A 72089-nucleotide genomic window follows, 5' to 3' on the forward strand; every position below is an offset into this window, starting at 1 on the left:
CATGTCTTAGCATGACCATAGCTGATTTAGACCTAACAATGATAAAAATCACTGAGGAAGGCACAATGCATTAACATAAACTTAGCTTCAATTGCTCATACTAACAGGGTAAGTTTGCATACCTCTGAGCCTCGTGCACGGGAACATCCTTTTTGACTTTGGAAAAGAAGCCTCGACATAAATTCAATTGCTGTGAGATGTTGCACTCAAAGAGACAAGCACATTAAAGTCTGGAGAAGGTTTCCTTTCAGATGCCATACTTGCCCCATGCAAGTATTTTTAAGTGGTCAGAAATAGGAGTACTAGGCGCAAATACTGCAATTATTTTCACACCCTTCTTTCTCATGGACAGATGTCTTAACATGTTCTCCACGCTCAAATAATGTAGTAGCATCAACGAGAGTAAAGCAGGTTTCAGTTCGAACCAACCTTCAAAACCTTCTCATTTGGAAAAATCATTAGGCACAGATATGTCAATATTAATTTTAACTAACCAGAACCATTAGAAGTTGGAGAATTGTTTTGATCAGAATGGGACTCATGGCATTATTCAATCAGAAAAACATGGACAGTATGCTATTCACCCCAGGGCTGCAGCCAGATTCTATGCACAGATTCAAACAGGCTTTAAGAACAGCTGTACAAGGAACCAAGCAAAGGAAAATGATAAAACACAATCTTCGGGCTAAAAAACTCCAAATGCAGCCTTATAATGGCTAGTTGAAAATGGCAACAGAATTCTCCTACCAGAATTTAATGCATTTCATCAACCCTTGCTTGCCCTAATAGGGGCTTTATGCACAGCAATTTAATGGAGAAATATAAGCTATATGCTACCTATATGAAATATGTAGATATAGACTAATCCCTATAGGAAAAATAGGGGTCAGTTGTAATTTGGCCTTTGGCCTGCTTGCATTATTATGATTATGAGACAGATGTATCAGCGTCTCCATCATCAGATGCTGATGAAGCATGGGTGCCTTTCTCACGCTCCCCATCATTACTCTGCAACTGGCTCTCAGGCTTCTTTCGCCTATCCGCACCAAGCCTTTTCTGATGTTCTGAAAAATAAAAGCAGTTTAACAATTATTACAGCTAATAACCTCAGACAACCATTGTATGATCAGTACAAGTGAACTCTTAGTTTTACTCTTGTTGTTGATGGCGTTGCGCGTCACTGCCAAGAAATCTTCCCACTTGTACTGTCTTAGTTCTTGCTTCTCCTCCTCTAAGAGTTCAAAGTTGGGTTCTCTCCCGCACATAAAAGCAGCTCTGTAAACAAAGATCCAATTTCCAAACTTGAGGAACATGTAGCAACAGAGATATCACCTTATACATAATTTTTGAGAAAAGTTGTACATAGTAGATTTAATTTACAATTTAAGTTGTACATAGTTGTACATGTTAGTCATATTAATTTACAATTTATTCATGGTAGATTTGGCCCTTCTCCGGTATAAATGGATTTATTTTGTCATTATTTTATAGTGTAGTTGTTTCTATATAATCAAAATCATGGCCCATACAAAATGATATTTTTTATAGCACCTGCACAATACATTGATTTCGGTTTTTCTTTTTACTTTTTAACATTCCAAGTGTAATTTAGTGAGACAAGATTTCTAATGTATTATGCTAATATGGTTCTTCTAAGAGACTTTTGGGTCCACGCAAAAAGATATGTACAAGGGGGAGACAGACAGTCTTGATGTGATCGTAAAAATATTAAATGGCATTTTTAGCTACAATCAAATAACAGTAAGAATGGTGAAACAAATTCAGACTCTAGTGAAATATGGACAAAAGCTTAAGATGAATGTGACAAACATGATGAAATTGAGGTGGGTGTTGAAGCTAGGAAAAATAAGATATTTTTGAGTACATAGAATGGGGCTGAGAAGTAGCACGTATAAGGGATTTAAATAAACTCCATAAATGGCCAATAAAGCATGTAGCAACCCAACACGTTTCAGATCTATATATTGTGGAAGCAAAGACCTGGTGAAGTGACCAACGAAGGCTTTGGAAGAAGGGGAGAAGCAATTTGAAGACATTCCAATTCCAAGGACTCCGAGGATATCAGTCACTGATAAAGTAGGATCAAAATTGATCCATGGATTTGTAATGCTGTTTATGTTAATGGCTCTTTTTGACCACTAATTATGGTCTCTTTGTTGCTGCATTCAGGAAATTGAAAGCTTGAAAATACCATACTTACTCCATTGCAGAAGCCTCTGCCACATATAGGAACCCAAATCACCCATTTCTCTTCCTAACTTTAGCTTCCCTTTCTATCGCCACCCTCCATTCATCCATATGTTAAGGGCCTTATTCAACTTGGCACAAGTTATGTAATGACAGTTTCAAAAACAACATGATTCAAATTCCAATGTCAGGTTCCCATCTTTCAGCTAGGTCCAAAGCTAAGGGCTTAAATCCACCAAATGTAACCTAAATTCTCACTAGGTCTGTCAGTTTCAGGACAAGCACTTCAATTGAGGACCTTGAGGCAGCATCATGGGCATTGGTATACATTTCCTCCATATTCTAGTGACAAAAGTCACAAAACTATGAATCTTTTGACAGTATCTTGTAATCCTACTAAATATACCAACTTCAAGGAATAAAGCATAATCCATGATCATCAGCACATACCATGCCGATGTCGTATCAGCATGTGGTATAAGTTACACATACGAGTGTATGTGTTTGTCTGTACGCCAAGCACTAGCACGGAATAGCATGTATTATGCAATGTGAGGCTGGCAACAGCACCAGCAGACAGTAATTTGACCAAATTAATAGCATTACCAGCTGTTTGATCAGGTTCTGTAAATCTGCAACCAACAGAATGGAAACTAATCTTTAGACTGAGGGTATCAAAGGTGGGCAATTTTGTCATCCAATTCTCCTTCTCCTTAAAATTAGTGACATATTTTTGTATTTATAATAGTTGAGTCAGTGTCATCCCTTACAGTTCATTCCTCATATGCTAAATGGGTTTTGATAGGGCTGTAAATGAGTTGGACTTGGGTTGGATCTATCTCGTATCTGCGTCGGAACTCGATATGAAATTTGAGTTCCAATTTGGCATTGGATCCATCAAGATGAGTATGCTCCGAACTCGAATCCAATCTCCATTAATAATTGGATTCAAGTTTTTTAAAGTTCGATTCAGCACATGATTTTAGTGGACCAATTAGACAAGGGTTAACTCGTTTCAAAACTAAAAGAACTCTTATCACAAGAATCCTGTATATATAGTAAATCTGTAACAAATTCTAGTGGAAAAGGAGCATGATACGAGAAATGAATGATTCAATTTGAAAAAGTCCAATCTCTTTTGAAACAGATTTAAATTTCTATTTATCTTTGGTTTGATTAGAACATATTCAAAATCTAAATGTCAGCCAGGATTTTGTCGGCTAGGATTTTGGAACTGAAATAGTAGTAGGCGAGAGTTAAGGAAAGCATGTTTGAGAAAAACCATAAATACAAACATAAAGAAAAGGAATTAACACAAATCGTGTAGCCAATTCTCCTTATATTCTCATATTTATATATACTACATAAATATAGTTTGTGCATATGTATTCAGGTTATCAAGTTTTCATATTTGAATATAGCTACACCCAAGTTCGATCCATTAATAAATCGAATCCTATAATATAAAATCCAACGCTGATCCAATTAGGTCATCGAAAACTTAAATTGGATATATACTTGATTATTATAAAATAACCTGGTTGGGTTATCAAGTTTTCAGGTATCATTTACAACCTTAGGTTCTGGGTACCTTCTTCAAAGTTCCAAAATTCCAAAACTTAGTTTCGGACTTTCAGGTAAGTTGTTGACTGTAATATCTAGTAGTTTCAATATTTGTGATCCAAATATAAACAATTCTATCCAATTAACAAAATGTTAAATGTATGATAAACAAAAAAGAAAAATAAGAAAAGATACAGATTCAATACAAAGGTAAGAAGAAGCAAATACAAATCATTTGAAAGTATACCATGCTGTTTTAACATATAATTCAGCTTTTTTTCCCAAAGTTATAAATAAGTATTTGAAATTATATTAAAATAGACTACTATAACAAGATAAAAAAAGGAAAAAGAGAATTCATGATAAACAGTAAAATTATAAAAATTTAAAAAATATTCAAATAAATTCTCAGCCAAGAATGCAACACTTATTGCTGTGAATAAGTCTTAGTAATACAAATGGTTTGGGTATCTTCAGTGGTATCAAGAAATAGAGAATAAGAGTGATATTGAATGTCAATCAACAAAGATAACAATACAGAATTTAAAGGGCTTTTTGCACCTATATCCTTGCAAATATAGCCTATTGCATATATTTGCCCTTTGTAAATCACTATTTGCATATACCCCTCAAATCATCCTGTTTTGCATAGGTACCCCTCCTTTAGATTTTTTGAATGATGGTGTTATTAAATAACAATCAAAAATATAGAATTACTTTGTTACTCCTTTCTCAACACTTTTCACATAGATGCCCCAGGAAAAAACAATGGCCAAAAATGATCGGCTTGCACTTACGGGTACCGGCAGTTTAAAATCCATGAACTTACAGAGCACTTTGTATATAAAAATACAACTCTTTTTAATACAAACTAGATATTAAATTTTTTAGAGGTATTAGCGTAGAAGTGTATTAGTGTGAAATAAGAAATGCAGAACCGTCCCAAACCGGATGGTTCTGCCTGTTTCGATCCGCACCGGTGGCTTATCGGTATGGTTTTGCCGTAGAAAACGGTTCGCCGAAGACGGAGAAGAAGAAGGGAAAGAGAGAGCGAGCAGGGAAGAGAGGGAGAAGGAACGGCGGTAGACGCCGGCGGAGGGCCACGGGGGCCAAGGTCGTGGCCGCCACCCCCTTGCAGCCTCCGCTGCCCCCCCCGCCCCACCCCTGCAGCCTCTGCTGCCGCTCCTTATCCCTCCCTCCCCCGCTCACTCTCTTTTTCTCTTCTCCTTCTCCGGCAGGTTTTCTCTCTCGGTACGGGCCCGGCACGGCCCATACCAACTCGTGCCATCGGGCAACCGATACAGTGCCCAAAACCAGCACAGTAGACCTTGGTGTCAAATGATATTTAAAACACGTCATTAGCCAAAAATCAAATGAGGGGCATCCATGCCAAAACAAGGTGATTTGAGGGGTACAAATATAGGTAAATAGTGATTTTCGAATGGCAAATATGCAACAACCCATAATTGCAAGAGTATATACAAAAAAATCCAAATTTGAAGGCACAACTAGCAATTATTGATTCTCCAAGGAAAATGCGAAAAATTAAATTTTCAAGTATAAAATGTTAAATATAAAATTTGCTTCATCAGTTGGTAGGTTCAACCAAGTACGCCAAATATAAGTACATGATGAAAAACTAAAAATTCCTCAACATCCAGATGCTCTTTTCAAAAGATTACAACATTGAAAATTTTAATTTCTTTACTTTGTATAAAAGTTATACCACAAAATTGGGAGTTTCATTAAAAGTAACAAGATCTTATTTTTTGGAATTGCTCACTTACAAAAAGAAAAATCCAAGTTTAAAGTCATTCATCACTGGCAAGAAATTTTCCATGAGCTTAAATTACTAATAAAAAAAATAGTTGAAAAAATATTCATTCCAAAAAATACCAAAAATGTTTCCAAATCTTTAAAACTCACAAAATTGAATATGAGTCTCACAGAAGTGCTTTGTAAAGGCCCACTTCTTCACTAACAAGAAAGCCCTACCCATCAAACAAAATAACATAAAAAATAAGAAGAATCCCAAAAAAAGGCTAGAATGCCTTACGTAAGTTGTTTAGACCAAGGCTAGTGAATATCTGATAAAAAAATAAAACAAGCTAAATTTACTAAAAATTTGGATAGGCTCTGGATGAATTTCTAGCAAAACCAATACAATTTGGCGAAATTTTTCAGTTTCAACAAAAACTTTAAATCACGATCCAACCCTCCGCATCATTTATCTCGTGCTAAACAAAGATTTGAACATAGCATGGCCTATATTTTCTGACTATGTTGAGCTAATCACCAATCTCATTTTTATTTCTTCCTTTTTTTCACTTCCAATTGCATTATTATAACTTTACTTAATAAAAACAAATCTAATGATTGTTAATTATTCTTTTCCTCAGTAATCTTCTTTTCCCTTTTCTGTCATATAGAAATAAAACTTTCTAGATGACATGATTCACTACAGCCTTCAACATTTACAGGAAAAACTAATAAGTTCCTAAGCTATCAGCTAAGTTATTATCATATGCTGAGTTTTATTCATGAAAATGACTGACAAAATCTGCAGAAGAAGCATCTGTTGATCTAGTGTCCAACAAATATTCCTGACAATTTCTTCAAGATGTAGTTCCTGATGTTGACGTGTAATAGCTGTAGCTTGAATACAATAACTAAAATCAAGCTTGACAAACAGATGTTTTAATGTCATGATAATCTTGGATGCATGATAAGTTAATCCTATCATGATAAGTGATCATTTTTACTCGAGTCAATAAAAAGGGTTACATATTATATTCTGCGGCTGCCCCGAACCTTCAAATATCTACCAGGAAGCTGCACGACATATTAAATTGAATGAGTTTTAGAACATGAGTTGGCAAAGTTTGTAGAGGTGCACCTAAAGTAGAGAAAATTTTAAGACGTCGGTTGGAATACACTCCATTGATGCAATCCGAATCTACATCAGACAAGCTTTTAGTTGCTGGAGGGCAGACTCAATTGATACCATCATGAGTACGAGAGAGTTTAAGATATAAATTTTTTCATCTGTTTTACACAGCTATATTATGTGTGCAATGCATATCCATGGGATATGTCTACATGCTAAGTTTGAGAGGTTATGAACCGAAGACCTAGTGTAAATGTGTACATTAAAGCTGTCTCTTCTGATGGATCGTTCCACATAAGCAGAATCTTTGACACTTGCTCTATCCACTTAAACATGCAATGGAGTCAAACATATTAAAAATGCAAAGAATGAACAATAACAGGATAAAAATCCATGGTAGTGTACATCCACTTATTAGGAAGTCAAGCATACAATTAGCAAAAGATTTTTCTATGGCAGTCGTAAAGTTAGACAGAGTTCTGATTTAGAGTCCATTGATGAAAAGTATGAAATAAGACCACCTATATGTCTTGTTATTGTTGACAGGATTAACTATAAGAGAAGTCTACAAAGGTTAAAATTGAAGCTTGAAGAGTTAGAAGAGCCTACTATAATTTATGTACAGTCCTATGAGGGCTTCTCTAGGAGATTTATCTATTCATGAAATAAAAATCATATGTCAAAAAACCAACAGCTAAAAAGAAATGTTGGAACATTATTTAGCTCTTTTATCAGTGTATTGGTTAATTAAGTGACGTTATCTGACCAACTTAAGTGAGTCATCTGGCATGTTATTTAGTTAAGTGACTTAATGATGTAATCATTTGACTTGTATGGTGAAAATCTGAATAGCCAGGGCCCAGGTGATCAGGCTGGAAAAGGAGCCCAGCTTCAGAAGTGAGAAATGAGATTTGAGTTTGCATAGTAGAAAGCTTATTTCTTTTATGAAGATAATAAGATCACCCTATCGGAAGTAGTAAAAGGGTTATCGCCATTGTAAGGCTTCTTAAATAGAATTTTTTCCCCATGTTAAGATTAAAATTGAAATCCATAACTTCCTCTACACCAGGTGATGGCTTCTAGGGTTTCCACAGCAAAGACTACTCCCAGCAAAATAGGCCACAAGATAAATTTTGAGGCTTTTTCTGCTGTGATTTATCTTTCTGTGGTAACAAGATCCTTAAAGACATGAACCGCAATCGAAATCTAGAACACAGACTCTTAGTGGAGCTTTTGATACACATCTATTTATACATAAAAATAAATTACTGCTTTTATCCATCAATATTAAGTTTTGCAATTTTCGTGCCTAAAATATTCAGTTGCTACCTTACACCTCATTCCATCTGGGTTAGACCTGCATCAAGTAATCAGTAGACAAAGATCAATGACATGTTATTAGATATGGTAGTTTAGTTAATAGGTAATGAAGTTTAGGGCATCCTCACAAAAGAGTAGCAATAAAATAATAGTCCTTTCAAGACTAAATCAATGATCAATTTTATTCATTGCAGAAATTTTTGTATAAGTGCATGCTTCAGTCTGAGAAGCAAATTTGTTAAAGCAATTTAAAATTGGATACAATCAAGAAAAAACACAAGTACTTCTTTTCAAATTTTAGGACACCAGTAGAAATGAAAATCACATAGCAATCACTTTGAGTACTGTGTGCAAATACCTGTCATACAATCGGGCCGCTTCCTCTTGTGATCCAACAGTGCCCAAGTGTATTTGCTTCTTGTCAACTTTTATTGCTGCCTGCCATTTCATATTTTTGAAATAAACACCCCTCATTACGCATGGTTCTTGGTCTTCAAAGTGCTTTCTCCTGTGTCGCTTCCTGCGTTTGATTTGTTTACCTGCAAATTGAAAGAGCAATAGCAAAATTTATTGAAAAAACACATCTAATATTGATAGAAATGGTGGCAAGGTAACATATCAGCTTTCTTTCCAGATTACTCTCTTTTTTTAAAAGAAAGTATCTCTCTCTCTCTCTCTCTCTTAAATGAAAGTCAATACAATTGAAAGCTACAGATCGACAAATTCATTACTAAATGAACTATAAGAAGGGGTTAAGAATAATTTGTATCTTCAAAACAATTGTGTGCCCTAGTCAATTCAAACCGACAAAATGAACTAATGTTAGTGTTCCCTTCTTGTTCCTTCTCTTCATCAGTCTAGCACAAGCAAATATTGCAGAAAGAGAAGAATGTCAAATATCAAGGATACAGTGAAAATGCAGAAGTCAAAAAACAAATGTAGGACTATCATGTATTTTACCATCCACAAACAAGAAATCCTATTGATGAAATGTTCCTTAAGGAATGTCCTTTTTCCGTTTCTTTTTATTTCAACAGTTACACACCAGCTTATTGAGTTCCTGAAGGCAGTAAATATGTTCGTGTTCTGTTTCTCCAAGATTATGTTTACCTCAAGGAAAAGACTGGGTCAAGATGGAATATAACCTCTTTAATCACCTACTCCAGATATTTTGTTAAATGCCTTACAAGAACCAACTTTATCCTAGGGGCAAAGTAGGCATTTTAAAAGTAGACAGCACCACTCTCCTTTTGAGCCAGAGTAAATTATTCAACCTACAAGGTAGAGTAATATACTTAGGAATAAGGTTCACAATCTCGGTATTGGATCCCATACTAATTACATATCTATACAGTGTCAACATGCCTTGTATAAGAGTCTATATCGACACTCGACACACCCTCGTACGATGTATCAATTCGGTATCAGTATAGTACAGCAGGCCCAGTCCAGGGCTATACACACAAGTATTGCAAAACTTGCTCAAGAGCAAAGTAGGTTAGGAATATAAGAATCTAATTGATCCAAGTTAACCTTATAGGGCCCAATAGAATAAATTGCTATATTGGTATTCCAGCCCTAAGCATGAGCTCATTGAGGTTAAATGTAACTAACATTCCATATTTTCTCCAATGTGGAGCTTTCTTTTCTATTGGTATTTTAACCAAACAGTGCTATCAAGGCCAATGGTGGTCATCCTGAGTAATCTGAAAACCTACATGAAAAACCCATCATGAATATGTTCATTTTTCCTAGTATACAAATTGTTTGGGGGGAAAGTAGATCACCCGGAGCACATAGTCAAGGCACCGAAACCCGGTGGCGAGCGTGACGACGACAAGCATGCTCCCGGCAGTTACGACCTCAGTGCGACCGACCTCAGTGCGACCGACCTCAGCGCGCCCGACCTCAGCATGAACAACCCCAGCGCTTGCTACCTCGGCAGGCCTGTCCTTGGAAGGCACAACCTCGGCAGGCATATTCTCGACTGAGCTAAAGCTCGATTGACCTCAAGATCGAGAAAGACCCAGTCAAAGGGAGAAACCGACTCCCACTCCACCGAAAATCAAGCCGACCCCTACATCGTAACGCCCACATGAAAGAGTCCTCAAGTCCTCCTTATTCGGGATCAAATCCCGCAATCTCCGCCTCAACGGCTGTCAACATTTGAATTCACGCAATCTCAACCGATCGCCAGCTAGCCCGAAATCTCGGGCCATTTACGATAACTCATTTATTCGCACAACCACACCCGATTGCAGGTAACCACTACACCCCCTCCTATAAACAGAGGGGGAAAGCCCTAAGGAGGAGGATCTTCTCCCCTGGCCAAAGAACATCTCTCGATTATCTCCATTAAAATATCTCCAAATTTCTCTCTGACTTAAACATCGGAGGGCTTTCGCCGGAACCCCCGACCAAAGGCTTTTTGCAGGTCTGCCGGAGATAGCCGTCCGCCACTACATCACAGCCGAAGCTCCTCTTTCTCGGCTCGCGGTCACCCCCGGATCCAATTTCCAGCAACAGTTGGCACTAGAGGAAGGGACCGAGTCGTGATCATGAAACTAAGGAGCCGAGGAGCCTCTAATGCCTCCCGGCATCATGCACCAAGTCCTGGCCGCTCAGTCCAGAACCCCCACCGAGGCCTCCAGCAGATCAAGTTCCGCAGATCCAACCTGAGCAATTTAACATGCTAGTGTAGCAAGTCCAAGCACTAGCAACAGCAGTCCAAGGCCTGCAACAAGTGGAAGCCCCTCCTGTGCTGCCTCCACGGGTTCACGTTCGATCGGCACTTCTTCCAGATGGGTCTGTGCAAAGATCAACAATGGAGAACGGCGCCGTCACCAGGTTCTATCCGAATGTCTCCCCGGAGAGAGCCCTTAAGGAGCCACCAGGATAGAAGGCCGCAGCCTTCGAAAGCCGAATCGACCCCAGGTCAGTCGGTACCAAAACGGACCACCATGGCGACTTTCCAAGGCGGAGAACTCGACAAGAAGGTCAAAGAACTCAAGCGGCAAATCGAGGCGCTTCGGGATCAAAGAATCAGGCACAAGGGCAACCCCGATTTCATCAAGATTCAAGATTCAAGATGCTCCAGATAGAATCCTACAACGGAACCACCGATCTCCTGGATCATCTGAAGTGTTACAGAGCCCTTATGCCACTGCAAGGATCCTCGGAGGCTCTGCCGTGCAAGACTTTTTCCGCAACCCTCTGAGGAACGACCCAGGTTTGGTTCTCCAGGCTAAAGCCGAGCACCGTGCTCTCCTTCGAGCAGCTCGGCAGGCAGTTTGCGGCCAGCCAGTCGGCCCTAGCGGCGAACGTCGGATTCTCGTCTCGACATCAAGCAGAAGGAAGAAGAATCCCTGAAAGACTACATCGACCGCTTCACCGCCGCTACTTGGAAAGTCCGCGAGCTTGATCAATCGATTGTCGTGTCAGCTTTAAAAATAGGAGCTCAGTCCTACAGGTTTCTCTTCTCCATCGAGAAGAATTTTTCTGCCGACTGCACGGAGATGCTGGCCCGAGCTCGGAAATATGCAAAGGCTGAAGAGGCCATGGCCTCTCGGCGAGACGCCGCCTAACGACTCTCGAAGGGGCAGAAAAGGCGTCGCGACAGCGCGGCCACCCAGGAAGTCGATCACCTCGCCGCGAGAAGAACTTGCCTCGATTGAGAAGTCCACCTCGCCCGAGACCACGGCCCCGACCGAGATCACCGCCTCGACAGAGAACACATCAGGGAGGTACGAAAATTATACTCCCCTCACTGCTACTCGGTCCGAGATTCTCATGGAGATAGAAGGCCGAGGCTATCTCCGAGCTCCACCACCAATGCGAGAGTCGGAAGCTCGACAACGCTCTAGAAAGTACTGCCGCTTCCACCGAGATCACGGCCACGACACAGAGGAGTGCTTCCGACTCCAAGACGAGATTGAAGCGCTCATCTATCGTGGGATACTCAATCGGTTTGTATAGAACCGGCGTGACGAAGGAGCATCGACCATCACTTCACGTCGGTCGCTCATCCTCAGACTAATGGAGAGACGGAGGTGACAAATCGGACAATTCTTCAAGAGCTAAAAGCCAGGCTCGACAAGTCCAAAGGGCAATGGGTCGAAGATCTCTACAATGTACCATGGGCCTACAGAACTACATTCCGAATCCCTACCGGCGAAACTCCCTTCAACCTGGCTTATGGAACGGAAACAGTCATCCCTTTGGAGATCGGGCTCCCGTCGCCAAGAGTGGAGAACTACGATGCGGCCTCCAATTCGTCACGACTCAGAAGCAATTTAAATTTTCTTGAAGAGACAAGGGAAGCCGCTCAAATCCGCATGGCTAGGTACCAATAGAAAGAGGCACAATATTACAATTCTAAGATGAAAGTCAAGCTCTTCAAAGCAGGAGATCTCGTCCTGAGGAAAGCTGAAGCTTCTCGATCTGAGCAAGGGAAGCTTGCCTCGAACTAGGAAGGACTGTATCGAGTCGCTCGGGTCCAACGGCCTGGAGCATACAAGTTTGAGTCCCTTGATGGAACCCTCATTCTCCGAAGTTGGCACTCCGAGAACCTCTGGATGTATTATCAATGAAGCCCTTCTAAGGGTCTCCAATGTTTGAAAATCCAGCTAATAAGGTATTTTTCAGAGATTTCTCCTAACTATTCAAAGCTTCCTCTAATGATGATCTGCTTGTGAACCTCAGGATGTTCCTGAAATGTCTCGAGTCCTTAGGAGAGACCTAATGATGCCCCGACTATGCTCGGGACGCCCCGCTGTGTCGACCGCGAGCCAAGTCTTCCTCGATCTCGAGTTCTATCTAATGATATCCCGACCAAGCTCGAGACGCCCCGTTGCATTGACCGCGAGCAAAGTCTCCCTCGACCTTGGGTCCTATCTAATGACATCCTGACCAAGCTCGGGACGCCCCGCTGTGTCGACCGCGAGCCAAGTCTCCCTCGACCTCGAGTCCTATCTAATGACGTCCCGACCAAGCTCGAAACGTCCCGCTGTGTCGGCCGCGGGCTAAGGCTCCCTCGACCTCGGATACTATCGAACGAAAATCGAAGCTATAGTCCGAGACATCTAAGGCAGATGCTATGGATCGAAGAGCACCCAAACCTGTAAAAGCTCACGATCCTAACAGCCGAATAACAAGTCGACCTCGGACCGCACTACAGCTAGATCCAAGCCCAAAGACTTAGCAAAATTCTACAAGAGCGCCGGAATTAAGTTCGAAAGTGAATGATGTGCAAAGTCCTACTCAAACAGTCAAAGACAAAGGTGCGTTGAAAGCGCAAACATTAACAAGTTGAAAGACACAACAAAATTGAAGAACACTGAAGTTTTATTGATAAAAAGCTGGAAGGCTGAGTACAAAATATTGGCTCTGAAGCCAACCCACTTAGCCGCACAATGGCTTCAGTGACTGACCTCGTTTACAAAAAGAAAAGAAAGGAAAAGCTAAGCCCTAAGATATCTCCGGGGTGGCGATGATCTCGACACCGGCCTCGGGTTCTTCCGCAAGAACCGCCTCGAGATCCTCTGCTGGAGCAGCCTCGGGAGCGTTCACTGTGGCAGCCTCAGGTAAAATTTCACTGGCTGCCCGGGAACTACCTCGGACTCGGGCTCGACGGGCACAGGGGCAAGGCTGTTCGAAACATCCTCATCTTCAGTGGACCCCAACCGAGGTCGAAGGTTGCTGAAGCGAGCTTAAGGCAAATCCTCCGCACCTAAGCCCGAAAATCCTCAAAGCCGCGGATGAGCCCATCGACCGCCTCCTCCTCCAACTCTTCCCGGTACTGGGCCGACTTGCGGAAGATCTGCACCGCGTTCCGAGCGTGCTCTAGTGCCTTCCTCTCTCAAGCTTCAAGTTGCACAATCTTCAGCCGGAGGACCCCCGCCTCGTACTTTTGGCCTGCGAGCTCAGAACGGGCGTCGGCCAAACATGCCTCAGAGCCACGGAGCTCCGACCTAGTCAGAGCATGTGAGGCCTCCTCATCAAGGTGCTCAGCCTTGGACCTAAGCTCGGCCACGGCAGCGTCCATCCTCGCAGTGGCCTCCATTCGCTTGGCCTCGGCTTCGGCGAGCTTCTCGGCGAGCTCCTGCTCCTTTTGACTCTTCCAAGCCTGATCCTGATAGTTAACCGATGCAGAGGCTAACATATCGATCACGTGGAGGTGCTGCAACGAAGAAAAGCGATAGTTGGCCAAAGTCAAAAACTTAAAAGAACATGAAAATAAAAGCACGAGAAAGACTTACTCGAACGACGGAGCAGTAGGCCTGGTCGATGAAATCGCCGATCTCACCGACTTCGAGCTCGGCTCGGTTGACTGGGAGCAACGCGCAGCGGACGACCTCACGAGCAACTTCGTTGTTGCGGAGAGCCGAGTTGTCCTCGAAAACTAACCACTCAGGGCAGTAGAGCCTCCTCTCAGGGCGATCATCGACCCCTGCAGAGCTCAAAAGATCGAGCCTTGAAGAGCTCAGCGGCGGAGCATGCGAAGGACTTGGGACCCCGAGACCGCTGTCCGGTTCGGGTCCTGAGTGCCGCAGACAGATGACCTACGAGCTTTTGGAGGACCCGAGGTCGGGCAGGCACCGGCCGCTGATCCTTCTGTAGCCTCGGCAGAAGCTGCGCGCTTGGCAGGGGGAGCCTCTTCTGACCTAGGCTCCCCAATCCTCTTCTGACTGCTCTTCCGAACGAGCTGAGGAGTTTCTGCCTCAAGGTCCTCGACCTCGACAGGGGAAGAAGTCGAGGTCGGCCTAGGCCTCTTCCTAGACAAAGAACGAGCTCCGCCAGCCTCGGCCACTCTCTTTCTCTGAAAAATGAAGAAAGAAACTCAAGTGTCAGACCAACCCTAAAAATAAAGAAAGGAAGAAAAATAGAAAAAATAAAATGAAGAACAATAGAATGAAGGGAGGAACAATGCAACCGCCCTTACCCCCAGGGCGCGCCGAACTCAGGCCAACGTTTATCAGGACCACCTCGCTCAAGAGGTCGCTCAAAAGGATATCCCCTTAGGACCGCGAAGAGCCGCAAAGACTTTCTACTCGCTCACGGTTAGTTCAAGGGCCTTATTATTGACCTTAAGTATCGGCAGGCCCTACGTCGGGTTGAACCCCCACTGACACTCGGAGGAGAGAAAGAAAAACTTTTCCTTCCATCCATGGATGGAGGTAGGAGCACCTCGGAACAACGGCCTACCTCCCCGAAGGGCAAAGTACAGCAATCCTCTATCCGCGAGGTTAGATTTCAACATGTAACATCCGTGGAAGACGTTTACCGAGGTCGGTATCCCGTGAGCAAAGTAAAGGGACAGGAAGCCCATGATTATCCTCCACGAGTTCGGAGCGAGCTGCGCTGGGACAAGGCGATACCTCTCCAGGAGCTCATTCATGAACCTGTGCAGGGGGGCATCTCAAGCTGGCCCGAAGTGTTTCCACGTACACTCCGACCCGACCTGAAGGGGGCCTAGTAACACGATCCCACGGCCCCGCGAGCTCAAAGGCGAACTCGCGTGGGAAGAAAAATTGGGTTCGAATCATGCCCAATTCTTCTTTGGTCAGGTTCGGCCCAACCTCATCCAGATCATGGCTCACCTCTGGCCCGAGCTCCATCCCACGAAAAGAAGCCCCAGCAGAGGGAGAAAAGCCGCCTGACATTGTCTTGCTCACAGTATAAAAAAGAAGAAAAGAAGAAGAATGGAGAAGCAAAGAAGAAAGAAAAGTAGGCCTCCGAGCGAAAGTGAGAAGACCTACCGTGGTCCTCGCTGGAAAGGCTGACGGTCAGAAATGAAAAACCAAGAGAAGTCGCCAATAAACACCCCCAAGCACCTCCAAGGAAGACCAAATAACAATCGGGGAAAGGAGAAAATGAAAGAAGAAGAAGACAAAGGCTACGACGGCCAAATAAAGGTTCTTATGGCTGGCTTGGACCTTATATAGACTCCTCCGACGGACCGGATCGACGAGAGCAGGCCGCGCCTTCCGTCTAGATCACGCCACGTGTCGCCCTCAGAAACCGAACCAGCGTATTAACGTAGATCGTCGCTTTAAAAGCAGAATCGAAGCGGCCGTCTCTTTGAATACTGGAGTCTCATCATGAATCCGTAGCTCAAAATCACCTCGACAAGCAAAAATCTGCCGCCTCGTGTTCTCATTAAAAACGCCTCAAAAAGCGCATTTTTCCTCCTTTCGAAACAACAAAATAATTTAAAGTCAACATGACGGAAATGGCTACTTCCTTCGCCCGAGCTCGGAGACGGCTCGAACTCGAAAGTCGGAGGGTAGTGTTGGGGGAAAAAGTCGATGAGCATATGGTCAAAGCACCAAAACCTCGTGGCAAGCATGACGACGACAAGCATGCTCCCGGCAGTTACGACCTCAGTGCGGCCGACCTCAGCGCTCACGACCTCGGCATGAACAAACATAGCACTCGCTACCTCGGCAGGCATATTCTCGGCTGAGCTAAAGCTCGATTGACCTTAAGGTCGAAAAAAATCCAATTAAAGGGAGAAACCGACTCCCACTCCACCGAAAATCAAGCCAACCCCTACATCGTAACGCCCACATGAAGGAATCCTCAAGTCCTCCTTATCCGGAATCAAATCCCGCAATCTCCACCTCAACAGCTGTTAACATTTGAATTCACACAATCTCAACCGATCGCCAGCTAGTCCAAAATCTCGGGCCATTTACGGTAACTCATTTATTCGCACAATCACACCCGATTGCAGGTAACCACTACACCCCCTCCTATAAAAAGAGGGGGGGAAGCCCTAAGAGGGAGGATCTTCTCCCCTGGCCAAAGAACATCTCTCAATTATCTCCATTAAATATCTCCAAATCCCTCTCTGACTTAAACATCGAAGCGCCTTCGCCAGAACCCCGGCCAAAGGTTTCTTGCAGGTCCACCAGAGACAGCCGCCTGCCACTGCATCACAGCCGAAGCTCCTCCTCCTCGGCTCACGGTCACCCCTGGGTCCAATTTTCAGCAACACAAATAATTTATTGCCAATAAATTATCACTGAATGGAAGAAAATTGCAACTTATTTATTATATGCTTGTCTTGACAATATCAAAACTTAAATTTCAAATTTCCAAGAACATGCAGAAAGTAGTGAGTACCCAGTATAACACAAGGAATAAATACATCAACTGTTTCCAAAAAATATCTAAAGAACCCTTTCGGGCCTTAAAATATCAGGTTTGAGTTGAAAGAACTAACCTGGATAATAATGATTTACCTCTTCCTTGGATGAGCTTGAACCAGATGCATTTGAAGATCCAGGTAATGCTTCAGAAACATTAACCTGTCAATAACATCAACTGATGGATCAGGTTTCAGTATAGGAGAATCATCAATAAAGTAGAAGGTTAGACAAAAGTATCGTCCAATAAGCAGTTGACATTGCACTAAAATTACAGACAGTATTAGAAACAGTAGCTTAAACAGTTGGCATGATTGCAGAAAAAACATAGCACCAGTAACCAGTATGGCATAGAGAACATAGACATAAGTACATGTCATCCTACAGACAATTGCTTGATGCAGTTTCCATGCTGTGGTATATCAATCAATAATTCCTATTGCTTTATCACCACAGGCCATGAGATGGGAAGAAGATATCATGATATACTTAACAAAGAGCACTAATATGCCAACTTAATGTTTATCTTAAGGCCTGTTTGGCACCGTTGCTGTTTTTGTGTTTTTATTTCTTTACAAAATAGCCAAATCCCACATGGTGAGGATTAATGTGAAAGCAGTTGCACAACTTCTGTTATTCCTTGTTTTTATTGTCTCTCACTATGAAAGCAAATTTTCTTCCATATACTATGAAGATTTCCAAAAAAAAACAATTTGGAAATCCAAAAGATTTCATCATACAGAGGTGTGATCCAGTATATTTTCTTCTTCGGTTTTTGAAAGTAAGAACAGAAAATGAAAGCAATACCAAGTTTTTGAAACCAATAACAGAAAATGAAAGCAATACCAAGCAGGCCCTTACCAAATAACTTTATGTTTAGTGTTTGAAGTCATCAAAAACAGCAGTTATTGCAAAATATAGTTACAACTGTAGGTCAAAATTATTCAAAAATCTTCCCGAACAAGTTTTAAGTTAGCTTGGTTCTATTCCATAAAAAAGAGACTGACAAGGATGTATCAACAGATTAATAAATCAGTTTGATGAAGCAAACCAGAACATGCCTCTAGACTACAGAGTGCACCAATGCCACTAAATGACACTGAGATTTCTTTGGTTAGAAAGGGCAGTGCTAGGACAAGCTTAATTCATGAACATATTGTTGGAAGTGAGGACAGATCAGAACATGAGAGGCCTGAACAAAAATGAGGACATGTTCGCAAAACGAGTTAAGAGAGCAAAACGAGTTAGGAAGAAGATATTTAAGATACCTGCAAGTGAATTAGATGACAAACAGTCTAACTAACAAGCTTGTTAAGAAAGGTCTCAAGATTCCTCCAATTTCTTACACCCAGAATTATGAAATCATACCAAGGAAGATGAGTGAACATCTTTTAGTACTCCAAATACAAACATGAAATGATTACAATGAATTTAGATTTTCTACAACTTAATCAGCAAGATATTTAAACACGATTCACATTAGGGGCCCATTCCTTGGTGGGTAAATATCTTGGAAAGTTGGTCAACTTTTCCATTGACCAACTTATCCATGTCTCATACTTCTCTAGGTGGGTAAGTTATTTTCTCATCAGCCGAAAAATAACCTTTTTATTTCATTCCTAAAATACTCCTAACCTTATAAGAATAATATAATAATAATGGTATAATACATATTATTATAATATAATATAGTACTATATAATATAATATAATATAATCATAAATAATATATTATGATATATAATATCATATACTATAATATTGTAATAATATATTATATTCTCATTTAACAAATTACATTATTATAATATTAGAATATATTATACGATTACAATATAATATTACATAATATCATATACTATATTATTATTCTAATAAAATATGTTATTATATCATTACAATATAATTTATAATTATAATATAATATATCATTGTTATTATAATAAATATTTATATTATATTTTATTATAATGTAGCATATTACTATTATGATATATGATAATATATTATTGTAATATAATGTATTATTATAATAGAATATAATATACAGTAATATTATATACTATATTATATTATATATTATAATATATATATATAATAATATAATATAATATATAATTATATTTATATAATAAAGGGTATTATGGAAAATATAAATAGATCTTAGCAACTTACCTAGAAAAGTACTAATACAAAAGAATATGGGTAACAACTTCTGAAGCCATTTTCTAATGCATAAAAAAATATGAGTAAATTATTTTTCTGTTGCCCAAAAAATACTTACCCAGAAAAATACGTATTCCTGAGTAAGTTATTTATCCTCTTAAAGGTAAGCTATTTAGAAAAAAACACAAAAATCAAAAAAACAGGTACGAAAACCAACATAATTTGGAAAAAATGAGCTTAGGATGATAAAAAGCCATCTTTACCGGCATTTGAAGGCTTAAATTATCTGAAGGCATAGGATGCACACTGAATGGCTTCACATTCTGATTAGAATTTTCCACAGTGTTCCCAATGGCAGCAGGCTTGGGAAGCTCAACAGGAATGGAGCTTTTCCCTGAAATGATATATTGAAATTTTGATTATATTGACATGTCCAATGGAAATAAGTTCATTGAAGTACGGGAATGAGAACATGATTTCTAGAAAAAAAAGCAAAAAAAAAAGTTAAATATAAATCCATGTAATCAAAAGTAAGAATGGCCTAGGAATGTCTTCACAGACCACCCCCCTAAAGCATTCCAGAAAGAAATAAGGATTAGACATGACATTAGGCTATAAAATTCATATCAAGGGTAAAAAGAAGGTCCTTATTTAACTGTTGGACTTTTTTCTGGCCACTTATTATGAAAAGTTAATTAATTACCAAGCTCAAAAATGTGGAATTTTCAGATTTCAAAGAAATCCAAAATGAAAGGTAATTGAACTTTTATAACAATTTATTTATTTTCCATTTCACAGCAATCTTTAGAATACCAACAGTATTCACTAAGCACTCTAAAAATGAACATTCATGAAATGAAAAATATAAGTCATCACACCTGGACAAGGGAAAATAAATTAATACAATGTCATTTTCATTATCCATAGTTTAAAACTTGCTTAAAATGTTAAAGCATAATTAGCATACCTGTGCAGAGGCCCAGATATCTCCGTCTCCTTATGCTAACCATGGCTGCAATCTCCTAATGCAAAATTAAAAACGATTCAACATGAGAGAATTATTCAAAAATTAGCAGAAATTTATGATATAACATAAGGAATACTGATGATAGCAGCATTAACAACTATACAAGTTATGATATAGACAGGCAAACTTGAACTATGTAATGAATCTGAATAGTAATCAGCCAGTGTACAGCAACAATCATAGAATCAAGTTTTTAAATACCAGCAGGACACCGTCCTCGAGTGTTGGGAATGGATGAGTGGGAAAATGGACCAAGATGGGGTGGGAAATTCATTATCTCGAGTATTAGGACCTGGAGCTTCCTATTCCATGGGAAGACTGCGACGGCCGTGCCTTAGGATATTTAAAAACTTGCATAGAATTTCTATTGGAGCGAAGTGTGATCCCTTAATAATTCACAGAAATCCTTAGTTTTTCCCAATGAATTATTATTCTAGAAATGCATGACAGTAACTTCATGTACTTGGTTGTTTAGATTATTCAATGATCTCACACATAGCATGGATGTCCTGTGAATTGGCGAGAAGTATAGCGCAACCATGGAAAAAAAATGTGACATACAAAAATTCCTTAGTATTCTGAATTTACAAGCCTTCCTATCAAATTATAAGGGAAGGTAATGAAGTGTAAATTACAATATTTAAGTTGATTAACTCAATTTAATTGAGTATGCAATTATAGGAGAAGGATGATGGAAAACAAACCTTTGCTTTGGCAATTAATTTAAGTGAGAGATAGACAGAAAGACTGCATGTATACATGTGCATGCACACACAGAGACAATAGACAGAAAGAGACAGACAGAGAGAGAGTGTGTGAAGAACAGAGGTAGAAATATGTACTGAAAATTCACTGAGAGTATTCAGGATGTCAAATAACCGATTTCAAGAGCAAGTAGTAGTTGTGGCAATACTAGTGAGGCTGCAGCTTTCATTCAACTTGCAATGGATGAATAAAGTCAAATTCAAAATAAAACCCCAAAAAAATGTTGTACACATGTTGATATGAACTGTATAAATTATAATAAAACTAGGGATGACAAGGGTCTAGAAACTTGTAGACATTTTATATCAACTAAACAAAATACAATTTTCAAATGAAAATGAGAAAAAATAGAAACCTTGTAACTAAGAGATACACAAAGGATTATATCATCTTCAGTCCATCATCAACTGCAACTCAACTTTATTAATATGATATGGGAGCAAGAGGATCTTTCTTAACAATAAAGGAAGAATCTCTATTACCATAGTCAAAGAATGAATAAAAATTGCAAGACTTGACAGATTTATCATTTTAAAAGAAGGATGGACTGAGACTGATGCTTATCCACATATTAGAATTTTAAAAAAATGTAAATCACAAAGATCCATGATGGTGAATTTAAAATCCAAGATCATGAGGCCAAAGCTGGTGGTGCCCCAGGGCTTGCAGACAAAGACCATAGGAAAGTAAGTTTCTTTCATTGAACATTAAGGTTAATAGTCATAATAAGAAGGCACAAGTGAGATGAAACTCGATTAGTTAATCTTCTAAGAAAAGATGGAGGATAATTTCATTGATGAACACGATCATGAGCTAATTGTCAGTCCATCAATTAACCTTGAAGTCCTAAAGATGCCTATAGGTAAGGTATTATCTCACCAGTGAGATTTGCAAATGTATAAAATAATGCAGTACACAATCAAGAGACCATATCCATCAATCCCAGTGCTAGCTGCAGAACAATTGTGACTGATAAACAGAGAAAGTTGTTCACAACGTATCACATAAAAGGTCAAATTTGAAGCATCCGAACATCCAATTGTTAACCAATTGATAAATGAATTATTTGATTACTAACACACAATGTCAAAGTTCAAAAAAAGCAAGCAGGATTACTTTAGAAGTTTATTTAACTTCCAAAAAAACTTGAATAATGCATCCAAGGACCCTGTTACACTTAAACAAAAAAGTCCCATTGTTATACACTTGGGCAAGAAAGATTATTGTTCATATGGTCTGAGTATAATATAACTGGATTAGGAGTTCTAGTTTAAGTTGTTTGAACAAGTTATATTTCTATTACTAGTCATTAAAGAGTACAATATGTGCTATGATAAGGGGAAGAAGGTGAAATTTAAAAACATAAAAGAAAGGATGCCCCAGTGCATGAGGCCCTCACTACTATAAGCTCTAGGGAGAGTTAGATGTACGCAACCTTACCCCCGCATGCAGAAAAACTATTTCCGTGTTTAGATCCCATGACACCAAGGCTACAGTAAAGCAACCTTACCATTATACCAAGGCCTGCCCCGAATTTTAAAAAATAAAAGAAAAAACAAAAAAAAAGATACAAAACAAGCAAAAACACAAACAACATAAGATACTGAAACAAACAAAGAGATAAATACGGAATGAACCTGTGAGGTCAGTTGAAACCGCGAATGGAAAGGAAGGATCTTACGGACTACAAAATGTTAATCAGATATGAAATGCGAAAATACTCAAAAGAAGCATGCTGTGGTAAGAAGGCTGTCATGGCCAATAAATTACATATGCCTAGAAAATCTATCGCCAACAGAGTCCTAATCGGCATGACATGTCACTTTCTTCATACCACCAAAACATATGGATTAATGGATCAGGATTTCACAGTATTGCATAAGTGCACTGGGGATTAAATTTAAGCACCACATTACAATTAGATGACATGGAGACAAGCCACATTAGCATGAAGGCACCATGGGCACACCCTAACCCCATGGGGAATTGCCTATCAAATTAAACAAAGAAATAAACAAAACAGACAATTAGACAGAAAAGAAAAAGAATTCAATCAAAGGAGCACTATGGAAGCTGCTAACAGAATGGAAATTGCTGTACAGATTTTGATATCACAAATTTCTAACTGACATAAGAAGCACATCTGGAAACAGAGAAAAAAAACACACGGAAAACCTTGTCAAAACCATTTATTATTTAAATTTGTATCAGTGTATCCAGATTCCCAGTTATTTTCTCAAAATACAAATAATATATCTTACACAAGCTCTGAGGAAATGAAACTGAATCAGCTTTCCAACACAATTTTTCAGCAACAATGACGACCACATCTGGCTCCCTAAGCATCTCGATATTCATGCCAACAGCCAAATCCAACTCATTCACGACCCCAACTTTAATCATGCATAACCAGACTTCAGCCAACCAAAACCACACTCACAGGATGCACTTGAAAGAAACAACTCCACACTCACACAATCAACAAAAGAACGAACCCCTTCAGACAAAACAAAACAGGATGGCGAGCCCCTGAGCTCCACCAATCAAACGCAAAACCCCAGAAAACCATGTCCACAACGCAAAATTTGCACGACAAAACTCAAACCACAAAGGAAAACACCTCAACAAATCGAATCCCCGAACCTTTTTCTCATCACGAACCACCCCACCAACAAACCCCCCACCACCAATCCACGACCCCGCAAAACTTGGCGATGCTGAACTCTCCAGCCATCATCCTCCTCCTGCCAAGGCCCAGAACCCCACCAAAAATCCAACACCCAGGACTGCTGAAAAACCAAGCTCCCAATGGCGGCAAGCCCATCAAAACCCAACATCCAAAACCCCACTCCTTACCGAAACACAACATAAAACACAAATATGGTAAGCGGCGAACACATCAAAACGACAGAAGGAAAACCACCCCAGGACCAGCAAACAAACACCAAAAAAAAAAGGCAAGTTCGTACCACGACGGCGCTGAGGGAGGGAAGGATCAGGGGGATTCGGGGAAGGCGGGCGGAGGTTGGTGGGCTCACAGGGGAATAACCGGAAGGCGGAGATGAAGTTGGCGAAGGTGACGAGAGCGAGGCTCTCTCATCTACCACCTTTCTCTCCCTACTTTTTTCCTCTCTTTTTTTTTTATTTTTTGGTTTCTCTTCTCGGTTCTGCGCTCTTGTGCTTGTGGCTGGTGGGGTTGAAGTGAAGGGGGAACGTATGTTTTTGTGTTTTTCTCTACTCTCGGGTTGGATTCCGAGAATGCCCCCGGAAGTTAGGGAGAATTGCGGAAAAGTCTACGTAAATTTCGGGCTTCCTTTAAAGGAACCAAATTTGGAATTCCCAGAATGCCCCAGGCGACCTTTCGGGAGATCCGGGACGGGAGCGAGGAGATCCCCGATTCCAAGGAAACGGTTTTCTCGTCTTTCCAGGGTCTCTGATTCCTCCCAAAACTAGAATTCCGATCTAAATTTCCCCCGTTTTTATTAAAACAATCCTTTCTTAATGCAATTACCAGGAAAAATTACTTAAATTTATCGGAGGATAAACACTAAAAATCGAATAAAAGCTGGAGTTTTTAATTTTCTTCTAGCAAAAATCCCCCTTGTGATGTAAATATTCGAAAGTTCCCTGGAAAAACGCCATTTTTCTAGGGAAAACAACGAATTTTCATCGCGTAAACCTTATAAATCAATTAAAAGCTGCAGTTCCATCGCGAGTTTGTTTTCCGTTTAGAGAACAATCCCTTTTTTGATGTAAATATCCAAAATTTCCCCCGGAAAACCCCCATTTTCTAGAAGAAAAACGAATTGTTCATCGGATAAACCCTACAAGCCATGAACAGATGAAATTTTCATGGAAACCAGCTCCGGACCCCCCAGAAAAATCGATTTTAACCTAAAAAATGAGGGGAAAAAACGTCCTCTGATTCGAATAACTGAATTGCTTCGCTTCGCCTTCTACTAATTTCAGCATCTACAGCGGCGGAAGGTTCGGAGGACGGGCAGAACGGAATTCCGAGGAAGGAACGGAGGGATCGAAGGAGGGACAGATCCGGAAAATAAAACTTTCTCGGGGGGGGGCATTTCGGGAATTCAGGGGTGGGGTTGGATTTTATTGGCTCATAGGTCGGGTGACGAGAAACAGAGGAGAGAAGGCTTGGGCGGCAGCCACCGACGAGATGGTGGTTGGATGGAAAGGTGGCCATAAGGCGTGCGGATAACGTCCGCCCCCAACTACGTTGCCCCTCATGAACCCTCTACTTAACCTATTCCTAAATGATCCACGCCCACCTCACTTTTTTTTTTTTTTTTTAATAACCTTATTTATATTTTTCAGAAGACAAATAGGGCTGCAGACTCGATTACCTCCTTCGTTGTTTGGTACTCTAGAACAGTAGATTTGTCTGGCTGCACTCATACACGAGCTGGTACCAAAAAAAAAACATTGGTTATAATTGGGTAATTATTAGGTTAAGAGGCATTAGGCTAAGTAAGGAGGAGGTGTGGAGCAATGGAAAGAAGGATTATTGAGTAATGCTTTAAAAGTGTGTGTCCCATGGGGGTGATGGTTTTGATGGGTGGTGTGGGAGAGAATCAAAGGGAGGGAAGGGAGAGGACAAAGGGGTGAGGGTTGACCTCAACCTACCCGCCAAACTTCTTCCTTAAGAATTTGTTTATTATCTTGTTCTTTGGCGAAAGTTTTAAATTAAAAATTGTGCATTAGCATAAGGGAAGTGGGTCTTCATGGATGTGCCACTTGCATCACCATGTGGATTCATCACCTTAGCTGGTATCAATGCGATTGGTTGTTTGTTGTCATGGTAGGAAAGCAATACTTTCTGTTTGATCGATCCTTTGTATATTCTCAAGCAAATTTAGATTTGGTCAGCTTATGTTCAACTTTGCTAAATCGAGGATCAAATCCGTGCTCCGTGTTCGAACATGTCAGAGATAAAAAAAAAAGTTGGGTTGACTCCGAATAGTTTGTATCCTAATCATATATTTAGAATTGTCTTAATTTGCATGAATATGTGACAATTGCATGGTTTTGTACAAAATATCTAATGATACTCGGGCTTTTTAGCCATCTTCCTTGGAAAAATAATTTATGTTTTCATTTTTTGTAATCTATGAATTTTATGTATGTTTTTTCTATAATATTCTATTTAAACTTTCTGCAAGAGAATCAAGTCATGAAGTAGAAAATGGATCTAGGAGGAAAAAAATACATGAGCGGACTGGGAGCAAGAAATAATGGATACAGAGAAATTATGTTAACCAAATCATATGGAAAATAATCGAGAAGTTGCTTAAATGTTAGTTTACAGCGATTGCCTACCATTTCTCTAACAATTTATAAGTGCAATATTCTTCACTTTTATTTTTGTTCGATATTTGCACATATATTTTTATTTTGGAAAATTGGATACAATTATTTATTAAATATGCAATGAAACACGAAGATCAGTGCAAAAAATATTTATCTCTTGCAATTATATGGTGAGGCTATTAGAAATTGAGATGAATACAAAAACTAAAAGAAAAAGAATTACGAGGCCGCATTATGTAATTCTATTTAAATTAATCCAGTTCTTGACCAATTTAAAGGAAAAGCTCACCTTTCATGATTTTAGGCCTCAATCAAATACCTAACCGGAGCTTATAAGCAAGACACGGGCCATTCAATATTATAATTTTAGATTTTTCTCTCTATTTATGTTCAAGTTATTTAAAATTATTCTAAACATTATCATGCTGCAAAATTTATTGTGGGATTCTCATCATATATATATATATATATATGAATATCAACATCATAAAGTCCTAGAGGTCCCATATATATATGAATATCAACATCATAAAGTCCTAGAGGTCCCATATCTAGATCTAGCACTATGTTTCTACATTGAAGGTCTCTTATTGCTCTCTAATTTCAGTGAACTTTATTTCAGTACTACGGTCACATGGTTTCATGGAATATGTGAAAGTACTTACTGACATTCTCTTCTCAACTGATCTAATTCCTTGCTTATTACTTCTATCTCCTTGTTCCCCCTCCTCTATCTTCTTTGCTTAGATATAGCGAACCCCTCACCTGCCCAGAATCCAATCTTTTCCTGTGCAAAGTTACCAGTCTTCGACCCCATATCAGTGTTTTTCTCACCGAATTATGGTATTAACATTACTGCATGTCTGCAATCATTATTTTTTCTAATAAGAAAATTAGTGTGCATATTGTCACCCTCCGAACTCAATGCGTAACAAATGTTATATATCTGTAGAGTGAACCATACAAACATGCAAGACTACATATCAAATCATAATAATCTCAAAGTAATAATAATAATTCTTCAATTCTCAAAAATTAATTTAATCAAGATCTGAATAAATCATTCTCAGAATCAATTGTCCCAAAGTAACATAATTCAAATTATGCTAACTAATTATTATTATTATTCAAATTGAATAAAATATTCAGACTAAACTAAACTAGTCTAACTAAGGTAAACTAGAAATCCAAATAATTACAATTATCTCCAGCAGATAGCACACACCTCTAAGTCCTAAGCAATCATGATTCAGAATTTAAAAAATAGAAAAATAAAAAATAATGTCCTACACCAGCCCAGTAAGGAACATAATACATCAAAGTGGGGTCTGAGCATGCCAAGCAAATAAATAATCAAATAGCATGCTTTAGATTGGGAATAAATAAAATTTCGAATAATATATACATTTCTTTCAAATTTTATTTTTTTATAAACTGATACTAAACCTAATAGTAGACTTGGTCATGTCGCCCAATGGCATGGGTCAAATAGCAAACACAAAGTGCACCAAGTACCAGATAATAGATATCATTATTCTAATCATCGTTAGCTAAGTGTCGAAACTAGTTTCACAAATTACAAATTAACAAGACCGACGAATAATCTCTATTGGCGGGGCCAGATCATAGCTATGTTGAGAATACATATATAAAACAAATTTCATAATTTACGTGGTCATATTATCTAAATTTCATCTTACAAGAATATAATAAAAATAATATATTTTAAAATAATTACAACTGTAATAATAAGATACCTGACTCGTTTAATTAAATATAAAATAAAGATCACGATTAAATTTAATAAACTAATTATAATTTTACTAAAGATTAGAAACTACACTTTGAAGTATTATGTTACTTACCTCTTCTTGTTTTTAAATTTCACTTCAGTTAGGCAAGTCAGCTTCACCTATTCAAGCTATTAAATCTAAGATCAACAACTTCGAAACTCAAGATAACTGAGAATAGGTTAAAATTGGGCAAACTAATCCAATTAGGGGCACTGCAAAGTGTATGGGTTCAAATCTGAACCAAGGTAAAGAAAAGATAGGGTCGGCCAAGCGGCGATACCAATCTAGGTCGGTCCAAACAAGATGAACTCAACTAGTCAAGATCAAACATAGTTTAGATGACTCCATGAAAGTCAATGATGACCGAATTTCAAAGAAACCTGACAAAGACCTTGGTAGGGGGCCGGCCTCTTGCCTAGGTACTGGGACAGTTTAGGGCCCCAGCCTTAGGGTCAACTTAGACCCCGAATAGAAGGAAGATATGGCTTACACTAGGATCCCTAAGTCTTGCTTAGAGAGAGAAAGAGGGAGAAAAGAGAAAAGAGAGAGAGTCTCAATCCGGGTTCAATCAGGGGTTTAGGTTTTATTGTTAGTGGTATAAATCATCATTGCATCTGCTCCTTGGCTAGAAAAGAGAAATTAACAACTAGCGAAGAAACTCAGAATTTCTCTTTTTTAATAGAAATTAATAAATAAGAGAATTAAAGATTGGAAGAAGAACCTAAAGGAATAAGAAGAAAACAAGGAGAAAGAGAGGAAAGAGAAGGAAGAGAAGAAAGGGAAGTGTTATATGGCAGTTAAGCTTGATATGGAAAGGGCTTACGATCGGATGCGGTGGGGTTTCCTTAGGCAGGCTCTGGCGAGGCTAGGATTTCATGAGACTTGGATAGCATGGATTATGGGATGCACGCAGGGGCCATCCTTTTCCATCCTGGTTAATGGCTCATCTTCGCCTTTCTTCCAGTCCACAGTAGGGCTTCGACAGAGATGCCCTCTGTCCCCCTATTTGTTTATTATTTGTGCAGATGTGCTGTCCCGGGCCCTCTAGGCTGCATGTCGAGAGTAGGCCTTGGAGGCCTACATCCTAGCCCCTGGTGCCCAACTGATTTTTCATCTTCTCTTTGCACATGACTGCCTCCTCTTAGTTAGGGTGAGGATGAGGGATGCGCGGGCCTTTAGAAGGATTCTGGAAGACTTTTGCGTGGCTCACGGGCAAAGGGTGAACCTACTTAAGTCCACCATTTGCTTTAGCCCAAAGACGAAGCGGCAGGTGAGGCAGAAAATTAGGGGGTTCTTTGGCATGAGGGAGCAAGTGGAGTTGTGGAGCTACCTGGGCGTCCCTGTCACTGGTAGGAGATTGCAGGTAGGGGAGTGTGGCAGTATGGTGCAGCGTGTCCAAGAGCATCTAAAGGGTTGGAGAGCGACCTCTCTATCCATGATGGGCAGGCTGACGCTAGTCAGGTTAGTCCTTTGTTCAATACCAATACACCTTATGTCCAATACAGTGGTTCCAAAAATCGTGTTGGGTAGGATAGAGAGGCTACTCCGGGTTAGCACAGGGTGCATTTGTTAGCTTGGGAGGCGGTCTGTATGCCAATCTGTGAAGGAAACTAGGGGTGCAGTCCCTCCGCATCAGGAGAGAGGCTTTGATTGCTCGGCGCACGACTAGGTGGATCCTAGAGAGGCAATGCTTCTGGAGTCAGATGATGATGGCCCGGTAAGGTCCGGTAGGAAGGGGCACGCTTGTTCGGAGCAGCCAGAGATGCTCCTTCATCTGGCGTGAGATCAGCAAGTATGTGCCCCTGATTCTGGCACACTCCAGATAGTTGATTGGTGATGGGCGTAGCGTGGATGTGATGGAGGACTCATGGTTGGATTCAATCCCGGTGGGACTCTGACTGACGACGGTTAATGTCAAGGCCGCGGAGGGTCTTCTGGTGAGTGACCTTCTTCGGCCAGAGGGGGCGGGGTGGGATCCCCACCGCGTCAGCCTGCTGTTTAGGGAGCACCTTGCGGAGAGGGTACGGTCTATTCCCATGTCGGGGAGGACCAGCCCTGATATGAGGGTTTGGGGCGTGACTTCCAGTTATAGAGCCAGAGTGGAAGACCTTTACCATGCTATTCACGAGGAACAGCACCACGAGGTGGACTGTACCTGGGTCTGGCGGTTCGGCCTCCATCCGAGGGTGGCCATGTTCCTCTAGAAGGTGGCGTGGGGTCGGTTGCCAATGAGATCGGTGCCGGGCGGTCAGGGCTGGGCATCCAGACCTAGTGTCCTGACTGCCAAGTTGAGGAGATAGTAGATCATGCTTTTTTCTAGTGTGAGCGTGCCAGGAGGGTTTGGGGGCTCATCGCACTCTCGCCGGATGTGCGAAGTGGGGCTGATTCCTTCTTGTTAGCTCTCAGGCTATGAGCTTCTGCCCCTCCTTTTCAACAGGTGGCCATCGAGGCAACCTATAATAAATGCCTATCAAATTTGGTTGGCTAGAAATGCCTAAACCTTTGGTAAGAGGTGTCCTCCCTCTCGTTTCGTTATGGAGCAGACACGGGTTCAAGCTTTCGAGATTGTCCAGGTCTTTCGGTCAGATGGATCCTTGATAGCTTGAGGCACCTAGGGCTCTTCCTCTGCAGTTGCAGTACCTCAGACGATGGTTATCACCTGGGAGCCCCCACTTCCGAGTTTTCTCATGGTTAATTTTGGCAGATGTGTTTTGGAGGGTGGTAGGAGGGGAGGTGGGACTTTTGTCATCAGAGGCTCGGGCTCGAGAGTAGTTGCTATTGGTGGGCGCTAGATTTTTGAGGTCTCGGTCCCATAGGCTGAGTTCAGGGCAGCTTGGCTGGGGCTGGGCCATGCCCGATGTGTCCTAGGTTCTAGAGCAGTTCTCCTTGAGGGGGACTCAGCTACAATGATCAGCTGGATTACGGAGAGCATCGGTAGTGTGCACGGGTGCCACCCCCTGTTGCGTGATATTAGGGACATGGCCGAGGGCGTGGAGTTATAGGCCAGGCATGTCTTCAGAGAGGCGAATGGGGTTGCGGACTGGGTGGTTTCGTATATAGCCGACCACTCCGAGAGTACCCTATGGAGTAGGGAGAGGGAGTTGCTTATGGCACTTCACGGTTTGCTATTTTCTGATTTTGTTAGATGCATTCGTACTAAGTTTATATGAATTATCCGGTTAACCAAAAAAAAAGAAAGGAAAAGAGGGGGTGGTCGTCCGGGGGTGGCTTGGTGAGCTCATCGGGGGTCGACGACAAGCAGCCACAATGGCGACACCGATTGGGGATGATGGGGACAGTTGGGTGAACAGAAGAAGCAAATAAAAAGAGGAACGGGGCAGCGTCCCCTAGCTACCATAGTGGCAGTTTTCTTGGCCAAGAAAGAAACAAGAGGAGATGGGGCTCACCGACGAACAACAATGGCGACGAATTTTGGCTGACAACAGCGAGTTTTGGAGAGTTTTGTGGCGGCAATGCTCAGAATAGAGGAAAGAAAATACAACAATCAGGTTTAGAGATAAATAGGATAGGTTTTGAGGGTGGTGGAACTCAGCTACGGTGACGCGATGGTCACGAAAGGTGAGGAAGAAAGCGACAAGATGGCTTGACGGTGATCAAACATGATGAAGGGGACTTAAAGGAGTTTTGGTTGGGGTTAGTTCGGCAGTCGCTGCTCCTATCCATAGATCCTGATGCCGATTGTATGTGACCAAATGACCGATGTTGGTTCAACAATCTTTGTGGAGTCGTCATAGCAGAGCCATCACCGATTGCAACTCCGCGGCCTTATCCACCCAACTGCCAACGGATCGGGTAAGGGAACACAGTTCCTCTATTTCAATCCCCCTCCTCATTTTTTTTGATTTTTTTAGATTGAAGTCAGTGGGCATTACCGACTTCAATCTTGGTCGGGCCTAATAGGGCCAATTCTCATACATATAGACTTTCACTAATTGCCGGAGCTTGGAGAATATTTGGGGTGATTTTGTTGTAGCATTATATATTACCATTTATTAGCATGGTTGGAATAACGTTGAGTATGCCCTTCGTTATATGGTTTACCTTCGATTAATGCTACTTATGTCATTTACATGGCCTTATCATATATGAAAAGCTTGAAACAAGTACTGTTTTGAGCATAAGCCTAAGAATCTATTTGGCAAGCCATTATAACAGTAGAACACTTGCAACTTTAAAATTCCTTTTCACCTACATCAATTGTTCACCAAAGATACTTGGGAAGCATGGGTTTCCTTCTTCTTCTACATCTTCTCTCCTGGGTCTTGGTGTCCCCCACAATATGGATGGCTAATGGAGTCTTCAAACATGATAAGGCAAGCTCGACTTTTGTCATTGTTGTTACCAAATCTGGATCCATGACATGAGCTGCTTCCAGTGATCTGCAAGATAACAAATAAGGTTAGAGAGCTCACCGGATTGGTTTTAGCCAGACCCTCCATACTAAAGTCAAAAAGAATTGTTTTGATGGAAGATGGGGAAGAAGAAGAAAGTAAAAAAGAATAGAGAGCTTAGTGAAGGTGGTCCTAGGGATGCTTCAATTTTTGAAGGATTGAACCGCTCCTTTTCACAAAGGGTCATTGGGTTTATTTATAACTATAGGGGCCCAAATCTCCTGCGAATTATATTTTAATAGTCTATTGGTATAACTGTCTAGGATCTGGCATAACCACCAACAGATTCGATGTAACCGCTGAGGCTATTATGATAATCTTTATCCTCGGCTTGATGGAGGGAACATACTTCTATGCATGGAAAAATCGGCTACCAAGCTAGGGAGGTTCAGGTTGGCTTGGAGTAGATGCCAACTTGAGGAAATCTGAGCTATGGTGTTTCTTGTCGGATAACACAATCTTGGAGGTCTTCTAATATGCTTGTCCTACTTTTTTGGTTCAGTCGAGGTCGACTTGGTCCGGCTACATGGGACACTATATTAGTTTGGAAATGGATTAATCCAATTGTATTACATCATTAAGTTTATTTTCCACCACAACAGTCATTATCAAAGATTGTACAGACCATGCTCGCTTTGCTATATTAGCATGTTCTAAGCAAAACTTAAAGGTACATGGAAGGGTCTTAGCATGTTTGTCGAAGATTTCAATGGAACTTAGATCTTGTTAGAAGGTGACTCCAATGTCATGGACTAACTCCAATACCAATGACATGAGCTCCATTCCCTCCCATGATATTTTATGTGGTCGGAATGCAAATATTTTAAAGCCTCACACATTTTTTTGGAAGGAAATCAATGTTTACCTAACTGGGTCGAACTGCCCAGTTTAGCCCATATCGGGCCAACCCGACGGGGCACCGAGTTGGTTCATCCATATTTTTCGAAACCAGCTTCAAACTATCCAGAACCAGTCACGAACTACATAGACTCGGTCCGAACCAGCCGATTCCGTGTAGAATTAGTGCAAACCATCTAGTTCGCACCGAGTCGGACCGATTCCGAACTTGTCCCCCTTCCCTGTCTCTTCTTTTGCTTTTAAAGAAAGTTTGGGAAGGCCGGAGAATTCTCGAGCATTCCCAACGTATCCAAAGAACACCCGCTTCCCTCTTGTGGACAAAAATACACCAATTCAATACAATTAAATGAGGATCCAACCCAAAATAAGGTATGTTTCCTCTCTCCCCATCTCATTTTCTTTTTTTTAGGCCAAAAAATACTTCAAAATTCGCAAAATGAGGAAAACTCATGCCAAAACTTTTGATTTTAGCATAATTTCATGATATGCTGTAGATCTATAGATGGTCTACAAAATCGCATAAAATTTTTTAATTTTTGGATTATATATAATTTTTAAAATTAAAAAAATATTTTTTTAATTAAAAAATAAATAAATAAAATAAAATTTTTAAAAAATGTAAAATAAAAAGTGTATTTAGAGACATACAAGCAACTTTCTATCTCAATTTGGTGTGTATGTATTCAAGTTTTGATACAATCAAGGCCTAAATTTTGAAAATTGCGAAATCAGTAGCCTTTGATATATGCACATGACCCTAAAAAAATATATATAGCATTCATGGTAGGGTTCTACATAGATCCAAACTCAAATTAAATTTTTTAAATATTTATATTTAAAAATTATTTTTAAATTTAAAAATAATTAAAAATAGATAATTAATACCAAAAATTATGAAACAATAGTAGTAATTATTCTAGTAGTATCTTTTGAAGTAAAAATTATATTTTTCTGAATTTATGGTATTTAAGTATATTTTTAAATTTAAAAATTAATATAAATATACAAAAAATTAAAAATATAAAAAATTAGTACTATATATTAGATAAATCAGATATATTTTCTAAAGTAATTTATTTTAACTATAATGAAATTTTAGTATTTTTAAATAATTGATAAACTGACGTACTTGATAAACCTACAAGAATAAAACTAACAAAAAAGAAGACAGAGCATGACATTAGTTGGGATCATATGCAAATGCGCTTGGTCAACACTACTAGAAGTGTAATTGGTGCAATACAGAGTTCAAGAAATAAGGAGTAACTAAGTTGAAGTAGCACCTAGCTGATGGTTACCTCGATGTATCTATGTGCCAAAACTATCCACAAGAGGTTCGACAGCTAATGAAGAAGCACCTCACTAATTTTAGAGCACCTAAGAAGAGGAATGCCAAGAAGGAGGTGGAGGTGGACAGTCGAGTAGCAGAGCCACCTTTCTTCACTTTAGGGAGTCAGAGAAGGTGTCCACTCCAGACGACGAGGAGGCATAGGGCTCTACACAGGTGAGCTTAGATGATCAGTGGCAGGAGAATGAGGTGTCCAAGTATAGGGCTCCATTTGGGCCCTCACACTATGAGTCAGGCTTCTGTTCTGCGACCAGCAGGGTAGATCTAGAGTTTAGGAGAACCTCTTCAATTAGGGAGGCCGTCATCAGAGATGGTGATCATATTGCATCTATGCTGGGGGCATTTGGTAGCAGAAAGAAGTCCTCCAGAAAGATTGTACCAGGAGCCGCCATCCATAATTTAGATCTGCATGCCTTTTCTAGTAAAGATTCAAAGCATTAGAGGATTGACACAATGCTAAAGAAGGATATGTGGTGAGCTATTGGATTCTGGTTCCACTTCAGCCACATTCCAGCGAATGCAACAGACAATATATACTATAGATATGTCATTTCCCACATACATGCTGTCGGACCTGGTGTAAATCCTTCAGGACCGAAGGACATCTATGGTGTGCTTCTTGACAACAATAAGGAAGAGCTAGATAAGTAGATTGCCTCATAAAATAGCAAGTGGGCCACATATGGACTAACGATAATGTGTGATAGTTGGACCAATCCTACCAGGCAAAGCATCATCAACTTCTTAACATATATTGATACGAAGACTTTTTTACACAAGTCAATTGATGCTACCTATCAGGTGCACGATACCATGTACTTCCTCAAATTAATAGAGGAGGTGATTGATAGGTAGGAGAGGAGAATATCGTGTAGGTCATCACTAATAATGGGCTATAATATAAGGCCTCTAGGGAGATCTTGATAGAGTGGCAGCCGCATATTTTTTAGACCTCATATACTGCACATTGTATTAACCTCATGTTAATAGACATTGCTAAGATTTGTAGGGTGTAGTAAACAGTAAAGATAACCTAAACTAACACCAGATATATTTATAACCATATATGGGTCCTATCACTCATGAGAATATATGTAGGGGGAGAGATCTTGAGACTACGTGTGACAATGTTTGCTACCAAGTATGTTACACTTGATAGGCTTTTGGAGAGGAAAGAAGCCTTACGTCAATGTTTGTCAATCTTGAATAGCAGTTTGTCAGTCTTGAGTAGCAGAAAAGTAGATTTGCAAGGGCCAACACTGAGGGGAGCACTATTAAGGACTTGGTAACAAGCCAGACATTCTAGCAGTGGGTCGAGAAAATAGTGAAGGCAATCAAGTCATTGTATAAAGTATTTCGGGCCATGGACAGTGAGAGGTACCCCAGATGGGCTTCTCATATCATATGATGGAGAAAGCAATGAATCAGATTAGGGAACCAAATCTGAGACATGCCCAAAAGTACATTGACATCATTAAGCAATGACCGGACTACCAGATGGGTAGAAACTTACATCTACTAGATAAGCAAGAACATTATAAATTATACAACATGTACTTATATAATTTTACTAAAATAATTATGAACTCTATCTGCAGCTTACTACCTGAATGCAAAGTTTTAGTACACCTACCTAGAATCGATATAAATAACGAATATATGTCTGCTCTAAGTAATGTGATTTACAAGATGGAGCTTGATCTAGAAGTCACGGCTCTATGTTTAGAAGATGTAGGTTAACTTAAGTAACATATGTAAGTTAGTTGGTATCTTCAATTATTAACATATTACAATATGATTTTTTTACAGACCAAAATATTTATAAAGAGCACTGACAGCTTTGGAGTCTCAACAGTTGTTATAAGTAAAAAAAAGTATAAATCCAGGTGTATTACATATCAACAATAACTATTATATAATGTTAGATGGTTACTAATATGATACTATCTTATATGTATTTTTTTTAAAATATTTTTACAGCTGAATGGTGGACTCATTTTGATTTGTCTATGAAGAATCTTAAGCGATTAGCTATTTGGATCCTCTTCCAGATCGACTCCTTAAGTCTCTATGAGTATAACTGGTCTACTTTTGTCCTCATCCATAGTAAGTAAAGGAACTGTCTGACATAGAAGCACCTCAATGATCTTGTATATGTTCACTACAATCTGAGGTTGAGGCTAGAGTGCATTCAGGAGGAAGTGGAGTTAAAGTACACAAATCAGATCTATAATGCTTTCATTGACGATGACGATGATTATATAATCAAATGGCTTGTGGGCCAATATTAGGACCTGGAGCTTGATGAGCAAGGATCGTCTCCACAATCGGCCAGTTTCGTAGCCAACGAGGCTAGGATCGATGTAGGGTAATGGGCAGATCGCAACATTCCACCTATGCTTCTAGCTAACCAGCCACAGCCATAGGGGTCACTAGAGAGCCGATCATCATATGACTCTTTGTCCGAGATATCTTCTTAGAGATATAATTGAGAGTCGCTTAAACAAGGCCACCATACTACTCAATTGACTCAGTTAGGAGGGTGACATTCATCTTTCCAACATAGATAGGTAGAGAGGGACACAAAGGGTAAACAGGCAGCTGCTCAATGCAGCAAAAAAAATGGCAGTTGCAGCCCCGATGGAGAGTGTGGAGGAGGAATCAATTCACTGAGATTTAGAGACTAGGAACAACGGCGATGATAGTTCTAATGGTCATAGATCTACTGGCCAGAAAGAGAGTGGAGGTAATAAGACCACCGTTTATGAGACACAGCTATAAGGTGGTATTCGATTCACCGATGAGTTCCAATTTATACATGCTATATAGGATAAGGACCACAGTGTACGATCTAGTAGAGCCCACGAGTCTACAATTACATATAGAAGATGACTTTCTCAAGGTCATTCAGAAGGATACGATGACCTTGCACATGAAGTAGGATCCATAAACATATCAGATTTTGACTTATATACTGGATTCTATTACCTACAGTCACAAGTAGCCTATGATCCATATGGATACGAATATGGATATGATGCATTTGAGATATTATCTTCTAGTGGCTATTATCCTATGCAACCCAAAGCATCTTATAGGTCGGATTTTGCTGCCGACATATTCGTATAGTCCCCTCCACAACTGTATTATCAGCCAAAGAATGCCTTTCAGAGATAGAGCTTCAGCAAAAGATCCGAAAGTGCTTATAACCTAGAGCATATTTCTTATGGGATGAACATATAGGATTACAATGTCGTTTGGTTAGAGGAATGGGCTGATGTGCCTTCTAACTATGCTAATGATCAGAATATCTACAAGAGGTATTGCTACTTGACGAAGTTTTAGATATCAATATATATGTGATTCTTTAAATATATGTAATTGATAGTATTATTTTATATTTTCTATTTTACTAGTTGATTTTAGGATATTTCATGTTACTTCTTATAGCATGCAATATCTCACTTATTATTTTATGTTTTGTATTACTTTAAAACAACAAAATGCATCATTTAGATTATACCGGAATCATAGAAATACAAAAAATATCAAAAAATATCAAATTATACTTAAAATTAGTGAAAAAATCCAAAAAAATATTACTAATTAAACCAATCTAAAAAGCTTAAAAAAATGGTATGTCGGTTGGGAACCAGCACACCCATGTATACCATATGTCGGTACAATACCAAACTGGTACGTACTAATTTGTCCACCTATCGATATAGGTTTTGGTATCTATTCGGGGAACCTTGAAGGAAATAAACCTGTGGATATTGGTTGGCTGGCAAATGATTGCTTTTGCATGGAGTATCTCTTGGCCCAATACTTATTGTTCAGAAATCATACATCTTTGAGCTATATAAAGTAGACAGAATCTTCCATACCAAACCATAAATGCACAAACATGCTTGACAACTATATTGTGAACTGGATTTGCACTTAATTCCTTTTATGAATTGAATTATGATGTGATTTATTGGTTGCTATCTTTACTTTAGAATCAAAATCTTGTAATTAGTTATACGAAACAAGTCTTTTGCAACCTTGTTTTAGACATTAATGTTGGTTAGGTTAAAAAAAAGGGCGTAATCAAACATCCAGTTTTCCTCTACTTAACACTTCATCCTCTTTTTGGCAATATGAAATAATAAAACGAAAGAAGGGTTGAAGATAGGCAAACAATGTGTGAACACGTCCCCATCTGGAATGTAATATTTTTCCCCTTTGAGGTGCCCTTGAGGCGTCTTGTACCCTACTTTTCTTGTTTTTTCATTTTTCAAGATATGCTTTATGCTCAATTGAAAGAAGAAATAGAATGAAGTGGACAGGTATAAAATTCAAATGTTCTATGATTTCTTGGCTATAATTGATTTGTGCTAATAATAGTAACAACCGTAGATGTTAAATATTTAATCTCTTCATTTACCTGTGGTATATGTTAAATTTCTTGCTTTGTTAAGAGGTTAATAGTATTACATAAGATATGTCCTATTAAAAGATTTGAAACCTATATTTTGCAATGTGGTAGTAAATGGGCATGTGTGACACACATTTGAGAAAAAATGAATAATTTTTTTTTTACTTATCATAAGTTGAAATCTTGTAATGGCACCGGAATTTGCAAGGTACCTAGTGTACTTTATGTAATTTATTCTTGCATGATATTGAAACTAAAATCACATAGTATACTAGTATAAATCCTCTATTAGAGATATTGAGGTTTGTAAAAAAAAATAATTTTTATTTATAATCAATTAAAATTGCAATATAGAAGTAAAATGATTTTTCTTTATTGTTTTCATAAAATTTCTATTATTTTGATTATGACTTTTTACATGCATTGGACAACATATTTTAATTTAACTTGAATTATTCTACTTAATTTAACTCTAAACTGTAATTTTTTTTTATTAAAATGGTGATGTTTGACATCACCATTTTATTTAAATGTAATATAGGTTTTAAGTATAATTGGCCAATATGGTAATATCTTTCAAACATGGGCACCCAGGTCGCAGGCCTTCGTTACCTTCTCTGCCTTGCCTCTCCTTCACCTTCTTCTTTCTCAAGACCTATATCACTGCCCACTCCTCCCCATAAGTGCCTAAGTCCATGTCCAGGCCCTTGGAGTTTTTGATGCTGACCTTTTCCTTCATAACACCCTCCTATTTATGTATGCCAAGTAATCTAACCTAGGATTTGCTTGTAAGATGTCCGATAGAATATTTGTCAGAATTACATCCCTTTTTCTCAAACTCTCATCCCAAGAAGTAATCTCTCATATAAGTTAATTGCTACAACTTAAGTTGCAATACAACTTGAGTTGCAGACTTGCAGTACAACTTCAATTGCCACCACAAGAAATCATAAAATCCATGACATCATTTTAGTTGCATTTTTAAGAAATGTTGGGAAATGATACTTCATCTTGCATTTATAATAAAAAACTGTTGAGTATTAGTTTGTAGCTCATTTTATCATAAAATCTATGGCATTGTGTTAGTGGCATTTAAAAAAAAATGCCAAGAAATAATACCTTGCTCCACATTTATGATAAATTATAGGGCATTAATTTGTAGCTCATCTTTATCATTAAATTTACGATATTATTGTAGTGAAATTTTATAAAAATTACCAAGACATAATATTTTATCCTATATTTATGATTAATTGCTAGGTATTAATTTGTAGCTCATCCTTATTTTTCTTAGCAACAAGTCATAAATACTCTTTGGTGATATGATTTGCTAATGTAAAATAAAAATGCCTAATTTAATTTGATCCCAAAATAAGGATGCAAGAGATAGATTTGGCTAGAATTTCAATTATTGATTTGACCAGATTTTTATATGAAAATAAATTAAAAATTATAATTATTTAAATAATTTATATAATATAAACTTATTAAAAGTTTGTACATTAAAAGCCCCAATCATTCTTCAATTGCAACACAAATAAAATTAATATTTAAAGAACTTGTAAGAAAAAAAATTATATACAAACATAGGAATATGTTGAAGTTATTAATATTTTAAAATACTTTAAAAAATTTATCTTACAAATATCAAAAATAATAGAATCAAGTTATTTTCTTTTTACTTTTATAAAAGGAAAAAGATTGAATTTTTTATAAAAATAATTATTAAAATATGAAATATCACAATATATTTTCAACAAGTAATTTCATTACTGTGAATAGATTTTTAATTATAATAAACCTTAATTTAATAAAAATATATTGTTGTCATGGCAGTTGGATAGTTCTTAGCTAATTGATAGGTCATCAATTTGATCTTTGCTATAGGCAGTACATAAAATGGTTTTTAGTTTTTTTTTCCCATTAAATCCCAGCATTTCATATATGTGGAGAAATGCTGGGATATCATCCTCAATACCATATTAGCCAACACTTCTCCTGCACTTTTTCAAAAAATGCGGGGTAATAATTTTTTTAATTTTTTCAGCATTTTTTGACAACTAGGGATTCCAGGATTTCTTGCAGTGTACATGGCTCCAAATAGCCCCTATGTGAGGATGAAACTTCTCGATTTGGAATTGCAAATCAAGACTTTGAAAGCAAGAGTTGTAGTTGCAACATGTAGCTTCCTAACATTTGTTTGTTTACTCATAACTGAAAGTTGCTATTGAAGTTCACTTGGGAGTTCCCATCACTCTAAAATGAAAGTGGTAAGCTTGCCTTTCAAATTGTCATTCAAATTAAAGGACTGTTTAGATTTATGTAAGTAGAGCCATATGGAGCTCAAGTTTCCAGGGCAGGCCAACCGATTTATTTGGATGCCTACAACATAAATTATATATACAGTAAGCCGAGCTACTCTTTGCGCCGCAGCTTAGGGCAATATTGTGGTTGGTCAATTTGCAGTTAAAAATAGCCATAGAATGAGTTGCGGTCACTAAAGTAGGTATTTTAATTTAAAAGAATTTTTTTTCTCTCTTTCCTTCCCCTCTCTTCCACTCCAGTGCTCCACCTCCTCCTCTCCATTGCTGCCCACCCTCTTCTTGACTTTGCTACCATATGCTACTAGCTTCAAGCCCTCCTTCACTTTATCTACCCTCTTCAAAGCATGCATCACTGCCCGCTCCTTCTCCATGGGTACCCAAGTCCTCGCTATCGTTAACTTTGATGTTAACTTTTTGTTCAGAACACTCTCACCTTTACATACATCGAATGCTCTGACCTGGTATATCCATTTGTAAGGTGTTAGATAAAATGTCTATCAAAGATGCCTTTTTTTTGTTTTTTCTAAATTCTCTTCCAAACACAAGCAGTCAGCTTTCTTATAAATCAACTACTGCGATCTAAGTTACAATGTGACTTAAGTTGTAATGCAACTCCAAACAGCTATTAAAATATTTGTGCTTAATCATTCAATCAAAAAAAAAAGTTTATATTCACATGAAGATAACATTGATGCAAAAACCAATCATTCAATCAACACCTGTTACAATACTCAAATGGTTCTACTATCCCATAATATAATATTCCAATGCAACATAGAAAAATGTCTGCAACGATTTCAAGAACTCCTCAACTGCTACCATCTCTGACCATTCCAGTATAATATCTTATATTCTAACTATGTACAATCATTTGACTACAATAGCTTATGTTTGCAGCCATTAAAATAAATCAATGCTAGGAGTATCTGCTACTGTACTCAATGGTTTACATATCCACCCATTTGAACGAGATAATGTACATTCCAAACCACTTGAATGTAATAGTTTGCATGCAATACCCTTCAAATGAAAATACGTAGGGCTCGTTTGGTTCGCGGGAAGCATTTTCCTTCCTAGGAATATGATTCCTGGGAAACAAATTCCTAGGAAGAGGATGCCTAGGAAAGTATTTTTGGCATGTTTGGTTGACCATGGGAAAGTGACAAATTTCCAAGGTGCTTATGTTTGGTTGGCCATCCACTTTCCTAGGAAAGTTATATATAATTCCTATTATGCCCTTAATAAAAATTAGGTTTTTAATGCCTCTTTAATGCTTCTTTAATGCTGAAGGGACTTTTTGGGAAAAAGTAAAAATGGAGTGATTCCCACCTCATGGGAAAGTAACTTTCCCATGTTTCTCATGGGAAAGACTTTCCCATGAAATGTGGGAATCACATTCCCATGGGAATACAACTTTCCCTTCTCTCTCCTTTGAAAACTCCAACCAAACAAGAGGCATCTCATTACTTTCCCGTTGACCACACTTTCCCCCCTTCTTTTCCCGCGAACCAAACGAGCCCGTAAGCCTTGTTATGCTCCTGGCCTGGTATTATCCATCTAAAATGGTAAGCTTGCGCATGATACAGAGGCAACCTATCACCCATTTGAAAATACATGAAAGCCGCTACATAAACAGTAACATATCGAAAGTAATATGCTTTCACGATTTGGTTCATAAGGCTCTAAAAAAAATCTAGAAGCCTTTATAAATACAAACATCCAGGATTAGCCCTGAACAACCTGAGCTCTATATATCCCCAAAGCTGAATATATATATATATATATATATATATATATATATATATGAACTATATCTACATGTAGAGAATATATTATCTGGAACAAGAAGAGGCTGTTGGAGAACAAGTCAGTTTGGGTGTTCCTTTTAGCACGCTAAACATGCAAGAAGCATATATAGCTGAGAAATATGAAAAGAAGCACAAATATGAAAAGAGGCATAGACAATGTTGTGATCGTTGAAAAGCAAATCACTGCTTGTTGTCAAGAGCTAAAACAATTTGAGAAAGGAAGGAGAAAATTAGAAACCAAGTGGGACAGTAGCCATGGAGCCTATTCACACATGTCAAAAGAAGACAGAATGATCGCAAATTACATGTCCCAAAAGTTAGCAAGTACACACAATGGCAAAGCACATCATACCATACTGTACCAGATAGTATGTGACATATCATAATATACTATGTACCAAATTGGTACATAGTATGGAGGGACGTACCGATATTTGATGTTTCGAACCGGCCTCAGTATCAGACGTACCAACACAATAATAAAGTAGCACCAGTACAATTCGGTCCTAAGATAACATATCTTGCACTAGGGAATACAATAGAACAAGCAATAGAAGCATCCAAGATAACCATATGTTCCAATTAACCACACGTATGTCGCACAACAAAATTGAAATTAAGGATACGCAATAAGTATAGCTAAGATAAGACATATGCATCCAGGTAGATTATCTTGTTTTTTTGGCACAAACAGTCAAGAGACAACCATACATGTGCCATAGTCTATATGTCAATATGTTAGAGAGAGAGAGAGAGATGACAGTACCATGAATCAAGGAGTCTACTCAAAATAATAAGGCAACAACCAAGATAGATATCAACAACAATATAGCTGCCTATGTAGTGGCCACAACCACATGTAGGGAGCAGGACATCTTCTTGGCCCCGTGCTTCCCAGTGGCTTCTGGGGAGCCTCATGGTTGAAAGCTCCAAGTGCTTTCTCCGCTTCCTCTAGGCTCTAGGGTGGACTATTTCTTGCAGCTGCACATTGAAAAGCCTAGAACCTGCTCGATTGTATTTAGCTAAACTAAAGCACATATATCAATATTTACAAGCATCCAACCATGCATCTAGTAAAGTATTAAGCGATAAGATTCATATATAAGCTAATATAGTTAGAAGATTAGTCGTAGATACTTTCATTGAGAGATAGAGAATGCAATATTTTTCTTTTCTTTCGTTCTTTTTTTCTTTTCTTTTCTAATTATTTTCTAGGCATTTGAAAGAGTTTGTCAGATCAAGCCTCTTCAGCGATCGTGCTCGAGAATCGAGCTAAGCCAGATTGTTGTACTTTGGGGACAAGATCGCCGCAGACCTGCATGTAGGAGATGAATCACATTTTTAAGGCGGTATATATTACATGCCTCGATGTAGGCAAGCTTTTTTTTCAATCTTCTAATTTTATTCTAATAGATTATTTCTTGATAATACTTTTATAAAAATAAAGATATAACAATTGTTAATCCTAAAGGATGGATTTTGATGATCACAAAAATAATTGAGTTAAATATGTACTCTAATGATGTTGGCTTAAATGTGAAGGGTTAAATCTCTAGACAAAAGTTGCACTTACAACCTCCAAGAATCAAGAAGAATGAAATCAAAGATCTCTGAAAAATCTGTGAAAAACTTAATGAGTCGACCCATACAGAAACTGAGTCGACCCCTATATAATTTAAGAAAAACAGAGAAAAATCACCGCCCGAGACCAACTATATGAGCCGACTCTTGTGTTTAAGGAGGCGACTCAATATTTACATAAGTTGACCCCCGACATTGATGAGTCGACCTTTGGGGAAGCACAGAAAACTTATGTGCATTAAAGGAATGAGGCAACTCTTGTGTTTGAAGAGCCGACCCAATATCCACACTAGTCGACTCCCGATATTGACGAGTCGACCTTAGAGGCAAATGCAAGAACTTTGTATGGATTGAAGGAAAGAGCCGACTCATATGCTTAGTGAGCCGTCTCTTTTGGTACATGGGACGACCCTCGAAACTAGTGAGTCGACCTCTGGCATCCTATTAGCTCCAACGGCTACTTTCAACAGTACTTCTTCTAGGTGACAACGGATAGTTTTTTGGTGTGACGGCTATCTGGTACTTTCTGAAAAGCTTACAGTCTATAAATTTAAAGGAACGCCAAGGGAATAATAAGACGAGGGAGAGGATCAAGTAAGAAAATCATATCATCCAAAATCTAAGCTTCAAAAGATAAATTCTCACAAAAGAACCTTTCAGGAAAAATCATATTGTGAGGAAATCAGTTGAAATACTCAACAAAGGAGTTGTTGCTGTGCTATCAAGATCTTCGACTGCAGCCAACAACCATCTTCAAAGCTTCTAATCCATATTTATTATTTTGTTTACCTTGAAAACTTGTTTACATAATTACAACATTTATTACATATTCCTTAAACTCTACTGTAACAGTTCTATCTGCTCTAAAATTGATAAAGGTTCTTCCAAACCTTAATTGGAAGTTGTTGAATCAGGAGATTCAACAAGGTTAAGGTTTTGGTTAGTGAGCCTGTGAAAACCGACTAGTTTGTTTGTGAACTTGGAAAACAATCGTATAAGATTTTTGTTGGTGAGCCTGTGAAAACAAACTGGGTTGTTTGTGAACCCGGAAAACAATCGTTTAAGATTTTGGTTGGTGAGCCTGTGAAAACTGACTGGATTGTTTGTGAACCCGGAAAACAATTATGCAAGGTTTTGGTTGGTGAGCCTATAAAAACTGACTGGGTTGTTTGAGAACTTGGAAAACAAACGGTTTAAGATTGTGATTGGTGATCCTATGAAAACCGACTGGATTCGTTGTGATCCCGAAAAAACAGCGAGTTGAGTTGTGAGCTCGAAAAACAATCATACTGTAATCTGGGTGGTTATAGTGAAATTTTCAAGAGTTTTGGAGAGTGGATGTAGGTGTAAGTTACACCGAACTACTATAAATTTTCTATATATGTGTGTGTTTTCTCTTTACACTATTGCACTTTAATCTCTCCCATTATTCATTCATTGCTCAAAGCACATTATTTCTTTCACAATCAAATTATTGTTTATCCGTTGCATTCTAGTTAAAGATTGTTTAAAAACCTAATTCACCCCTTCTCTTGGGCTGCATATCTAGGCAATAACAAGTTTAGGTAAAATATTTTCAACAACTTCTTTATGCTTTTACCATAAAAGTGAAAATTATTTTATGCAGTAACTCTTCCTAGGCGGTGATGGCCACTTATTCTTTCTTGTTTGAACAATTTCCCATTATGCTGCATTAACAATTCACTAAATCTTAGTTGATTCTCATCATCAATAATTTATTATAACCGATCCACATATATTAGATTTTGTGTAAATATCTTGAGAGTGGTTTTTAGAATTTATGCAAGACAAATGATGCCAATGAACTGTTCAGGATCTTTGCAAAATTGATCTATTTCTTGTGTACCACTTTGACGCTACTGACATCTTGCCATTGCTTTAGAGGAAATTCTTTTCTTGTCTTTAATAGATACTGAGAATATTTATTATTATTGTTATTATTATTTTTTAGCATATTTACTCTCATAAACATTTAATTTTGCATAGCTATCCTTTCAAAAATACTATTTACAAGTATACGTTAGAAAGTAGCAGTTCGAGTTGTATCTTTGGAGGAAAGAATGATTGGTCTTTTTTTCACGACAATAGCCGTTGGATCGTATCTTGCACAGCTCTTAAAGCATTTCTAATATTATACCGATCAGTGGACCCTGACGGCATGGCGTTTTCGAAGATATTAATAGCAGCTCGGACTCGGCCAAGAAAAGCTCGTATCTTTCGGTCTCTCGAGGGTTTTCTCAGGAGGTCACTGTACGCCAAAGTCTAGCGGCTAACACCATGATCTACGACGTGAACTCCCCTCTCTTCCGCTCCTTCCTCAGCCAGAAGGGAGGCTCCTTCGACAAGAGGTATTCTCCTTTTCTTCTCCTCTACTTCTCGTCATTATATCTTTGTATTGTTAATAAAATCGCCTGTTCTTCCTATAGATGAAGCCCTTATCTGAAGGTCAGCTCTTTCAATCTCTATCTATAAGATTGCTATGTAATGCAGGCAATTTTGTGGCTTTAATCGGTGCCTCGGGCTTGTGGGATTCTATTTCTTGTTTCGTTTATTTGGATTTCGTTCCATGTTTTCGATGCTTGGAGCTTTAAAGATTCTGATGTCCGATCGTTTCTGATTGATTGGTAGCTGAAATTTTTCTATTTGTCGATATTAAATTCGCGATTTGGTGTTAAAGAAATATTTCAGGATAGGTTACATTTGGTGGATTAAACAATGGGAGGGTAGCACAGGGTGGATGGTCATATATTAGGAAAAAAAATTCTTTTTTTTTTTGAATAACATTTCTAACTCAAAACATTATTTGGATGATAATATAAGTATTATTATCGTGGAGAAAATGATTATTATTCACAAAGAAAACTTGGAGTTGTGGGCCAGGGCAACTTATAGAGATGGATATGGCTTGGGACGTTCGGTGGAAAATCACATAATAAAGTTTAAAATATTGCATATTTTAGAGATGCAAAATGAACAACAAAAGAAATTGGGAGTGTATATGTTAAAAAATTTAATAAAATCCCTTGGGGTCAGAGTTTGTGCGGATGGGACTGTTATGTATGCGTTGGTTTTATGTTTGGTTGGTTTTATGCATATGATGTGTTGGTATGTGGCTAAACTTTGCTGCTTATGTGTTTTCCTTGAAAATAATTCTTCTTGTGGAGAAAGAAGACTTGGAGAGGTGACCAACTTGTGATGGGTTGACACTTGGGAATGGTATCATGCTATATCTTATTGTAGTGAAAAATCTCTTTATAAGATGTTATCTATGATCTTTATTACTGAAGAGAAAGAGAGACATAAGAAAGGCAAAGGATACGAATCAAGCGTTGCAAAAGATATGAATCAAGGGAATTGTACCAAATTCCTCCATGAATATTTGTCTTGTGGCGTTAGAGGGTTGGCTCTCAGTCATGGAAAATTAACAATTTTAAATATATGTTGGTGATCTATGGTTAGGGTATGTATTGCGTCGGGAAAGAAAGATGGCCATTTGTGATCATGGTACTTCCAAATGTGTTGGGGAGGAGGTAGAGAAGCTATGGCACATCTTAATGCTTAGGGTATTGCAGATAAGGTTTTAGCGTGAGAAGCTAGCAGCAATTTTTTAGCAAATCCCTATTTTGTTTATGATGTCAACTAGATTCTGGCACATCTTAAGATCAGGATAAGCTATGAAGGATCATTGTCTTCTTTCAAAACATAATCACATACAGTCGCCCAAGATTTTCTTGTCTGCACATCCAATTGAGCTCCATCAAATTCCGAATATCAGTGTGAGTTTTTGGTTAAGTTTCTTTGTCAAAAAACTTGCACACTAACAGCAAATCATTAAAAATGAATGGAAAGAAGAATGTTGAAACTAAGAAAACAATCATGTCGGATTAACATCGAAGTGCAGAAGCTTGTAGATCTCACTTTTTTCCTAGTTAATGCTGCTTTTACCTCCAAAGCAAGTGGGACATTGTTTTTGCTTGTGATGTACATTTTAATTAAGGAAACTTCTTCCCCTCTTTTTTGAAAAAAATTAAAGAAGTGGAAATAAACATATGCTCAATCCTTCTATAATTTTAGGGCAATGGTTGGAATGGTCATCATGTCAAGTTTATTGACATGTACTTTCTTATAAGTATGGGTGGAAATTTACTCTGTCTCATTGGGTACTTGACCTGACCACCCTAATGGGGTGGGTTTTAGCTGACTCGTAACAGATTTGGGACAGGTATGGATAATGGTAAAATCTGCCTCGAACCCGATCTGAATATATTTAACTCTTCATAAATCTCCTTGAAACAAAAAAAAAAGATTTGTATGCAAAAAAATGATTTTTGTAGTTTTACTTATTTTGATCCGTCCAACCCGTCTCATCTAACTCAACTCACCCCGCACTGTCCCGAGACAAGTATGGAGCGGGTACGGATAATGGCCTACTCGACCCATATCCGACCTGTTGCCATCACTATTTATAAAAAGAACAGCAATATGTCAATAGATGATAGCTTTTAAAGGTTGAGCCCCCTAGGTGCCATTTTATCATGAAATGCTAGGTAATTCAAGTGAAAGATCTTTAGAGTAATTCTTTGTTATAAAATGGTAGGGACTTGTGCATCCAAAACTAAACCTTAGCATTTCTCGGCCAGTGTTGGGTTCAAGGTGGGCCGATACTTTATACCAATAAAAATAGGCTGGCCTAAGCTTGACTGGGATTGGAGCCTCTAGCTTGGTGATAAAATAGAGACCCAGGCCTCACCTAACTCGGCCTAGAAAAGTCCGGCTTAGCTTGATTTAACCTAAGCATGACCTAAGCCAAGTGGCTCCAACAACCAGATCGGGAAGAGGGGGGAGGAATGGGTATGAAAGGAGGGGTTGGAATCAACTAAATGGCTTTGGCAGCTAGGGGGAGGTGGTGTGATGGAGAGGAAAGGGAGGGATCAACAGGATGGTCGAACAGAGAGATAAAGAGAGGCTTTGGCGTTGGGAGGGGGCTAGAGAGAGGAAGTGGGAGGGATTGGACAGATAAGGGTAGGGTGGGTTATGGGGTAGGGGGTGTGTAGGGGCGATGACTAGAGAAGGGTAGAGGGAATTTAGATTAGAATTTTGTTTTTGTAAATCCTATAATTTATATATAAGATTTATATAAGATCAAAAATTAGGCTAGGACGGGCTTTGTTAGATTGAAATTTAGCAAGCTCGAACATGACTTCATTTGATTTGGGCCTAAAAGATGTAGTCCTAGTGGCAAACACCCCCCCCCCCCCCACCCAAAAAAAAAAGCAGTTTGAAAACCTTAACTCAGTTTGGCAAAAATAGGGTCGAGCAAGCTGGGATGGTTTTTGCCTAGGTCTATCTAAGACCTATGACACAATACATCAAATTTTGTGGCACAAAAAATTATGATCAAATTTGAGATTCAATAGTAACTAGAGTTAAAGTTACAAGTGTTAGATCATTTATGCATTTCTTTTCTTCTTCAATTGGATAGTCTACCTTCTTCTCCTACTGTCCCTCCAGCTCTTTGCTGTAAAATAGATTTGAATTTGAACAAATTACATCTATAGTCAGTATTAAGTGCACCCCTCTCCCATTGTCAAACTCTGCCCATCTCCAAAAGTTTTCCCCTTCAGCAACAAAAAAGGTGTATAACCATGACAAGCTTATTTCACCTCTCCAGGTAAAATAAGTTTAACATGGAAAGTTCTCTTTTCTCCCTCAAACTTTTTTTCACTTTATCCCACACACTATCCCAACAATCCTCAAACTTCAACCAAACAAGGGATAACTGACCCAGGAATAAATGAACATGCGAGAATTATCCAGTGTTAAAAATAACTAAATGCAGCCTTAATCTTCAAAAGATAAACTAACTATTTCATCATTTTGGTATGAAACAAGTGATCTTCTGATGTGCATGAAGGATTCAATAAGACTATGGATTTCAAGATTGGAGATCCTTCTTTGTTAATAAGAGTTAAGATTGAGGCATTAAAGATAGATGTCAAGAAAACTTTGTATTTCAAAGTTGAATTGTCACCTATGATCCATCCATTTAGCCTCTCCATTTTATAAGCCTTTTGATTATCAAAAGTCTAGACTGCACACACTTGAATGACAAGGGTGAAATAATGAAAAATATAGATATAATGGAAGCTAATTCTAAATCACACACCTCTCATCTTTACTACTGCAAAAACTTTAGTTTTGCATTTTAGAGATCATGATGATTAGTGTGCATTAAAAGTTATAAGAAGTATTCATTTTCATTGGATATTAATAAAGCAGAAAAGAATCCTTTCTGTAAATGTCTATGATGATAGAAAAGCCAAAAAATGACCTAATTGGAAGCAAAACCTGGTAGTAAGTTGCGTTAGATGATAATTGATAGGGAAGGTACCTATGCCAACATAAACATAAACATTAGAATGGCGAGTCTTTTTTTTTGGCAAGAAGTATAAGGGGTAATGCATATCCTAATGAGAAAATTATCATTATTTGATTTAATTTAGAGCATGATGTTTGAGCCAATTATTGCTCCATGGGTTAAACAAGACATAAGCAACACCCTTGAAGTAAGAGACCGTCGATTGGACTTACTAAATTCATATCCTTCTCCCACTTGTACTAGAAGTGATAGTTGACAACAGACAAGATGTTTGGAGGAGCTAGATATGAAGGTACTAAGCTCATGGATGGGGTTTGTGAAATATAAACATTGATGCTATCAAGAGATTTTGGATCTAATGATGAAGTCAACTTTATCTTTATTGTGTTTGAGGTCTATGTGAGGACCTATGCGGGTGTTTGTTTAGTTCTATAGTGGTTGTATGTTAGGAAGATTTTGGGTACTTAGATAGGGCGAAAGAATCCAAATAATAACTTTTTGGTTAGTCTGTTTGGGTGAGGTTCTGTATCATTACAAATGGTATTGGAGCGGACTTGCTTCTTGGCCCATTTTAACTAGAGGAAATTGCACTTTAGATCCTTTTGGGCTTGTCCATGAGCCAGTCGTGGTATTTGTGATTAGATTTGTTTAGAATTTGATCTCCTTAGTCTTGTAAGGATGCTAGGACTTAAATAAGAGGTATATGTAAGAACTTGTGCGGGTGTTAGTTTAGTCAGTTATTTATGGAGGAGATCTTGCATACTTATACAAGGCCAAGGAACCTCCAAAGAATATTATGGCTAGTTTTTTTGGGTGAGATCCTAGGCATTACAACTAGTATCTGAGTAAATTCGGCATTTGGCCTATGTGGGCTAGGGAACATTACAACACAGGACTTTTGGATTGACCATGAGCCGGTTGTAGTGTTTGTGATTTGATTTAATTAGATTTTGACTTAAATAGAGAGAGTATATGAGATCCCATAGAGGTACCATTTGTAATGACCCAGGACCTCACTCAAAAAAGATAGTTAAGTTGTTATTTGAGTTCCTTGGTCCTATATAAGTGCCCAAGATCTACCCAGCACACAATTGTAAAACACTATAGATATCTTTCACACCATGAGGCCTTAACTAGCCAATATAAGATCTCTCTGTCTCTTCTCCTTCCCCCTTTTACTTCTTAAAGAATGCACACGAAAAGTAATAGGTATTACGTAGTTTGAACTTTCAATTATTTTTTTTGGGAAATTAATTCCTGGGTAGTAGTTTCACTATCACTTCCAAATTATGGCCTGCCCATATTCTAGTCTCTGTTATGCATTGTGTAGACACATGCTTGTGCTTGTTATATACACACTAGTGCCTCTTTTTGAATTTATATACACATTGTTTTTGACAGTTTGGCATGCTTATAAAAGGGCCAAGGACTAAAAATTTAGATGTTTCTATTCAAGGCCCTGATAGTTTAACAGCCGGAGGCGACAAAGCACCAAAAGTTTAAGTCTTTAGGTATAAATATCTAAAATCGTGCCAAATTGGAAAAAACCAATATTCCAACCCTCTTGTCATAAGGGAGCAATACTTATGGATATAGATATGAGGTCAGCAATTGTTAAGGGATTTACATTGGTAAAAGCAAGAAACAGGATTTGGGATTTTATGGGTACTGAGTATATATTTTCAGTGCTAGTAATATTTATGAATATAAGAAAAAGTGAGTTCTTTTGATCATATTATTAAAAATTATCAACTCTGTTTTCTAGCACACTTTAGAAGGTCTCATTATTTTCATTCCTTCTCTTGTTTCTAACTTATATTCTAATGCCTGGCACCTTAACAAGTTATGACTTGGAAGTTGTGTTTACTGTTTGTTTTGTTCGTAATTCCTAGCGACACTGTAAAAGTAAGATCAGGATGCTTTAGGCAACTAAATCAAGTTGATTGAGATGGGAAGATGTTCAGCTCTTTATACCATTTTTGTCTTTCTTGCTATTCTACCATTTTCCTTCTCTATCTTTTTCCTTTCCTTGTTTTGCCTCCGCTGCCATTCTTGCAATCCAATTTAAGCTCATAATTGGACCCTTTGTTTGACTTGACTTATTTGAGGCTTACCTCATCTCACCCTTCTGGGTAAATCTTTTCAAAATTGTTTTGGGGCCTATGGGCGAGGCTGTAGATAGTGAGGCATATATGTCAAAGGTTAAGTGTGGCACAAATCTTAAGGCACCCTGATTGTGGTTTCATGTCAGCAAGGCCATTGAAAGGGGAGGGATTTATCTTTTTCACAAAATCTTTGCATGATGCTGTCATGGACAACTTTAGAGCTACTTACCATAAGATGTTACTGTGTGCTAACCATCTACGGTTTGTTTACATCTGGTGTTCTCTAATTTATAATGCTTACCATTGTTAATAACCAAGTCCTAGTCCAACATGCACATCCATCACCTTGCTTTGTTTCTCATGATGTTTTTTGTTGATTATTAACTCATTGAGGTAACTGTTGAGGCTTATGCCTCACCTCAGTGAAAGCATGAATATTTTGTCCTATGCCTTTCTCTTTGAAATGTTGTTTCTAGCGTTGCTCAAATCTATAACCAGATTTTAACCTTTGGAATTTAGTCCAGTTTGCCTGTAAATTTTAGCTTTTCTGCTTGAGTCTGTTTCAGAACAGATTTGTGATAGTAATACGTAACCTTATTAGTTCCAATCTTGAAATCCTTGTGCCTTCATTTGAAATCATTCACCATGACATCTAGGGATACATATGGAAACTGATTTTATTTAAACTAAACAGGTGCAATTATGTTCCTTTTATATGGGGCTGGCATCTATTTTGAAGATCTGTGAACATTTTTCAGACTTGATTTGGGTTAGAATATTTGGTTTCAACGAAGATTTACCCTGTGATAGTTTAAAAAAACAATCTTCCTTGGGAAAAGATGCATTACTCGATGACGGTAACCTGTCTCATAAGGCATTCGAGGCAACTCAAGCCTTTTAGTTTACTCTTTCCTTGGTGCAACAATATTATATTTGTACAACAAGGTAAGTTTATGTTTGATTTTGTGCTCTTATTTGCTTGAAGTAGGAATTTGCACAAAGATATGGTAAAATTTCAATGAAATGATGAGCAATTATTGGATGCTTACTTGGGGTTGCCTAGGAATATAGTTGAATGAAGTTAATATGCTGCATTCCAGATGCTTGATTTAGTTTGGATGAAAGTTCTGTATTTCAGATGTTTGATTTTCTCAATCTTAAATAAACATGTTGAAAGTAAATGGAATGTAGAGAAGTATGAAATATAATACTCATAGAGAACAAATGCACATAAGATACCAATAATAAAAGAAAAATACCTAAGGTACCCACTTCCAGAACACCCAAGACTGCTCTTATTCTTTAGGATTGAGCCCACCTTATGTGGTTGGTGGTCCCAACACATCAATGCCATGAATTTTGGGTCTGTCAAGAGTGTGCTAGGTAAGTAGCTCTAGATAAATAAATAGGAAATATTTTATGACAAATTTGATATAAAAAAATAATTCATTTATTGTCTTTAATAAGTGGATTTGAATACTTGGATCTCTCATATACTTGCAAGATGGTTATATCTTCTTGTTTGTCATGTATTAGAAAAAAAATGCCTGAAGATCTTAATAGAATTCCTGTGAACCTAGTATCTAAAAAAAGTTAAAATCCTACCAAATCACACTTTTTATGACCAAAACTGGATGTTTTCCATGATGGAAGTAGTGTCAATGCTGCAGTTTCATAAGCATTTTCTAATGAAATATAACTTCTTGCTTTTGAACGAACGAGAACAACGCTTTGCCTAAACTAAAACAGACCGATATGTGATTTGAACCTTAAACGAAAATCAAGAATTTTAGATTAACTGAAACCTATTGACATGATGTAATCTTGCCATTTTCTTGGTCATTACTTGTTACTGGCCAGACTTCCATTTGTCAGCATGTTATCTCTCTTATTCCCACCCCTCACAACCCCAAAACCCTACACCAACCCCCCCCCCCCTCCCCCTGGGGCCCCATATGGCATCTGCTGTGCAGCTTCTTTTCTGGCTGTGTCCTGATATGCACTTCTGGTCATATCACTTAGTTTAACACTTTGCTTGTATGCAACTGTAGAACAGTAGAAAACCTGTTTTGTAAGACTCGTTTGAGGTTTAATGGCCCCTCACCTTTTCAAGAAGATTTAGATACGAGCGAGAGCTGCTATCTAGATAGTCATAGCCATAAATTTAGTAAATTTGCTAGAATGAGCCAGCTTTTTCAATCATGTTTCGAAAATGTGTGCGCTAAAAAGGGGAATGTGTATATTGGATCTTGTCTAGTTGTCTTAGTTGATATATTGCCATTTTATTTTATTGGAGAATCACTGATTGCACTAGATTCTTGACATCACAGCTATTTTGTTTTCTGAGCGTTTGTCATTTTCACTGGAAACAGGAGATCTGAAGAACAAAAGCCAAAGGAGCAGAGGCCAAAGGCTTCTGAGAACAAGCCTGTGATGACAGAATGAGAATTACGTGAGCAAGACTGCCTAATTGACCAAAGGCAATGGATATGCTTGTGTAGGGTTGTGTGACATCAGAATTTATCTGGATTATGGTTGTAACCATCTCCTTCTAGCTTAAACTTTAATGCATTTTGATGACTGACATGGGTATATACCCGAATTTTGATGGTCAATTGATAGTTTAACAGCTGTTAAACCTTTTCTTCTACTAGAGTAAGCTGTTTTTAAGCAGTTGTGCTTTGATCCAAAGATTACTTTGGAGTCATTGGCATATATTAGAGGAAACTGGAGGTGGTCTATTCCTGCTTGTTTCTTTTGTTTGGTTGCAGGGCATGTGGACCTTGCTGGAATGAAATGCTGAATCCCACTACCCCTCGTTGGTCGCCAAAGGGACCAAAGGGGTCGTTTTTTCTGATGGGTTGTTGTTGGCAAGCTCGCAACCTACCTCAGAGTCACAGTGGAAGGATGCGAAAGGTCTCCTACCATGGATCTTTTCACATGTTGCATGGAATCCAAAGTTTCATCATCTTTATGTGTGCTGCTCAATCAGATCTCTAGCTAAATTGACATACTTTTCTGCGCAGATGCTGGTGGCTTTTCATATACAGCAAACTGCCAATTATCTTTTATAAAGCTATCTTTGAGGAGGTAAGTCTCTGCTGAGGTCCTTGTGAGTGAAATTTTGATAAGAGTACAAGAATGATTTTCTACTTGGCAATGCGTTTACCATCCAATCTACCACTAATCGCATCAGTCCGATGGAAAATATTGCAAAGCTACAGCTGAGCTGTGATCGGTCTTCTGCCCTGAAATTGGGAGTGCTTAATAACATTCAGCAAGATCCGTTGATATAATTTAGAATAAATTATAAAAATCTTTATAAGATTAGAGGTAAATTATACTCACACAATAGTTTGAAAAATCTATACTTATTTCTTCTGATGTTTAATTTTATCCAACACTTTAATCCATAACTTAGCAGAATGTTCATTAAACTGTTAATCGTAGATGGGATTGGAATACTATGTCAGAAAAAAATGCAAAAATAATCAAAATAATCTTAAGTGATATAACAACCATCTAAAGAGGTAAGAAAATATGTGCATCATTCTTTTTATTCAAAAGTAATTTTGACTTTTTATATAAAATAAATGATTTTAATAATAGTGTTAATTTAACTAGATGCAAGTGTAGATTTTACATTTAATCTAAAAAAAATGTAATTCTTAATTATTTTTTTTGTAATTTACCCTACAATTTATAAAATATTAGGCGCTGCAAAAGCAGTATATGATTTATGCTATCAAAGTATGTTTAATAGGCTGGCATGTGAACAAAACTAAATATATGAGAAGGAACGGAAAAATAGGTGGTGGTTGCAGTGGTGGGGAGAGAATCCCATGCAACCAAATCAATAAAAAGAAGGGGGACATATGGGGCCGCTAGGTAGAGCTAAAGCAAAGACTAAGGACTGAAGGGTAGAAGACTTGTGCATGAGCTCAACGGCACTCCCACTTGAGTATAGAGAGAGAGGAATATCACCAATGATTTTCATGTGCATGTACTCGCAACTCCTCCAAGCTCTTCTTCCCCATCCCTTCTCCTTCCATCTTACCTCTCCTTTTGCCTCCCATCTCCTTTGTCTTGGTTCTTTTCATCCCTCCAAACTTTTGATTTCAACCTCTGAACTCTTGTGGACTCTTACCACAATAAAGTCTAGAGATTAGAAGGTTGTGATCATCATAGCTGGCTTTCTTAATGCTTCTCTACCATCTTGGTTTGTCACTATTAACCATATCTATAAAATCCTACCTTGCCATTCTTACCATAAGATAGGAAAGATATGCACAAATTTGGAAAACATTATCCTTCTGAAAGGTGTTTTTGGTAGTCTTTTCCATCCCACCTTTATTCACGCCACCTTTGCCAGCCCAATTCACGCTGAATTATCTTTCCTTCCCTGCCTTCATTACTAGAAGGAAAAGGAACACCACAATTACCTTCTCTTCTTTTACCTCTTCCTCTTTCCCATCTCTTTCTTCTCCTCCTCCCCCACCACACAACAAAGAAAGCTGAGGCGAAGAAGACATGACCCAACTATGCAACTCTGATACCCGCCTCCTCCTGGGCCTCATACTAGATGACTTGCTCTCCTTTTGCTCCTTCTTAGCCTCCCACCCTCTCCAATCGGCCTACTTTGTCTACTTCTTCCCTTACCTTTTCCGGCTTCTCTCGTTCCTCTCTCCACTCATCCTCTCCACCTCCCTCCTCCTCCTTGCCCTCCTCACCATCTCCCCCCACCTTGATGGCTTCCATTTCTCACCACATGTGCTATTTGGAAACACTTGCTCTATTGTACTTAATACTTTAAAGGTAGAGCTCGAAGGTGACTCCTCAGTCGGGCTACTAGAGCAACTGGCGTTGATGGTTCTTGTGCCAACTGACGATGCTAGGCCGTACTTCAAAGATCCGATCATGCCAGCATTGGATGGTGATGGGTTGTTTGAGTTGGAGTTCCAAACCATGGGTGAGTTCTGCAATCATTCTAGTCGACATTGTGTAGTAGAAGAGGGCCCAATTAAGCTTGCTCCAGAGAATTCTCAAGAGAGCAAGCTTTTGGTTTCCAACCATGGAATTGGAGATGAAAGTTTTAATAGTGAATTAGGAGAGAGCCCGTTTATGGATGCTTTGGAGGACTCTAAAGAGAGTGAGCTTTTGGTTCCAACCTTTGGAATTGGAGATCAAGGTGCAGCTAACAAGGCACAGTTAACCAGCAGGGTTGCAGAGGATTTGTCGAAAGCTTTTGAGCTCAACAACTCAAGCAGGATACTTGAGTTAGCTGCTGACAATGTAGGAGGAGAACTTATGAGATCTAATTCAAGAAGAAGAAATCAGAGTACATATAGAAGCTCCGACTACCTTCAAAGAGATAATTTTATGAGAAAGGAGAAAGAGTGGAAGAGGACATTAGCTTACAAGCTCTACGAGGAGCGAATGACATATAAGCTATGCGAGGAGCGAATAGTCATCGAAAGTGGTGAAGAGATGGATCTGCTTTGGGAGGCTTATGAGGTTAGTGCTTCTAAGGATGATAAGCTGAAGAACAATGGAAAGAAAGAAAAGAAAGTTGAGAAGGAAGAGGAAGATCAGGCAGAGGTCGGCCAATTGTGTTGCCTACAAGCATTAAGGCTATCGACAAGAAAGATGAATTTGGGAGTGGGGAAACCTAATCTGATGAAGATATCCAAGGTCTTGAAAGGAATGGCGATATTTCAACATATCGGTAGACGAAGTAGCAGAAAGGGATGAAATTGAGCAACTTATAGATAAGAAGTTTATATGAGCAGATATTAGTTAAACAATAAGCTTGATATGTGGCCTCCAAGTCTATAGAAACACCTTAAGGTACCATGTCTATAGTATATAGAATCTTGTAACTTGTTTTCTAGATAAATGTTTTTCCCAGCTATTAGCTATCAATTCTTCTCTTTTTTCCATTTCACTTTTGAAACAACTTACTGGCTTCTCTTGGATCATTTTTGTAAAATTGTGCTCATCTTGAGCCCTATGAATCTAAATAGAAATATTTATAAATAACCATGGTATTTCCACATCTCCCGTGACGCCGAAGCTTACGCTGTCATATGTTTACCATCAATTCTGACAATGAAATCAAGCAGTTATCTTGTAAATGGCGATCTTTAATCATCATCATCATCATCATCTTTACATTATGGGGATCCATTTTCATGCTTGAATAGCAAATAGATTATGAACAATTAGCATGCAGGCTGATTCAATCCATTTCCAAACAACTATTTTAGCTTGTTTGTTCTTGTTGTGGAGTTTCCACAGTTGACAAGAGTTCAGGTGCAAAGAAAGGTGAATTTTAGTCCACATAATTGATCCCCAAGAAATACAGACAAACTCCCATATTTCGTGATCATATTGATTCCCAAAAGAAGCCCATCAAGAGTCCATTCTTTTACTCTCACTTTGTCCTTGTCATGCTGAAAGTTCTTCCATGTCTTCCACTTTGGAAGCATCACCTGATGCAAAGAGCTTCTTCAGATTCTAGCTCTAACAGCATTCTCTCTATCCATTAGATCGACTACCTACCAAAGCAAGACACTTAGCTAATCTCCTAATGAAGGTAGATAACTCGTCGCAAACTCGGCATTGCACATCGTGATGCAACTGCTTAGCCTGTGATGGTTTCCTTTTTCTTCATGAAGATTAACTTAGCCATTATCTAAACCTCTGTTTTATCGCAATTCTTCATTCAATGCAATAATTCTTTATCCTAATCTAATATTGTACTTAAAATTCTCCTTTGAATGCTACTCCAAATGGTGATCCCCAAAATGTGTTTCTACCGAAGTAATTTATCTAGGAACTTCATATCAATCAACAAATACTGAAATTGAACAATTCACAGTATTGGATTTGAAAAATAAGTGAACTGACATCTAAGCTTTGAAAGGAGCTTACTCTTTCTCATGGAAGTATTATTAATATTGGCTTGATCTAGATTCGGGTTCAAGCATGAGCATGGCTCTTTGTTCAAACCAGAAGGTAGGACTAGACCTAAATTTTTTTTTTTTGGAGTGATATATTAACTGCTTCCCCAGAAGAAATTATATTCTACACCATGTGCACCAATATGGCCGTGCACCACCACCAAGACGCAATCTTGTGAGCCAATCATCGAGATGAACGCATGATGAATGGGACCCAGAGGAATGCCTCTCAGAGATTGGCCATGTTTTCTTTATCTTGTCAGCTTTATAATCCTTATTGGACGGTCATTCTTATCAAGAGATAACTCAAGCTTTTTGGCAAGCAATTACAAATCCTTTCCAACAACTTCTATCTATGTTAGCTTAGGACAAAATCAATAGATGGGAATAAAATGATAAATGGATTATAGATATAGAAATTAAATCTAATGTATTGAAGGAGCTTGGCAAAATGGATGTCGTAATCCCACTAATGCTAGCGAAGTATTGGCCCTTCTTGACTATCGTGACCACCTTATCATCAAGCAAATACCTCCCTTGAGGGCAAAGAAAGGGTTGGGATTTTGGATGGACAAAGGTAGGGTCGATGATGTGGATTAAGGAGGAATAAGCCGAAGATATGGTGGAATAGAGCAGATGTTGCGAGGGTGATGGAGTAAATGGTGGGGTGGAGATGATAGGAGTGAAGGTAATGGTGACGCCCGCATGTTGCCTTATTTGTATGGAAGGTGGTCTGGGGATGCCTGCCGACCAGAGGCGTGCTGGCTAGGAGGGGAGTGATAGTCACTTTAGTATGCGAGGGGTGCCCTCACATGAAGGAATCTATTATGTTCTTTTTGGTCGCCTACAAGCGTCTCAAATTTGGGGGTGTGCTATGGATTCACCCAATATGTTGTGGATTACAGCCTCAACTGAGGACTTCTTAGGCCATCTGAAAGAGTCATTGCGGAGGCCTATCACTATGGAGTAGGGCATCAGATGTGCCTATGTGGCCTATCATATATTGTTAGAGAGAAATGTCCGGATCTTCAAGGACAGAAGGGTGCACCCAAGGATAGTGGTGAACAGAGCATTACTTTATATTGCAGAGTTTACTAGTATTACTATGGTGGTATTACTTGGGTCGGCTAGAGATATCTGAAATTTTCACTCAACTTTTGCAGTGACCAGGATTGCTTTTGTCTCCTAAAAGCCCCCACTCCCTAGCTTTCTTAAGGTAAACTTTGATGGTAGTGTTTTTGAGGATGGAGACGGAGGAAGAGTGGGCTTTGTAATAGGAGATCATGACTCTAGACTTATCGCAGCCGGGGGTCAATGCATCTTCGATGAGACTGTCATCGAAGCAAAACTGAGAACTACATAGGAGGGCATCACCCATGTGAGACTAGTTCTGGGTACGAACAATATCTACCTTGAAGGAGATTCGGCTATGGTAATCGAGTGGATTCAAGGCCAGTACAGGAATGATGACCGGCACCCACTGCTTCGGGACATATGCAGGCTCTCGAGAGGCTTTGGCTTTTTTCAGGCCACTCATGTTTATCAGAAGAAGAACAGTGCTGTTGACTGGGTCGCCTTCTATGCTACACATCATTCGGAAGAGATCTTCTGGGAGAGTCACAAGTTTGTTTCATCTCCTCTCCATCAACTTTACTTTTATGATCTTATTAGTTGTACTCATGCTCGATTAGTGTGAGTCTTCGTAGTATCAACAAAAAAAAAAGGTAGCGGCGGCGTAGATAGTAAAGGAGATGGCAAATATAGCCAAGGAGGCGATGGCAACAAAAGGATTGTAGACAAGAGGGAAGAGGATTGGAGGAACCCTTTCTTGTGAGTGGATAGAGGACAAGGAAAGGAGAGGAAGAAATTTTGGCTTCATCAAGGCCCCTTTGATTGGAGATAATTTAGCATGAAAAAATAAATTTCATATCAAATTATTATTTTGATATGAAAACTAGATATAAAGATAATGAAATAAATGATGGATTCTATATTTATTATTCTAAGAGAGAAGGTAAAACAAATACTATGTGAAAATAGAGTTTGAAATTTTAAGTTGTTATGTACTAAAAACTCAACATTACATAGGCTTAAATCTACTTAAGCTCAAACTAGAATGTGCCTTGGATAAATTCATGGGAGTATAAACACTGGAAGTTTTGAATGGTAAGTGGAGATCAGCTACCTTTATTGCAAAATGAACACTTAAAATATTGAAAGATGCCAACTTTCCATGTATTATTTAAAATATGCTCTCAAATAGCTCTTAAGTAGTTTTGCTCTGCATGAACAATTTATTAGCCAAAATATTTGAAAGAATTTTGAAGCACCTTTCCCTAGAAAGGTGTGCATCCTGTGATCTAATTCACAGAACCAAGACAAATAGAATAGATTGTTGTTTGTACTTCTGTTTATATCCCATCTCAACAAGCTAGCTGGAGACTGTAGGCAAGCGCCATGTGGACAAAATTAGGCAGGCCCAAAGCAGATGAAAGTCGCATGACCCTTGATGAGATAACCGGTTTTGGCCGTGATAAATTTCACCAAATGTGAAGGCACAAGCCAAAGACGTAGAATTCGGTTATAATATAGATAAATAGGCTGAAGGATCAAAATCTGGTCATGATCAACCACGATGCACGGGTGCGAGTTACAGCCCGAAGGATGTTAGCTTGTGGTTTGGTTCGTAGTTATACTACACGTGGGATCATGGGAGCGAACCTTTGGAACTGCTGAGATTTGTGGCGACAGGGCAGTTTACAGAGATCAGCAGTTGGTTTACAGTTATTTTGTTATGTATAAATAAGTAGAGTTGTACTCCCAAAAAACTTTTGGATATCCAACATATCAAAATTCTATTTTATCCTATCTTAGCTTTATTTTACCTTATACTTTATTTACTAGTAGGACTCTACTTTAGGAGTATTGCTAATTTAGATCTTTACTACTGTAGCCTAAGCTATACCCTATCTTTAACCAGATCCATCTTCTTCGAATGGTGGTGTGACAGAGGCGAAAATTCTTGAAGATCAAGGCACCTAGACCCATGCTACTCTTATATCCTTCCTTCGATTATTCCTTTTCTAGCTGCTCTAGTGCTGGTGGCATGCCAGTAGGTCAATAAGCTCTGTGGCACGCCTAGAGAGAAGCCAGACAAATAAATTCCAACTCTAAAATTTGGTTATATTGAGCTCTAATGCCTTTGAAATAGGCTTAAACATTTTTTAATACCTTTTATGCCTTATGCCCTTATGGTATTAGGGCTAGCATGGCTCCATGATCGCCTCGTCTCCTTTCAAGATTGTGTCTCATGCCAGTAGGTCAATAAGTTCTGTGGCATGCCTAGAGAGAAGCCAGACAAATAAATTCCAACTCTAAAATTTGGTTATATTGAGCTCTAATGCCTTTGAAATAGGCTTAAACATTTTTTAATACCTTTTATGCCTTATGCCCTTATGGTATTATGGCTAGCATGGCTTCATGATTGCCTCATCTACTTTTAAGATTGTGTCTCATGACTATGAATGTGACATTATGCTCAAATTGAAATCTGCATCTTGAAGTTTAAAAACTCAACATTACAAAGGCTTAATAGAGTTTTGAAATTTTAAGTTGTTATGTACTAAAAACTCTATATTAGATTATCGAGTGGAGGTAATCTAAAACTATATTAATATTATATTAATTATACTGTATAATTAGTATTAATTTTATAATATATTATATTAATTATTATAAATATATTCATATATTTATTAATGAATATTAATTATTAATAAACAATTAACAAATATTTATTACTTATCAATAAATCTAACATAATCTTTATTAATAATAAATATATTTATTTTTTAACCAAAATATATTAAAATTTGTTTATAAAAGAAATATATTTTTAATATATATTATTAATTTAAATTTTTTTATTAATTTATGTAAATATATTTCAATATTCGAAATAGCCAATATTGATAATGTTTATATAATGGGCTATGAATAGCTAATAAATGGATTGAGAAAAAAATGTTATTACTTAAATTTACTCAAGGGTATTGTTGAAAATTTGGCAATATTCCTATATAAGTTACTTCGAACCAAACATAGTAATATTTTTCCGTTGATATTTTTTAGAGTAATTTTTTACCAACTAAATATGGTAAAATTTATTTTTCTCCGCAATCATTTTTTTCAAATAAATGATTTCAAAAATTGTCAGAATATCTCATAAGCCTACCCCAAACAAACAAACCCTAAAGGGCATTTTGATTTTTTCCAACTATGGTTAACTTTAACCAAGCTCAGGTTAGGTGATAGTAGTGGAAGAAATTGTTACAATGGCAGGTAGAGGTGGCAATAGGTTGGGTCAAGTCTAGATCAAGTCAAGTAATGACAACAATAAACAAATTCTTGTCCTACGTCAAGTGGTCAAAAAATATGTATTGTTTTGTTAAATTTAAATTATCTAATTTTTAACCATTTCATCTATAGACTAGAAGTCTTCAAATCACATGATTTTTAATGTTACACAATTTAGATATACTAGATCATATCTAATAGCAAAGATCACCGATGTCACACCCCCATCATCCAATATTTCAATATTAATATTGCTATATAAGCTATACTATAATAGATTATAGGTAGTTTTATCATTTTAAAAATGTTAGATAGTTTATTTCAATTATCAAGTTATTTCATAAACGCTTAGCATAACTACCCTCGTTAGCTTTCCTAGTTCACATATTTCTTATGGTCCAACTAAACACCACCTTATATCATAATGAGTTGTGGCCCCAACTGAAGAAGGCCCGACAACATATGGGCCCATATCCGACCCGTCCGTGTCAACGCTAGGCCGGACCGGTCGCCCACCGGTCCACGGTCCACCCGCACTCCTAATTATAATATTAATTACAAACGTCATTAGCCACGTAACCATATCTGAAAGTCGGTATTCAAGCACAAAGGCCTTCCACTTCCGCTTCCATTCCTCCGCGCGACATCTCCACTCATTGTCACCCACCCAATCATACGCTCCATCGCCCAAATGGCAGCCCACCCGAAAGCTGGCCAATTCCCACTCTTTTCTCACAGCTCACGTTAATCTAAACTTGTCCGCGAGATACTATAACGAGCACTTTTTCTAAGATTCATTAATTAACTATCAATTAACACTAAACCATGTTCTAAGTACATCTTATTCTCTAATTAATTAGTTTAATTATACGCTAGTATTATTGCCTACTGAGAGAAGCTCGAGCGAAATCGAGCAGCGTTCTCCCCACTCCCTTCTTCTCCTCTTACTCCATTTCGATCCGAAACCCTCAAAACCCTAAGAAAAATGGCTATCTCCGATCGAAAACGAATCCCTTATCGCCGGATCGGGCTCTCTCTCCTCCTCCCCGTCGCTGCCTCCCTCTTCTTCGCTGCTGCCGTCCTCTTCCTCCTTTCCACCACCACCCCCTCCTCATCCGCAGCGGCGGACGGAGCCACGGAGATATCATCAGATCCGTACTTTTCCGGGATCCCATTACTCCGGCGATCGGTCCTCGCCGTCCGATCTGAACCCGTTCGGGAGCGCGCGAAGCTGATCCGCAAGCAGACCGGCGACCACGCCGCCCTCGCGGCGGCGTACGCCTCGTACGCTCGCAAGCTCAAGCTGGAGAACTCGAAGCAGGTACGTCTCTTCGCGGAGCTCAGCCGGAACTTCTCCGCCCTCCTCGCCGCCCACCGGCCCCTCCTCGACCCCGCCGCCTCGCTCGACGAGGTTGCCCTCCTCCGCTTCGAGCGCGAGGTCAAGGACCGTATCCGCGCCGCTCGGCTGCTCATCTCCGATGCCAAGGACGCCTTCAACAACCAGCTGAAGATCCAAAGGCTCAAAGACACCATCTTTGCCGTCAACGAGCAACTTTCCAAGGCCAAGAAGCAGGGAGCCTTCTCCAGTCTCATCGCCGCCAAATCCATCCCCAAGAGCCTCCACTGCCTCGCCATGCGCCTCATGGAGCAGCGCATCGCCCGCCCCGACCGCTACACGGACCCCCCTTCCCCTCCCCCCGAGCTCGCGGACCCTCGTCTCTACCACTACGCCATTTTCTCTGACAACGTCCTTGCCGCGTCCGTCGTCGTCAACTCCGCCGTCCGCAACGCCAGGGAGCCCTGGAAGCACGTCTTTCATGTCGTCACGGACCGCATGAACCTCGGCGCCATGCAGGTGATGTTCCGCCTCAAGGACTACAATGGCGCCCACATTGAGGTCACGGCCGTCGAGGACTACAAGTTCCTCAACTCCTCCTACGTGCCTGTCCTCCGGCAGCTCGAGTCTGCCAACCTTCAAAGGTTCTACTTTGAGAACAAGCTCGAGAATGCCACCAAGGACACCACCAACATGAAGTTCAGGAATCCCAAGTACTTGTCCATGCTCAACCATCTCAGATTCTACTTGCCGGAGATGTACCCGAAGCTGCACCGGATTCTGTTCTTGGACGATGATGTGGTCGTGCAGCGGGACCTCACGGGACTATGGAAGATCGACATGGAAGGGAAGGTGAATGGGGCGGTGGAGACGTGCTTCGGGTCGTTCCACCGGTATGCCCAGTACATGAACTTCTCACACCCATTGATCAAGGAGAGGTTCAATCCAAAGGCTTGCGGCTGGGCATATGGAATGAACTTCTTCGATCTTGATGCATGGAGGAAGGAGAAGTGTACTGAGCAGTACCATTACTGGCAGAATCTGGTAAGTGGGTATCTTATAAATTGTCTACCATTTGGTGGATTGTCTTACTATATGATTAAATTGTGGCTGTCTACATGCTTTATATTTATAAATCTTGCTTATTATTATTCTGAGCTAGTAAAAACTAAAATATAAGCTTGACATTAAAACTAGTATTTTATAACTGGAATGTGTTATTCTTCCCAGCTTACATGCAATGAAGTGCTAAATTGGGTTAGACTAGGAAGTGTCTCCACATTGGTAGTTAATCAATAATTTTAATAAGTTTTCATTTGTAAGAATATGATTGTGTTCATTTGGGCTTGCTTTGTGTTTGTATATTAAAGATATTATCCATAAAAAAACTGTCCACAAGAATTTTCTACTATGAAGAATGTAGATATAATCCTTGATTGATGATTTAATATGAGAATTTTAGTGGAAAGAAACAAATAAACTAATATTTGAGTTAGTCCACTCTGACATAGATCTCATATGGCACTTTTCTTTACCTAAGAAATAGATCCTTTTCCAATCTTAATTGATGTATACCGAGACATGCTCTGTTTTATGTATTCCAATGCCTATCAAGATTGAGCTATAATGCTGGATGATTTTAGAACATGAGGAGGCTCTATATGAAAATCTTCTTGATAATGATCTTCGTTCTTTGGTCCCTTAATGTTATATTGCATCTCATATGTGGATAATCTGGAGGTTGTTTGAAACTTTTGCAGAATGAGAACCGAACCTTGTGGAAATTGGGAACCCTGCCACCAGGTTTGATCACATTTTACTCGACAACAAAACCTTTGGACAAATCTTGGCATGTGCTTGGGCTTGGATATAATCCAAGCATAAGCATGGAAGAGATAAAGAATGCTGCTGTTGTGCATTTCAATGGGAATATGAAACCCTGGCTAGATATTGCCATGAACCAGTTTCGACACCTCTGGACAAAGTATGTGGACTACGATATGGAGTTTATCCGCCAATGCAATTTTGCATCATAAAGGAGAATGTGCATAGCCAAAGCTTCTATGGAGAACCAGAGAAGTATGGTGTACGGTTCAGCAACTTGTATTTGTTTTTAAAATTTTGTTGCAGTCCCTTCAAATGATTAGATGCTCTTATTCATCGAGCATAGACATGTTAAAAGTTTCTCCGAAATTGTAATATTTCAGCTCTCTATTGAAAAATCTTTTGTCTTTATCCACATGCATCTAGTGTTATATCTTTGATACATTAGACTTATCTAATAACATTTTCAAAGGTCTCCTAGCCCTTATATTTTTTGTAATATGCTTAAGAAATAATAAGCTTGTTTGTTTCTAATTTAGCTAACTTCCATTTTTTGTGTTTCTCTGTGCTTTGTTGGCAATGACACATCTAAATGCCATGACCTTATTATAAGTATGTATTTTGTTTTTTTATTGGTGTCATTTCTCTTTGTGACATTGATTATAATACTTCCATATAGAAACTTTATGCCCATTACTTATCTACTCATGTCAAATATTTTTCATTATGCTTGTATAATTGGTCCTTATTTTCCAAAATGTTATACTTTCATGCTTATTATTGTTTTATTTTGTGATTGTATTAGCAATATGAATCTTTTCAAGCGAAGCCTAAAATCAATCCTTGAAGAATAAAAAAGATATACGCGATATTCTAATTTTCCAACTATATGAGAAGTTCCTTCAAGCAAAACAAATTAAAAGCTCCTAAGATTCAACCCAGATCCTCTAGTGAATTCTACAACTCTTAAGAATAGATGTCTGTAAAATTTGAGATCCCTCTGCTTCCAAATAAGTTGAATTGGCCATACCATGCTCTTATTTGAAGTTCATATTGCCTTAGCTTGTGAAAAGCTAAATTCTTATTGGTTGAGGAAAGAGAGATGATTTTTCATTAATCAAAATTGAAATTTGGTACAACAAAAAGATGGTGAGTTGGGACATAGCAAATTGGGCCTTTGATCTCAGTGTGCACTACAAAACATTGATATAACACTGAAATTTGGAAGATGGCACGACTCCTTAGCTGGAGATCCTGGAAGTTGATTTTTAGCTCCTAGAAAAGTATGTACAGTCTTATATAGTTGTAGGATCTTGTTAAAGCCTTTCTGATGAATTTAGTGTGAATTTTATGTGCTTTAGGACCTTATCTAGGGTTTGCCTCACTCTATCTCAATTAACTCATGGCCAAGGTTATACTGGTATACTCTATGAGTGCAAAAAAGAAAAAAAAGAAAAGAGGGTTGGCTCTCCTTGTTGTAGGCCTTGACCTGCCTGTACTAGTAAAAAAAAGTCACTCATACACCTATTTGCTAACATAGGGAATTTTTACTTAACTAACATGAGAATCAGTTCATCAGATAACATGCATTTGCCAGTCTGATCTGATGGTTCTCAAATTGTGGAGAATGAATATAATCATGGGCCACAATGAAACCAATCTGAATAAATTTGCCATGTCTTAGCCTATTAGTGTACTATCTTGGACAAGAAGACATGATGATGCAGCCCAGAGTATTGGGATTGTAAAGCTTAAAACAGGACTTCTATTGGCCTTGTTTGGAGTTTCAAAGTCTCAGAATGTGAGCAAGATGATATCTTATAAAACAGAGACATGTTAAAAAATTAGGTTTTTCTTTTTTTACCTTTTTCTTTTATTTAATTTTGGGAAGAGTGGTAGGGAAGGTTTCAAACAGCTGTTTAATTATAAGAGATTTATTTCAAGTTTGACTTTTTTGGTAAGAGTCAGAAACATAATAGAAGAATTTGCTCAGAGTTCATTTTGCTTCTCATCTTCTTTTCTCATTTCATACCTCCTGTTTCATGAAAAGTAAAGAAGATAATATAAAATCTCATAATTATTGCAATCTAAATCACATTCCATGATTTGCAAAGCCTTATCCTTCCAACAAACCTAAATGTGTCCAAACCCTGAGACCTGATTGCCTAGACGTGTCCGATTAATCCCTAAATTAAAGGTTCAAGCATGCTAAACAACCATTGCCATAAAGCCTTGTCCGAAATCCTAACGATTTTTAATTGGCTTTAGGCATCCATATTTGACCCTAAATTAAAGTGCTACTTGCAGTTTCGTTACATGCATTTCCAAGTTCATTCTCAAAACATCCATCCATGAGTGCTTACATGTTTTTATCCCTCTTGACATTTTGACGTGGAATGGACAACATCTTCTTCCTATATCTTCTTTAGATGTTTTGTTGCTCGTGTCATAACATCTAAATTGGTTGTTCCTCATTTGTTCTGTTGGAAGCCTCAAAAAAAGAATGTGGAGGGTTTATGATATATTGACACTCTAGAAATTATACACACCTTAATAATATGTCCTATGAGTTAGTAACTTTTCCCAAGGTTGATCAAAAGCTACCAGGTGTGATTTTCAAGCTCTATCACACACAAAAAAAAGATTGGTGCATAAGAAGTCTCTCAAGGTATTATGAAGCTTTGTCCAACTAGAACTTATGAATGTTTTTTTAATATTACATTTTTGAAAGAAATTCCTGTGTCAGCATGCTTAAGTTCCTTTTGCAAGGGAGGAGGGAAGGATGGTTAAAATCTTTGGCTGGTGGGAGGTATTAAGTTGTATGATCTGAGAGAGTAGGTGAGGCAACTATAGTTAAGCGTGTCTTCATAAATGTTGCATTCTTGTTGCCAAGAACTAAACTGATAATATTTTTACGAGCATGTGACCGAGAAGGCTGACCACCTTGTGTTCAAAAATCAAAATGTATCCGCTCCGTATGAATGCATTGCGAGTTCTATGATTTGCCAACCAACTTAGTTGAACCTTAAACTCCTTTAGATGTTTGAATTGGATATTTGAGTACCCAATAGTTGAGCATCAACTGCCTCTAGGATTTGGAGAAGAGAAAGTCTAGTCACTTATTTAACTATGAATGTCTACTATCACTTTCTTAACTATAAAGTTTTGTCCTCTGCACCCTTCTAAGATATAATTTCTTATTGCACTTTATTTGTCTCTCAAACTTATATGATGCAAGTAAATGTCAAGTATAGCATCCGTATCAGTTGGGAGAATAACCCATAAAGCTTAGTTCATTCTTTGTGTTTGTATTGAGAATGCCTTGGACTTGGTTTGCAAGGCTAGGTTGAGCTGGGTAATGTTTTGAAGGGAAACTTTAGGTTGCTTTAAAGTGAAAAAAAATATGATTTGGTTGATTTAAATTAGAGTTGGAGCTATTTTGGACTTAATAAGGTTTAAGAGATGTCGGCCTACAAAATGCTTTCTCCATTGCCAAAGAGTTTTTTTTTCTTTTTTTAATAAGAGGCTATCATGTATGGATTATTAGTCTGAGGAACAGAGATGTACCAGAACTTGTTAAATTGATGCAGGAATATTGTGAACGGGATTATGTTAATTAAATGGATGATCAAGGAGAGAATATACATTAAAGGGTCATTTTCTCACTTTATGTCGTGGTTGAGGAAAAACAACGCATCACATCTTATGGATTTGCTTGATAGAGGATTTTATACTGGCATTTATTTATAATTGTGGGGGCCATTTGCATGGTGCAATGGTAAAAGGCATTGTAAATTGTTCTCTTACTTTGATGGGAGGTCTTGTTGATAAAGGATGAGATGTATTGTTGAATATTCAAGGTATACATCAAGTATACATACATGTGATAATTTGACGTCAGGGACTATTTCTCCAATTAAAGTATGACTGCATGTGTGCACTTTCTCTACCTTTTGTTCAAGTGACATGATAATGGGGTGAGGGGTTGTTAACTCAGGCACCCTGTGACTACCCCATAGCATTGCTTCGGTCTTTTCTAATCAGCACCATTGTTATGAATTTGCTTGTAGCATTGTTCATATTGTATGCTCTTCTAGATTTTTGTGCTTCAGATTCATTGAGCAGATGCTAGAATTTGACAATTTGAAT

The 72089-nt window shown here is 38.6% G+C and overlaps 3 protein-coding genes and 1 long non-coding RNA gene across 7 annotated transcripts; 2 read left to right on the forward strand and 2 right to left on the reverse strand.

Annotated features, from left to right (window-relative positions):
- Positions 1-291: 291 nt before the first annotated feature.
- On the reverse strand, positions 292-25204 carry LOC103717048 (ethylene-responsive transcription factor-like protein At4g13040). 4 transcript variants are annotated; one of them, XM_008805279.3, is made up of 7 exons: positions 24055-25204; positions 20261-20305; positions 19557-19687; positions 17205-17289; positions 8337-8517; positions 1154-1275; positions 292-1064 (listed from the first exon to the last, which is right to left on the reverse strand). In XM_008805279.3, the coding sequence occupies exons 2-7, from the start codon at positions 20301-20303 to the stop codon at positions 928-930; spliced, it is 699 nt and encodes a 232-aa protein (XP_008803501.2). In that variant the 5' UTR covers positions 20304-20305; positions 24055-25204; the 3' UTR covers positions 292-927. The 4 variants fall into 4 exon arrangements, with proteins under 4 accessions (XP_008803501.2, XP_008803500.2, XP_008803499.2 ...); XM_008805278.3 differs by having other exon boundaries at positions 20261-20315; positions 24055-25201; XM_008805277.4 differs by lacking the exon at positions 24055-25204 and adding an exon at positions 23347-24044.
- LOC113463379 lies at positions 13315-17197 on the reverse strand. Its single transcript, XR_003387520.2, has 2 exons — positions 14236-17197; positions 13315-14156 (listed from the first exon to the last, which is right to left on the reverse strand). It is a non-coding gene; the product is annotated as an uncharacterized LOC113463379 (long non-coding RNA).
- Positions 25205-55923: 30719 nt separating the features above from the next.
- Positions 55924-59501, forward strand: LOC103717046. The gene is made up of 2 exons (XM_008805276.4): positions 55924-56378; positions 56489-59501. Exon 2 carries the CDS (start codon positions 57993-57995, stop codon positions 59211-59213), a length of 1221 nt encoding a protein of 406 aa, XP_008803498.2. The 5' UTR covers positions 55924-56378; positions 56489-57992; the 3' UTR covers positions 59214-59501.
- A 6148-nt stretch (positions 59502-65649) lies between these two features.
- LOC103717045 (galacturonosyltransferase 8-like) lies at positions 65650-68439 on the forward strand. Its single transcript, XM_008805275.4, has 2 exons — positions 65650-67160; positions 67877-68439. The coding sequence occupies exons 1-2, from the start codon at positions 65766-65768 to the stop codon at positions 68150-68152; spliced, it is 1671 nt and encodes a 556-aa protein (XP_008803497.2). The 5' UTR covers positions 65650-65765; the 3' UTR covers positions 68153-68439.
- Positions 68440-72089: the final 3650 nt, after the last annotated feature.

Source organism: Phoenix dactylifera, unplaced genomic scaffold, assembly GCF_009389715.1.
Source record: "Phoenix dactylifera cultivar Barhee BC4 unplaced genomic scaffold, palm_55x_up_171113_PBpolish2nd_filt_p 000194F, whole genome shotgun sequence".
NCBI classification, from domain to species: Eukaryota; Viridiplantae; Streptophyta; class Magnoliopsida; order Arecales; family Arecaceae; genus Phoenix; species Phoenix dactylifera.

What these genes read in the sequence shown, in the direction of transcription:
- LOC103717048 (XM_008805277.4), bottom strand. Translation starts at nt 23,488, where the DNA reads ATGATTAAAGTTGGGGTCGTGAATGAGTTGGATTTGGCTGTTGGCATG. An exon ending in ATATCTGGGCCTCTGCACAG is followed by an intron (nt 19,688 to 20,260) that starts GTATGCTAATTA and finishes ATATCATTTCAG; the next exon opens with GGAAAAGCTCCATTCCTGTT. An exon ending in GGTAAATCATTATTATCCAG is followed by an intron (nt 8,518 to 17,204) that starts GTTAGTTCTTTC and finishes TTCAATTTGCAG; the next exon opens with GTAAACAAATCAAACGCAGG.
- LOC103717046 (XM_008805276.4), top strand. Translation starts at nt 57,993, where the DNA reads ATGACCCAACTATGCAACTCTGATACCCGCCTCCTCCTGGGCCTCATA.
- LOC103717045 (XM_008805275.4), top strand. Translation starts at nt 65,766, where the DNA reads ATGGCTATCTCCGATCGAAAACGAATCCCTTATCGCCGGATCGGGCTC. An exon ending in ACCATTACTGGCAGAATCTG is followed by an intron (nt 67,161 to 67,876) that starts GTAAGTGGGTAT and finishes AAACTTTTGCAG; the next exon opens with AATGAGAACCGAACCTTGTG.